Consider the following 62,699-nt stretch of genomic DNA (forward strand, 5'->3'; position numbering starts at 1 on the left):
GATTATCTCAATAGATGCAGAAAAAGCCTTTGATAAAATACAACACCCATTCCTACTAAAAACACTAGAAAGCATAGGAATAGAAGGGTCATTCCTAAAAATAATAAACAGAATATATCTAAAACCATCAACTAATATCATCTGCAATGGGGATAAATGAAATCCATTCCCATTAAGATCAGGAGTGAAACAAGGATGCCCATTATCACCTCTATTATTTGACATTGTATTAGAAACACTAGCAGTAGCAATTAGAGAAGAAAAAGAAATTGAAGGCATCAAAATAGGCAAGGAGGATACCAAATTATCACTCTTTGCAGATGACATGATGGTCTACTTAAAGAATCCTAGAGATTCAACCAAAAAGCTAATCGAAATAATCAACAACTTTAGCAAAGTTGCAGGATACAAAATAAACCCACATAAGTCATCAGCATTTCTATATACTTCCAACACAGCTCAGCAGCAAGAACTAGAAAGAGAAATCCAATTCAAAATCACCTCAGACAAAATAAAATACTTAGGAATATATCTCCGGAGACAAACACAGGAACTATATGAACACAACTACAAAACACTTTCCACACAACTAAAACTAGACTTGAACAATTGGAAGAACATTAACTGCTCAAGGACAGGATGAGCCAATATAATAAAAATGACCATCCTACCCAAACAAATCTATCTATTTAGTGCCATACCCATAGAACTTCCAAAAAAATTTTTTACTGATTTAGAAAAAACCATAACAAAGTTCATTTGGAAGAACAAAAGATCAAGGATATCCAGGGAAATAATAAAAAAAAATAAAAAGGAAGGGGGCCCTGCAGTCCCAGATCTCAGACTATATTATAAAGCAGCAGTCATCAAAACAATTTGGTACTGGATAAGAGACAGAAAGGAGGATCAGTGGAATAGACTGGGGGCAAGCGACCTCAGCAAGAAAGTATATGACAAATCCAAAGATCCCAGCTTTTGGGACAAAAATCCACTATTTCATAAAAACTGCTGGGAAAAATTGGAGGACAGTATGGGAAAGATTAGGTTTAGATCAACACCTCACACCCTACACCAAGATAAATTCAAAATGGGTGAATGACTTGAACATAAATAAGGAAACTATAAGAAAATTAGGCAAACACAGAATAGCATACATGTCAGACCTTTGGGAAGGGAAAGACTTCAAAACCAAGCAAGACTTAGAAAGAGTTACAAAATGCAAAATAAATAATCTGGAATACATCAAATTAAAAAGTTTTTGTACAAACAAAACCAATGTAACCAAAATCAGAAGGGTAGCAACAAATTGGGAAACAATCTTCATAAAAACTCTGACAAAGCTTTAATTACTCAAATTTACAAAGAACTAAATCAATTGTACAAAAAATCAAGCCATTCTCCAATTGATAAATGGGCAAGGGACATGAACAGGCAGTTCTCAGCCAAAGAAATCAAAACTATTAATAAGCACATGAAAAAGTGTTCTACATCTCTTATAATCAGAGAGATGCAAATCAAAACAACTCTGAGGTATCACCTCACACCTAGCAGATTGGCTAACATGACAGCTATGGAAAGTAATGAATGCTGGAGGGAATGTGGCAAAGTAGGGACACTAATTCATTGCTGGTGCAGTTGTGAAATGATCCAGCCATTCTGTAGGGCAATTTGGTACTATGCCCAAAGGGTGATAAAAGACTGTCTGCCCTTTGATCCAGCTATAGCACTGCTGGGTTTGTACCCCAAAGAGATAATGGGGAAAAAGACTTGTACAAGAATATTCATAGCTGCACTCTTTGTGGTGGTCAAAAATTGGAAAGCGAGGGGATGCCCATCAATTGGGGAATGGCTGAGCAAATTGTGGTATATGTTGGTGATGGAATACTATTGTGCTCAAAGGAATAATAAAGTAGAGGAATTCCATGGAGACTGGAACAACCTCCAGGAAGTGATGCAGAGCAAAAGGAGCAGAACCAGGAAAACATTGTACACAGAGACTGATACATTGTGGTACAATCGAAGGTGATGGACTTCTCCATTAGTGGCAATGCAATGTCCCTGAACAATCTGCAGGGATCTAAAAAATACTATCGACAAGCAGAGGATAAACTGTGGGAGTAAAAACACCGATGAAAAGCAACTGCTTGACTACAGGGGTTAAGGGGATATGACTGAGGAGAGACTCTAAATGAACACTCTAATGCAAATACCAACAACAGGGAAATGGGTTCGAGTCAAGAACACATGTGATAACCAGTGGAATCATGTGTCGGCTATGAGAGAGGGAAAGGTGGTGGGGGGGGGGGCAGGGAGGAAAAGAAAATGATCTTTGTTTCCAGTGAATAATGTTTGGAAATGACCAAATAAAATAATATTTAAAATTTAAAAAAAATAAATAAATCACCTCTCTGCCACAAATCACTAGCTTCCTTTTTCATTGTCACCATAGTAAGCAACCTAAGGAATCTTACCAGATCAAAGACAGACATAACAAGCAGCAGTTTGCATAGTGGGAACAGAGAGAGAGAGACAGAGAGAAAGAGAGAGAAAGACAGAGACAGAGAAACAGAGAGAGAGGGAGGGAAAGGGATTTGGACTGACAAAGACAGAGGGGCAGAGAGAGACACAAAGAACAAAAAGGATAGATTTCTGAGATTTTGAAAAATAATAATTCTATGTCTAATGGTAATTTATTCTAAACTTTTTCCTTTCCATATCCAATTACACCCATCTGATTGCAATACTTTGTATATGGTTGTACATATACATTTAAACATATCTATATTTAATATTAGACCACCATGAGGTAGATAGAACATATAGTCAAACAGCATTTCTTCAGCACCTATTATATGCTAGGCATTGTGCTAAGTGATATAAATAGAAAGAGAGCAAAAAATAGTCTGTGTTCTCAAAAAGCTCACAGTCTAATGGGGCAAACATTGTGCAAACAATCATGTGCAAATAACATATATATGGCATAAATTGGAGGTAACCCCAGAAATAAGACACTAAAGTTTAGGAGGACATGGAATCATTCATTTAGAGTTGGAAGAGACACTCAAAGGCCATGAAGTCCAATCCCCTTAGTTTAAAGATGAACAAATGGAGGCTCAGAGAATTTAAACGACTTACCCAAAGTGGCATAAATAGCATAAATAGTAAGAGACTGACTTGGGATTTGAACCCTCCTCATGCCAAATGCAACCATTAACTTGTTTCTCAATACACTCATGTATTAGTATTGCAGGTATTTTCATTCCATTTTTATAGACCAACAGATTTAGAGTCAGATAGGTCATCAGAGATCACCTAGTCCATTACCCTGATTTTATATACACACATGTGTGTTTTGCATATGTGTATATGTTTATATGCACATATGTATATGAAGCACTTTAATAAGTATAAAAATGTTAAATTAATATGTGTTAGCAATGAGTCTTGCAAAACTACATGGGGGAAAAATCTCCTCATTCACCATCTCTAATGCAAAACAGAAATTCTGCCCAGTGTCAGCCTTTTATCCCATGTTTAATCCCTTCCCATCCTTTCATCTATGTACTATGAATCTGACTGATGATTCATTCATGGCTTTCAAGGAAATAAGCAAGAAGATGGTCCTCAACATAGAACTAAAAAGATAATAATTATACTAGCAAGAACAATGTGAAGGAATCCAAAAAGACAAGAAAAACAAACATATTTTCACTATGTTTTTTCCTCCTCGTGTGGACATGCATACACAACTATTCAGTGACTACACAAGTACAAGCACTCGGGCTGCTTGGGGCTCAGTGAAGGAGATCTAGGCCTGAAAACAAAAGGTCCTACGTTCAAATATGATCTCAGACACTTCCTAGTTGTGTGATCCTGAGCAAGTCACTTAACTCCAATTGTCTAAATCTTGCCTTTGCCTTAGAACTGATACTTAGTATCAATTTTAAGACAGAAGGTTAAGATTTATTTTTTTCAAGTACATGTACACACCTATGCTTAGCTGCCAAGATCAAGAGAAGTAAATGTATTATTACTTTTGAACCTGAGGGTAAGAGAAATATATTGTGTCTTGAGCAAGAGGGAGATGCTAAAGGAAAAGCCATTGAGTGGATTTATATCCAATGTGGAAAATCAGACAGGAAGTGCAATGGGTCAAATCTAGGGTAGGAACTGAGGTGAGAAAGAAAGAAATAGAGGCTAAAGTGATAGTAAAAAAAAAAAAGAGGGTGGACAGGATTTGCATATTATAGGTCTATAGGAACAATAGCCTTTTAGACCTTTTCTTGGCCTCTGAACAGATACATTTTTAGATGAAAAAAATAAAATAAAATAAATTTGTGTATTTCTGTAGACATTCTATTGCTTGGTTCTAATTCTAAGTTGGTGTGATCTAATTAATATTGAAAGCAAATGCAAAATATTGATCCTAATTCTATTATAAAAAGACTGAAAAGGGAATTATTATAAATCAATTGGGAAAATTTTAATTTAGTTTCACTTAAGTTTTAGAATATGAATCTCTTCCTCCATGATTTATAGTGAATGAAAGTGATATCTCCAATATAATTTTGAAAGAAAGAATTTAAGGATACTCCTCCAGGTTGATCAAGCTGGTAGTGCTTAGATAGACCTAATAAATAAATGAATTGGACCATGAGGATCATCAAGGTAAGAGGATAAATTCTTCTTTCCTACTTAAGACCACTACCATGGTCAACAGGGCTTTCTGGTCCAGTAGACAGACAAGTCTTGACGTGAGAAATTACAAAATATGAACTCTTTACATTATCCTTCTACCTGTTCAGATTTTCAGATCCAGGGATTGAAAAAGTCTTTAAGTGCAACAGGTATGCCAAAGGTTGCAAGAGTGCTGGATAAGGTGTTGGCTGCTGGAAAACCTATAGACCTTTCCATCCTGAGGAATGTTTTATCTATCTGATGGTAGCATTAGTGCTTCAGTAAAAGTAAGGCAACTCAAGAATTTAGGAAGAACCTTAAATAAAGGAGCCCCAGGGTAACAGCTAATTATGTTGGTAGATTTAAAAGTCTATTTCTCCTATGTACATACAAGTGAACATCCTTAGGGATCTCCTCTCCTGAGTTTGTCTCTTCTAATTCCCTTGTTTCTTACATGTTCCATTCTTCTTCCTCAACTTCAGCAGCCTAAACAGAAGGAAGGGTCTCAAGAATTTACCATTCCAGTCCCCTATCATTAATATCACAAAGCCTTCTCTGGCTCCCAACTCCCACTATTCACTTTTTTCTATCCTATGTAACACAAACTACCCTTGGATTCTTTCCTTCTTTAGTGCTTCTTTCTCAAAGTTTTGTTTGCAAAATTGCCTCTTCCTCATGACATTTATTCCCAAAATTAGAGAGACAAACTACCCAATGATCCAAAAGTTTTAGAAAAGAACTCATATTTGAATTGTCCTTTAAAGTTTGCAAACAACACTACTTATCCAACCTTCTATATATAAAAATAGCTTCTCTCAACAACCTCTGTGATTCAGTTCTGTTGTTACTTAAACAACATTCCATCTCCAATTTTTATTTCTTCCATACCTAAAATTTGTTCTCTCATCATTGTAGCCTCATAAAATCTTTGATTTTTCTGCCAGACTTAATCATTTCAGTCTCTTCTTATCCAATTGCTAGTGACATCCCATCAAAACATACCTTGTATTTTCCTTATAAATTAGATCTGTGTTGCTGATGGAACTGTGAATTGATCCAACCATTCTGGATAGCAATTTGGAACTATGCCCAAAGGGCACTAAAAGGCTACCTGCCCTTTGATCCAGTCATAGCACTGTTCAGTTTATACCCCAAAGAGATCATAAGGAAAAAGACTTGTACAAAAATATTTATAACCATGCTCTCTGTTCTGGCAAAAAAAAAATGGAAAATGAGGGGCTGACCTTTGATTGGGGAATGGCTGAACAACTTGTGGATAGAATACTATTGTGCTAATAGGAATAATGAACTGGAGGCATTCCATGCAAACTGGAATGACCTCCAGGATTTGATGCAGAGTGAGAGGAGCAGAACCAGGAGAACATTATACATACAGACTGATAAACTGTGGTACAATGGAATGTAATGGATTTCTCTACTAGCAGCAATGCAATGATCCAGAACAATTCTGAGGGACTTATGAGAAAGAACACTCTTCACATTCAGAGAAAGAACTGTGGGAATAGAAAAACAGAAGGAAATCAACTGCTTGATCACATGGGTTGATGGGGATATGATTGGGAATATAGACTCTAAATGATCACCCTAGTGCAAATATCAATAATACAGAAAAAGGTCTTGATCAATGACACATGTAAAACCCAGTGAAATTGCACATCAGCTATGGGAGAGGGTAGAGGGAGGAAAAGGAAAGAACATGAACCTTGTAACCATGGAAAAATATTAAAAATTAATTAATTAAATAAATTTTCCAAATTAAAAAAGCATAATATTGCATATCAGCCTAAGAATTACCTTTGTAGACTAATAATTGAAATTCAATAAGAAGGAAGCTGACCAAGAAAGATGAGACACATGAAGGGAACAGAAGAAGGAAGACAATGTGTATAATGGCAAAAAACATTACAGAAAACAAGAGTTTTAAAAGACTCAGAGACTCTAGTCTATATACAATTCCCTAGGACTGATGGAGACACCCATTTCCTGAACTGATAGACATAAGATGCTGAGTAAGGAGACATTTCTAAACATGGTCAACATAGGAATATGTTTCACTTAACTATATGTATTTGTTACAGAGGCTTTGTTTTTCTTTTACTTTTTTTCCTTCCTAAAAGAAAGATAGGAACAAAGTAGTAAAAAGTAAGAGAAAAGAAGATTAATTAAAACTTTTTTTTTACAGGTAGGCACAGCTAGATAGCACAGTGGATAGAGCTCTAGGCCTGCAGTCAGAAGAATCTGGGTTCAGATATGGTCTTATACACTTCCTAGCTGTGTGACCTTGGGCAGGTCATCTAGCCCCAATTGCCTGGCCCTTGCCATTCTTAGAATTGATACTGACAGAAGGTAAGAGGTTTTTTTTTTGTTTGTTTTTTTTTTTAATGCACAGAATAGAACAGATATAATGTCAGAAAGAAACACCAACAAGTAGGATAGCTTTGAAAGATGCATGTTGAATGTATCATCTATTTAAAAGAAGAGCAATGTCAGCTCTGGGAAAGGGCAGGGAAGTGGGTAGGGAAAGAAAATGAAACATGGAAACATGGAAAAATATTTTAAAAATTAAAATTAAAAAAGAAAAGAAGAGCAAGCAGTATTTAACAGAAAAATAAATCAATAAATTAGATCTTTGTATCTTCTATTTATATATGATTTTGAATATATTTATACATACTGTCTGTGTTATCTCATTCATTAAAATGCCAAATCTTTGTCAATAGGACTACTTCACATTTGCCTTTTTATCTTCCACATCTAGAACAGTGTCTAGCCCAGATTAAGTATTTATGAAATGCTTGCTTGCTTTCTCAATTAATCAATTGATTGAATTATGTGAATTGGAGCAACTAAGTGGCACAGTGCACACTGGGCCTGAAGTCAAGAAGATCTGACTTTAAATCTGATCTTAGAAACTTACTAGCTATGTCCTTGGGAAGCATTTGCTTTCTTTTTGCCTCAGTTTCCTCATCTTTAAAAGAATTAATAATAGAACTTACCTCTCAAGGTAGTTGTGATGATCAAATGATATAAAAATTTTTTCCTTGCACATTGTAAGCATTATATGAATATTATCCACTATTATCATTAATTGCACAAATAACAATTCCCTTATTTGATAGATGAGTTAACTCAGGCTCAAAGAGACTAAGCTATTTCACCATAATTACAAACCTGACAAGAACTAGTATTCAAATTCAATAAATCCAATTCTATATCCATCTCACCTTTTATTCCACACTGTTGCCCCTTTTGGCTCTTCTACCAATTTTTGTGATGTTTCTACTCATTTATTCAAAAAATATTTCCTGAGTGAAAAATATGTGCAAATTATTATACTGGGAACTCACTAGAACAAAATGACAAATAAAACATAGCCCTTGCATAAAACCTATAGGAGAGTAGGAAAGGCAAGTAATGTGCTGGTATAATCTAAGGTAGGACATGAAAAAAATTAAAAAGATAAAAGCAAGTCATTCAGGAAAATGGGAGGGATTTACAGTTAGGAAAGATTATTTTCTTCTGGCTAATTCAGAAGTATCTTCATGAAAGAGTGGCATTTAAGATCAGCATTGAAGAATGGGGAGCAATAAACAAGCACAACTTGGGATTTGGGCACATTTCTAAAAGAAAGAGCATTATAAACAAAATTATGAAGGCTGAACTTGTTTGGAAAATATCAAATAGTTCAATTATCCTGGAGTAAAGCATGTATGAGGGAGAGGAGTTGCAGACATGTCTGCAAAGATATGTGATGACAAAATTATGAAGAGCTTGAATTCTGGACTATGGAGCCTGGGCTTTTTTTACAAAGTAATAGGAAGCCATTGGTTTTTGTTTTAGAATGAAGACATTTGGGAGGATTGATCTGATTGCAATAAGTGTAAAGATTGCACAAATGAATGAATGAATTTTTTTTTAATTTGTAAGAACTTATAGGCTAGCACTGTGCTAAGCACTGGTGTAGAGACCAGCTCGTCAAGTTATTTGTGGGTCATGGAACGGGATAAAATGAATGAGGTTGGGATCAGGATGGTCACCGACAGACTTACAGACAGACTCACAGGCCTCTTGCTGATCAGTGACAAAGTTTATTGATTTCAGATAGATACTTATAGAGGGTTGAATAGGCAGAAGGATCACTCACAATGGAAGTCAATGATTAACAGAATGGAAACAATGGGTTTAAATTACCTAGGTGGCTCTGAACAGAGTTTTCTATGGGTGATAATTCAATATGTCAGTGTGTGACCCAGCTTCTCACAGAATTTCTGCATTAGTAATTTCTTGGAAGAACATGCAATTTTTTCAATGTACAGCAGGAAGGGGTTAGAAACCTCAGGTGAAGTCATGGGGCTGCTTGACTGATTCTTGCTAGGCTATGACTTTGATTTTACTGGGGTCCACTTTCACTACTGGGGAAACAAAGAGAAAAGCAACATAGTCCACACTCTCAAGAAACTCATATAAGGGAGAAAACACATATATTGGGGGGGGGGGTGCAGAATAGAAAAATAAAAGGTTTATTACCCTAATAAGAATAGAGATATTGGACATTTAAAAGGACATCAAATGGAGAAGATATTATGAAGGCAAAACAGTGTCTGGAAACTGAATAAGAAATGAGGGAAGTGAGAAATCAAAAGTAACTATGAGGTTTCATCTCTATATGAAATGTATCCTTCAGAAGTAAGAGAAATGACATTTCTTCTGGATCTGCTAATTTGTAGCTGCAAACACTGCATGGTTTTTAGACCTAATCTACAGGAAGGAGGAATATTAAAAGGGTCTAGAGATCTTTACTTGGGCTCTAAAGACTAACAAAAATTTCTCCTTGAGAAGCATAACATCCCTTATAATAAATCACCATGATAGCCATAAACTTTTACGGTTGTCTTCTTTATCTGCGTTTTTTAGGATTTATGTCTTTTCCTTTTATAGCACATTCATTTCCTGGTGTGTTCCTCTTTCCCAGTTCCCATATATATCAAGCAATACTGCATAAAAATAAACCTCAATGAACTGATGCAAAGTGAAATGAGCAGAACCAGAAGAACATTATACACAGAAAGTAAAACATTTTGGAAAAATCCAATGTAATAGACCTTGCTACTAGTAGCAATGCAACAAGCCAGGACACTCCTGAAGGACTTATGAGAAAGAATGCTATCCACACATTGAGAGAAAAAAACTATGGGAGGAGAAATGCAAAAGCAAAACACAGGACATCACTTATCACATGTATATATGGGTATATGATTTGGAGTCTAGGTTTTTTAAAAATAACTCTAGCAGAAATGAATAATATGGAAATTGGTATCAAGTGAAAACATTTGTATACACAGTAGAATTACTTGTCAGCTCTGGGAGCAGGGAGGGGAGAGGAGAGGGAAAGAAGATGAATCATGTAAACATGTGAAAATATTCTATAAATAAATAAATAATTTTTTAAAAAACGAAATAACTATTAGGAAAGGGTTGACATTACCCTATTTGTGAGTGCTGTCTTACTTAGAAAATTTCAGAGTATTAAGCAAAGATGCTAATTGAGAAAAGCAATTCTTGTTTTCCCAGCAGTTTTTGGTCAATAGTGAGTTGTTCTTCCAAAAGCTGGGATATTTGGGTTAGTCAAACATTAAGTTACTATGGTCATTTACTACTGCATTTTGAGTGCCTAATCTATTCTACTGACCTACTCTACTTCTTAGCTACTACTCAATTGTTTTGATAGTTGCCACTTTATAACACAGTTTGAGATCAAATACAGCTAAGCAATGTTGCTTCATATTTTTTTCATTAATTCCCTTGATATTCTTGGCCTTTTGTTCTTCCAGATCCATTTTATAACTTTTGGCCAGTTCAATTGGTGGTAAATTAATTTAGGTAAAATCATCATTTTATTATATTGACTCAGCCTATCCATGAACAATTACTATTTTTTCCAATCATTCAGTTCTGACTGTGTGGAAATTTGTAGTTGTGATTAGTTTCTGGGTTTATCTTGGTGTGTGGACTCCCCAGGTACTTTATATTGCATAAAGCTATTTTTTTATTTGGAAATTTTATTTAATTAATTAATTTAGAATATTTTTCCATGGTTACAAGATTCATGTTCTTTCCCTACCCTACCCCTAACCCCTCCCATAGCTGATGTGCAGTTCCACTGGGTTTTACATGTGTCATTGATCAAGACCTATTTCCATATTATTGATATTTGCACTAGGGTGATAGTTTAGAGTCTATATCCCCAATCATATCCCCTCAACCCATGTGATCAAACAGTTGTTTTTCTTCTGTGTTTGTATTCCCATAGTTCTTCCTCTAAATGTGAATAGTGTTCTTTCTCATAAATCCCTCAGAATTGTCTTGGATCATTGCATTTCTAGTAGAGAAGTCCATTACATTCCATTATACCACAGTGTATTGGTCTCTGTGCACAATGTTCTCCTGGTTCTGCTCCTTTCACTCTGCATCAATTCCTGGAGGTCATTCCAGTTCCCATGGAATTCCTTCACTTTATTATTCCTTTGAGCACAATAGTATTCCATCACCAACAGATACCACAATTTGTTCAGTCATTCCCCAATCAAAGGTCAGCCCCTCATTTTCCATTTTTTTGCCAGAACAGAGAGCATGGTTATAAATATTTTTGTGCAAGTCTTTTTCCTTATGATCTTTTTGGGGTATAAACCCAGCAATGGTATGAATGGATTAAAGGGCAGGGGCATAGTTCCAAATTGCCATCCAGAATGGTTGGATCAATTCCCACCTCCACCAGCAATGCATTAATGTCCCAATTTTGCCACATCCCCTCCAACATTTATTACTAAAACTATTTTAAATGAGATTTAGCTATCACTTGCTGTTGGACTTTATTAATAGGCTATAGAAATGCTGATGATTTATGTGGATTCATTTTACTTCAGCAAATTTGCTAAATCTGTTCATTGTTTCAATAATATTTTTAGTTTATTCTCTAGGATCCTCTAAAGTATACCATCCTATCATCTGCAAAGAGTAATAGCTTTACTTCCTCGTTGCCTATTCTAATTCCTTCAATTTCTTCTCTTGTTGCTATAGCTAGAATCTTTAGCACAACATTGTAATTATCATAATGAGCATCCTTGCTTCACCTCTGATCTTATTGGGAAGGCTTCTAGTTCATTCCCATTACAAAAAAAATGTTTGTTGATGTTTTTTAGATAGATGTTATTTATCTTTGAGGAATGTTCCATTTATTCCAATGTCCTTAATTTCATAATAAGACATATATGACCTTTGTCATATTAACCTGCCATCTTGGGGAAGTGAAAGGGATAGGAGAACATGGATCACAAAATGTCAGAAAATGATTATTAAAAAACTATATCAATATGTAATCTGGGAAAATTTTAAATTTTAATTAAAAAAGAATTAATAAAAGAAAAGTAATTCTTAGGTATTATGCATACATAGAGTAGAATACATAAGACCACCCAAAATACATTAATGTTTCTAGTTATTGTAGCCAAATAGTAGGGTCCCATTCTACCATCTAAAAATAAGTGCTGCTATTTGATTCCATTTCTTCTGGTAAAGCTATGGATGAGACTGGAAAATAATAATCAACATTCCTCTATGGGAATCAGTAAAATCTACAAATGTGGAGAGACAGAGAAGAATTATAAAAATAGAAAGGAATAGCACTTCCTCCATGATTCCCCAACTCCCATTCAAGTTGGCAGGCCAAGTCTCTGAAGGGCAACTATTTTTATTTCCTCAGAGCTCTAAGGCTAATCCTGAGGAGCTAGATGCTCTAGTAGCAACACTAACAAAATCTCACCATCATACTTCCCATTCATGATCAACAAATACAGCATATCCTGGAAAGATTGTTTCCTGTGATTACTTTAGAGAAGAATTTGGCTAACTCATTTTACAAGAGAATAAATTTCATACTTTTCTCAAGGAGAAATATTTTAAAGATTCTTAATCAGTTTTTAAAGTAAATTGAATGATAAGGATAAATTTCAATACCAATGAAAAGGATCCATCAAATGTTATATATTGCAAGCTGGAGGTTGTTAGAAATAAAATATCTGAACCATCATCCCAAATTGAAGATCCAACTTTATTGTGGGAAATTAGAGCTGGCAGTCTCCCTGCCTATGGTAAAAACCTTATATTGATGTACAACAGTCTGTTTTATAGGATTTTTACAGTCAATTAACATAAGGGATTAATAAAACCAAATGTACAGAATGTTATTAAAGTTTAGGAAATATTTCTAAGAGAATAAATTCCAAATAAAGGTTTAAGACAGGAGCCTGCATTTGCCTTTATCTTTCTGGTCATTTAGCACCAATTAAGACTTCTTGTTTGGACATCAGAAGGATTTACAAAAAAAGGGCCTTTGTTAAATGTCTCAATCTTTAGAATGTATGGTTCATATTATATCGAAACACCATTCATCAGTGCAGCTTGAAAGTAATAATAACAGAAAATAAGGACATGAATCTGATCAAGATACAATTTCAGTCATCTCTAATTGATACCACAAATAATAGATTGACATAATAAGACAGAACTCATTATCCTGACTCTGGAAAGAGACTTAAAGATAACTCAAAAGCACCTCTCTGGGTCAAAAATCCTTCACAAAAGCAAATACTATCTTATCCTTGTAATACATTCCTAATTTCTATGACTGACTCAATGATTGTTCTGTTATCTTTATCAGGAGTCAGGATTCAGTCAAGCTGTGTACTTTTCATTCCAACATTGATATAATATCCAATAATATTATAATAGTCTATCTTTCCTACTACCATAATAAGTATTATGTTATAATAATTGATATCTTCTACACAGTTTACCAATTGGTTCTCTTTCTAAAATCATAATTACAATCAACTACCTTAAAGATTATATGTGATTCCACGTTTTATAATCACTGATAGAAAAGAATAAAGACAATTTTCTTTTTAAGGTCATTCTTGCTATAAACTTTCTCATGGAAAAAATGTTGTAAATATATATGTCTACTTTATTATTGCTTCCATTTTTAATAAATTGTATCTATTCAGTAATTCAATACTGAATTATAAAGAAATTAGTTATATAAGGAGAAAGGCTTTAGTTTGTTAAATACTTGCTAATTAATGAAATGGAATGGGATTTAGTTAATCAATTAATATGAAAGACTGTAAGTTTATTAATGACAATAATTAACTATAACTATATATGTTTATGTATATCCCTGGATACCATAGAGCTCAGGACTTGCTTCATATTACTTTCATACACATAGGGTTATGGATGTTCTCCAATTTGATACATATATTTTTCTGAATCTACTTTTTCTTCACAGGGTATTAATAGTTTATATTTATATAAATTAGATTGCTTTTAAATCTTAACAATATCCACAATATGTTGGTTGGTTTTACTTGAATTTGCTTATTTATTACAAGGCCCAATTCTCTGTGCTAAATGGTAGGAATCAGTAAAGAGGCATTGATAAAAAGAAATAAAATTAAAGAATAACAAAAGTAAAAATGTTTAATCTATCAATAGAAATGTCAGCTTTCCACTTGAAATTTAATATATTCTCAAAAATATGTTATTTTCTATCTTAATTCCAATTTTAATATATTTTCCAAAAAAAAATCCAATTTTGCGAGTTTTGTAGTTTTGCTTTTGTTTATAAATTGCAAGTAGGAGAAAGCATGATATCCTGGAAAGGATATCAGAGTTGGGAACAAAAGTTATAGGGTAAAATCATTGTTCTACATACCAAATCTTGAACAAAGCACATAAACTCTCAGGGTTCAATTTTTCAATATACCATATCAGAAATTTTGGTTAACATCCTGTTGCCTTATGATCTGGCTCTTAATCTTCAGTATGCTAATAAATGTTTAACAATTGCCTCTCCAAAAGAGAAAAAATTACAAGTGGCACTTATCATTTTAATATGCCTAACTAATAGTTTCTCCATCGTTGACTTGAGATTATACAGTTAACAAGTTAATAAATCAAGGTCTAATATGTGGCTTTTGACAATGTACAATGTGTAAATATTCACACTAAAATTTTAACAATCGGTCTTCACGGTCCAGTTTCAGCTTCCTCCAACACAATTCTATACTTTATACACCATCACTACTTATAAGGGAAGGCATGACTATATTCTCAAAGTCATTAGGCTTGACTGGGAGAGAGGTGAGGCTAGAGCAGCAATCCACAGAGTTTCCAACTCTTGGTCCTAGAAAGCATCTGTTATATTCTTGTCATCACTACAAATAAACTGTGCCATGGAGGTTGACCCTAATACACCATATATCTGAGGATAGAAATTCAATTACTCATTATGCTTTTCTATACACTAAAAACACTCCCTTTAGAAGAGTTTTCTAAAATTGCTTAGAACACAGTTTCTTTCTCATAGCTTTGTTTAGTGCCCCCTTCACATCTTTGTTCCTCAAGGTATAGATCAGTGGGTTCAGAACTGGTGTGACCACACTGTACATGATGGCCACTATTCGATCCTGATTCATGGAACTACCTGAGGAGGGGCGGATATAGGTGAAGACTACAGGTACATAGAGCAATATTACCACCATGAAGTGGGAAGCACAAGTGGAGAGTGCCTTCTGAAGCATACTACAAGACCGACTTTTGAAGAGGAGAAAGCTGATTATGTAGAAATAGGAAAGAAGTATAAAGAAGAAAGAGCCCATGGCAATGGTTCCAGTGACTGTTTCAACCATCCATTGGTTCAGCTCAGTGTTTCCACAAGCCAGCTCCAGGAGTGGCTTGATGTCACAAAAAAAGTGGTGGATGTGGTTGGATCCACAGAAGGTCAAGCGAGAAGTCATGATGGAATGAAGCAAAGCATAGGAGAAACCAGTGATCCAGCTTGTAGCAGCTAAGCAGAGGCACACTTGGTGGTTCATGAGAATTGTATAGCGGAGTGGATTACAGATGGCCACAAAGCGATCAAAGGCCATGACATCCATAAGGATGGCCTCCGTGCTACCAAGGAAGTGGAAGAAGTGCAGTTGGATGATACAACCCATAAAGGAGATTGTCTTTTGGTTGGAAAATAAATCATCTAGCACTTTGGGCAGTGTCACTGTGGAGTAGCAGATGTCCAGACAGGAGAGGTTGCCCAAGAAGAAATACATGGGGGAATGGAGTCGAGGTTCAGAGATGACAATTGCCAAGATGGCACCATTCCCAATAAGGATGAGGATGTAGATGGTGAGGAAAACTGCAAAAAGGAAAGGTTCAAGTTCCTGACAATCTGTAATTCCAAGAAGCAGGAACTCATTCATTGAAGTATAGTTAGTCATTTCTGCAAAAGAATATAAAAAGGTAAAAACTGCTAACCTTGTCTCATTAAATCATTTATGGTTCCCTTCATTGCTCATTCCCTCCTACTTTGATAAGTGTGATCATTCTAAAGGTAAAAATGTGGATGACATGAGGGGATGCCCATCAATTGGGGAATGGCTGAACAAATTGTGGTATATGTTGGTGATGGAATACTATTGTGCTAAAAGGAATAATAAAGTGGAGGAATTCCATGGAGACTGGAACGACCTCCAGGAAGTGATGCAGAGAGAAAGGAGCAGAACCAGGAGAATATTGTACATAGAGACTAATACACTGTGGTATAATCGAACATAATGGACTTCTCCATTAGTGGCAGTGTAATGTCCCTGAACAATCTGCAGGGATCTAGGAGAAAAACACTATCCATAAGCAGAGGACAAACTGTGGGAGTAGAAACACAGAGGAAAAGCAACTGCCTGACTACAGCGGTTGAGGGGACATGACAGAGGAGAGACTCTAAATGAACACTCTAATGCAAATACTAACAACATGGCAATGTGTTTGAATCAAGAACACATGTGATACCCAGTGGAATCACGCGTCAGCTATGGGGGATGAGAGGGGAAGAAAAGAAAATGATCTTTGTCTTTAATGAATAATGCTTGGAAATGATCAAATAAAATATTATTTTTTTTAAAAATGTGGATGACCACTGATATGGGCCCCCTTGGTATATAGATTATATATTATATATGTACATATAATTCACTTTAACACTCTACTTCCAAAAATGACACCAAAAAAAATCAGAATATTCATTGTTGTAAAGAAATCAAATTATTGTTAATAGTTTTGAATCTAATGATAAATCAAAGGGCAGTTTCAATGTCTCTTCTAAACTTTCTTCTCTAACATCTCACATAATTTTATATACATGGTGGGGTAGGGTATATATGATGTTCAGGGAGGACTAGCACCTTGGCTGTGAGGGTTTCTGAGAACTTTCCAGGGCTGATTATCTATCTTTGGTGTCTGCCTTTCACCCAACTCTTACCTGTGGCTCTCCAAGAAGCTATAGCATACACAGCAACCACACCTCAGTAAACCTGCCTCAGCAACTGGACTATATCAGGTTTATGGTAACTGATGGGCCTCAAACCCATCAGTGAGTTAGAGCAATGTCTACCCAAGCTTGTGAAGACTTCCCCTAGCAGAATGGGTAGATGAGAACAACTATGATTAAAACAATACCTTCCGCTAACAATGTACTTTACAATAAGTCCAATATTCTTATGCAACTTAAATATTGAAGGTCACACTATTTCTAAAACAAAGCCAAGGTCTTCCTAGAAGTCTTCAGTAGAACTTATGACCCACTCACCTCACCTCCTCCATACAAAATTTTCTCCTTGCTCACCATCCCTAAACAAACTGGGGGGCCCTGAACAGGACTTTCCAGTATTCACTTTTGCTTTAACACTCTTTAATTAATATTGAAAGTATGAGTTCTATTCCTCACTCAAACATATATAGATTGTAGAGTAAGCTACTGTTGGTCAATGTGGGGAAAAAAAATTATGTAGTTTTACACAGAGTTCAGTATATTCAACTACCTTCCATAAAAGGGATGAAAAGCATCTCCTACACAATTTTGATGGTAAAATCTAAATATTTCTCCAGGGACAGGCTAAAAATTAATATGCAAGCCTAATGACAAAAGAAGGAAATCAAGGGGATAATCAAGATGGGAAGACAAATTATGCTTTCCCTCCCACTATGGGCACAATGCTCAGTTATCACTCAGCATTACCTTCTAATCTATCAGGTAAATATTGAACTATAAAGCACAGAGTATTATGTTCCTTCAAGATTCTCTTACCTAACATTTTCAAATCCAAGAATTAGAAAGGTCCTCAATTTTGGCAAGTATGGCAACCTTTGAAAGGCAGTGGAACAGTTTAGTAACTGTAAGATAATCAATTTCCCCATATGCAGAATCTTCTTATCCATCTTGGGGTTTGCTGCCTGCTTGTCTAAGAGTAATACAGCTCAAGCACAAGTTTTAAGTAAAAAGGTCTCTGGGGTGTCAGAAAATACTGATTAGAGGACTTTTTAAAGAATGTTTTTCTGTGCATAAACAGGAGGCAATATCCTTGGGGATCTTGTCTCCTGAGTTTGATTCTTCTTGCTCCCTCATTTCTCCCATTATCCCACTTCAATTTCAAAACCCTAGACAAATTACTCAGGGATATCATGCTTCTTCTTTTCTACCACAGATCTCTGTCACTAACAGGCTTATCTTTCCAAAGATACAATTCCTTCCATAGCCTTTTAAAGAAAATAGAAAGTAATGCATTATTCGTTTCCTATATTTTCAGATATTTCTCCTTTCCTATCAGATTACTATTAGCAAAACAGTATTCACTTCATGATATTGACAAAAAAATTAATAATTTTTAAAAGAAAATAAATCCAGGACTTCCAGTCAAGATGGCAGCTTAGAGAAAGCTAAAGTTCAGATCTCCGGAAACCCTTCCCTACCGAACTCAAACTATATGCTCCTAAGGCACCGAAATTCAAAATGAACAACAGCATAGACCCTGGGAATCCTCCTCCTGGACCTGGACCTGGATCAAAAGGTAAGCCCCCCCACAAAAGCCAGAACACGAGATCACTCAGACCTAAGGAGTAGGCAGAAGGAAGGTCCCAGAACCCATCCCCCCAACCCAGAGCGCTGAGTCCGAGGCAGCAGAGGGAACCTTAGAGCCTCAGGGCCGGCTATCCTGAAGGCCTCTTCCTGAAAACAACCTGACCCAGTAGAGGGGGCACCCAGACAGCAGGGAAACAGAGAGAGACAGGAGGAGCCTGTAGCCCCCTGACCAGACCCTTCCATCTGAGTCTCACCGAAGGTCCCTGCCTCAGGGCATACTCAGTCTGAAGTTAATCCTATCACCAGCCCTCACAGCTCCAGGAAGCCACGGCCCCTTCCCCCTCAGAGAGCAGGGTCCTCTGAAACAACAGTAACCCTCAGGGCTGGCAAAAGGGCCTCCGGAGCTGGCTATTCTGAAAGCCACATTCTGAAAACAACCTGACCCAGTCGAGGGGGCACCCAGAGAGCAGGAAAACAGAAAGAGACGGGGGAAGCCTGCAGCCCCCTGGCTGGATCTTTCCATCCGAGTTTCAAGGTCCCTGCCTCAAAGCATACTCAGTTCAACCCAGAGAAAGTTAATCTTATCAGGAGCCCTCCAAGCTCCGGGAAGCCACGGCCCCTCCCCCCTCAGAGTGCTGGCTCTCCTGGCCAGCTAAGGCACAGAAACAAACACCCCGAGGAAAGGGCCGAGCCAGGCTCAGAGCGTGGAAGTAAGGCAACACAGAAGCATTGGAAGGGAACTGAGGAGGGCAATAACATGGAAACACCAGCAATTCCTGGCTTCCCTGGAAAGACAGAACAACAACTGCATAGAACTGACAATCTGCCTAGGGCTAAAACCTCTGAACACCAGACAGAGATAAGAAAAGCTAGTCCTCCCCACTCAGATAGAGATGGCAAACTCCACAGAAGCACAAAAGCTCCAAAATTCCAAGAATTGTAATACAAGATATAATCAAAGAAAATTGCCCAGAGATTCTAGAACAAGGGGGCAATACAGCCACTGACAGAACTCACAGAACACCCTCTACACTAAATCCCTGAAAGACAACTCCCAGGAATGTAGTTGCCAAATTCCAAAGCTTTCAAACAAAAGAAAAAATCCTACAAGAAGCCAGAAAAAGACAATTTAGATATAAAGGAATGCCAATCAGGGTCACACAAGACCTTGCAAGTTCCACTCTGAATGATCGTAAGGCATGGAACACGATTTTCAGAAAGGCAAGAGAGCTGGGTCTTCAACCAAGAATCAGCTATCCAGCAAAACTGACTATATACTTCCAAGGGAAAGTATGGGCATTCAACAAAATAGAAGATTTCCAAGTTTTTGCAAAGAAAAGACCAGAGCTCTGTGGAAAGTTGGATATCGAAAAACAGAGCATGGAATACCTGAAAAGGTAAATATGAAGGAAAGGGAAAAGGAGAAAAATGTTATCTTTTTCTTTCACCCAAACTCTCCTCTATAAGGACTACATTTATATCAATCTATGTATACTAACATGTGGGGAAAATGTAATGTGTAAATAGGGGGAAAAGAAAGACCAAATAGAATAATCTTTCTCACACAAAGATTCACATGGGAAGGGGAGGGGAACAAAACTCCTATAAGAAGGAGAGGAAGAAAGTTTTTACTTAAACCTTACTCTCAGGGAAATCAACTCTGAGAGGGAAGAATATCCAGATCCATTGGGATCGTGAATTCTATCTTACCCAACAAGGGAAGGGAGAAGGGAAAACCAAGGGGGGAGGGGGAAGTGAACACAAAAAAGGGAGGGAAGAAGAGGGGGGAGGGGGAGGGAACAAAAAGGGAGGGACTAGAAAGGGAAACATAGCAAGGGAGGGGACAAGGGGGACTGATTTAAAGTAAATCACTGGACTAAAAGGTAGAGCTGAAGAAGAAAGGTTAGAATTAGGGAAGGATATCAAAGTGCCAGGGAGTCCACAAGTGACAGTCATAACTTTGAATGTGAATGGGATGAACTCACCCATAAAATATAGACGAATAGCAGAATGGATTAGAATCCAAAACCCTACCATATTTTGTCTTCAAGAAACACACATGAGGCGGGTAGACACCCACAACGTCAGAATTAAAGGATGGAGTAAGGCCTTCTGGGCCTCAACTGACAGAAAGAAGGCAGGAGTTGCAATCATGATATCTGATAAAGCCAAAGCAAAAATAGACCTGATAAAAAGGGATAGGGAAGGTAATTATATTTTGTTAAAAGGGACTTTAGATAATGAGGAAATATCACTAATCAACATGTATATATATATAGCACCCAATATAGCACCCAAATTTTTAATGGAGAAACTAGGAGAATTGAAGGAAGAAATAGACAGTAAAACCATATTAGTGGGAGACTTAAACCAACCATTATCAAATTTAGATAAATCAAATAAAAAAATAAATAAAAAAGAGGTAAAAGAAGTGAATGAAATCTTAGAAAAAATTAGAGTAAATAGACATATGGAGAAAAATAAATAGCGATAAAAAGGAATACACCTTCTTCTCAGCACCACATGGCACATTCACAAAGATTGACCATACATTAGGTCACAGAAATATGGCACACAAATGCAGAAAAGCAGAAATAATAAATGCAGCCTTTTCAGATCACAAGGCAATAAAAATAATGATCAGTAAAGGTACATGGAAAACCAAATCAAAAACTAATTGGAAATTAAACAATATGATACTCCAAAATCATTTAGTTAGAGAAGAAATCATAGAAACAATTAATAATTTCACCAAGGAAAATGACAATGGCGAGATATCTTTTCAAACCTTTTGGGATGCAGCCAAAGCGGTAATCAGAGGTAAATTCATATCCCTGAGTGCATATATTAACAAACTAGGGAGAGCAGAGATCAATCAATTAGAAATGCAAATTAAAAACTCAAAAGCGATCAAATTAAAAACCCCCCAGCAGAAAACCAAACTAGAAATCCTAAAAATTAAGGGAGAAATTAATAAAATCGAAAGTGATAGAACTATTGATTTAATAAATAAGACAAGAAGCTGGTACTTTGAAAAAACAAACAAAATAGACAAAGTACTGGTCAATCTAATTTAAAAAAGGAAAGAAGAAAAGCAAATTAACAGCATCAAAGACGAAAAGGGGGGAATCACCTCCAATGAAGAGGAAATTAAGGCAATCATAAAAATTACTGTGCCCAATTATATGGCAATAAATACACCAATTTAGGTGATATGGATGAATATATACAAAAATACAAACTGCTTAGACTAACAGAAGAAGAAATAGAATTCTTAAATAATTCCATATCAGAAAATGAAATCCAACAAGCCATCAAAGAACTTCCTAAGAAAAAATCCCCAGGGCCTGATGGATTCACCAGTGAATTCTATCAAACATTCAGAGAACAGTTAATCCCAATACTATACAAACTATTTGACATAATAAGCAAAGAGGGAGTTCTACTAAACTCCTTTTATGACACAAACATGGTACTGATTCCAAAACCAGGCAGGTCAAAAACAGAGAAAGAAAACTATAGACCAATCTCCCTAATGAATATAGATGCAAAAATCTTAAATAGGATACTAGCAAAAAGACTCCAGCAAGTGATCAGAAGGGTCATCCACCATGATCAAGCAAGATTTATACCAGGGATGCAGGGCTGGTTCAATATTAGGAAAACCATCCATATAATTGACAACATCAACAAGCAAACCAACAAGAACCACATGATTATCTCAATAGACGCAGAAAAAGCCTTTGATAAAATACAACACCCATTCCTATTAAAAAAACTAGAAAGCATAGGAATAGAAGGGTCGTTCCTAAAAATAATAAACAGTATATATCTAAAACCATCAGCTAATGTCATCTGCAATGGGGATAAACTAGATGTGTTCCCAATAAGATCAGGAGTGAAACAAGGATGCCCATTATCACCTCTACTATTTGATATTGTACTAGAAACACTAGCAGTAGCAATTAGAGAAGAAAAAGAAATTGAAGGCAAGGAGGAGACCAAGTTATCACTCTTTGCAGATGACATGATGGTCTACTTAAAGAATCCTAGAGATTCAACCAAAAAGCTAATTGAAATAATCAACAACTTTAGCAAAGTTGCAGGATACAAAATAAACCCACATAAGTCATCAGCATTTCTATATATCTCCAACACAGCTCAGCAGCAAAAACTAGAAAGAGAAATCCCATTCAAAATCACCTTAGACAAAATAAAATACCTAGGAATCTATCTCCCGAGACAAACACAGGAACTATATGAACACAACTACAAAACACTCTCCACACAACTAAAACTAGACTTGAGCAATTGGAAAAACATTAACTGCTCATGGATAGGACGAGCCAATATAATAAAAATGACCATCCTACCCAAACTTATTTATCTATTTAGTGCCATACTCATTGAACTCCCAAAATATTTCTTTACTGATTTAGAAAAAACCATAACAAAGTTCATTTGGAAGAACAAAAGATCAAGGATAACCAGGGAAATAATGAAAAAAAACACAAATGATGGGGGCCTTGCAGTCCCAGACCTTAAACTATATTACAAAGCAGCAGTCATCAAAACAACTTGGTACTGAATAAGAGACAGAAAGGAAGATCAGTGGAATAGACTGGGGGCAAGAGACCTCAGCAAGACAGTATACGATAAACCCAAAGATCCCAGCTTTTGGGACAAAAATCCACTATTCAATAAAAATTGCTGGGGAAATTGGAAGACAGTGTGGGAGAGATTAGGAATTGATCAACACCTCACACCCTACACCAAGATAAATTCAAAATGGGTGAATGACTTAAACATAAAGAAGGAAACCATAAGTAAATTGGGTAAACACAGAATAGTATACATGTCAGACCTTTGGGAGGAGAAAGACTTCAAAACCAAGCAAGACTTAGAAAGAGTCACAAAATGTAAAATAAATAATTTCGACTACATCAAATTAAAAAGCTTTTGTACAAACAAAACCAATGTAACTAAAATCAAAAGGGAAACAACAAATTGGGAAAAAATCTTCATAGAAACCTCTGACAAAGGTTTAATTACCCAAATTTATAAAGAGCTAAAGCTATTGTACAAAAATCCAAGCCATTCTCCAATTGACAAATGGGCAAGGGTCATGGATAGGCAGTTTTCAGATAAAGAAATCAAAACTATTAATAAGCACATGAATAAGTGTTCTAAATCTCTTATAATCAGAGAGATGCAAATCAAAACAACTCTTAGGTATCACCTCACACCTAGCAGATTGGCTAACATGACAGCAGAGGAAAGTAGTGAATGCTGGAGGGGATTTGGCAAAGTAGGGACATTAATTCATTGCTGGTGTAGTTGTAAACTGATCCAACCATTCTGGAGGGCAATTTGGAACTATGCCCAAAGGACGATAAAAGAATGTCTACCCTTTGATCCAGCAATAGCACTGCTGGGTTTGTACCCCAAAGGGATTATGGACAAAAAGACTTGTACAAAAGTATTCATAGCTGCGCTCTTTATGGTGGCCACAAATTGGAAAACGAGGGGATGCCCTTCAATTGGGGAATGGCTGAAAAAATTGTGATATCTGTTGGTGATGGAATACTATTGTGCTAAAAGGAATAATAAAGTGGAGGAATTCCATGGAGACTGGAACGACCTCCAGGAAGTGATGCAGAGTGAGAGGAGCAGAACCAGGAGAACATTGTACACAGAGACTAATACACTGTGGTATAATCAAACGTAATGGACTTCTCCATTAGTGGCGATGTAATGTCCCTGAACAATCTGCAGGGATCTAGGAGAAAAACACTATCCATAAGCAGAGGACAAACTGTGGAAGTAGAAACACCGAGGAAAAGAAATGCCTGACTACAGCGTTTGAGGGGACATGACAGAGGAGAGACTCTAAAGGAACACTCTAATGCAAATACTAACAACATGGCAATGGGTTCAAATCAAGAACACATGTGATACCCAGTGGAATCACACATCGGCTATGGGGGTGGGGGAGGAGGAAAAGAAAATGATCTTTGTCTTTAATGAATAATGCTTGGAAATGATCAAATAAAATATTATTTTAAAAATACAGCTGTAAAAAAAAAAGAAAGAATATAAATCCAAGGACCCAATGGTTATAAAAAACAATAACTCATATTTATATTGCACTTAAAGGCTTTCAAGAACCTTTTATCACTATAACTGTAAGATAGAAATTGGAAAGGCTTCTAACTAATCCTCATTACAGATAATGCTTCCTGGTGGTTTTAGATAGATATTATTTATCATTTTAAGGAAAATTCCATTTATTCTAAAGTTCTCTGATGTTTTTAATAGGAATTGGTGTTGTATTTTGTCGAAGCCTTTCTGTATCTATTGAGATAATCATGTGGTTATGGTTTTGTTATTATTGGTCAATTATGTTGATGGTTTTCCTAATATTGAGTCAGCCCTTCATTCTTGGTATAAATCTCGCCTGGCCATAGGGTATGATCTCTGTGATATATTGCTGTAATATCCTTGCTAGTATTTTGTTTAAATTTTTGCATCAATATTCATTAGGGAAACTGATAAATAGTTTTCTTTCTGTTTTTGCTTTTCCTGGTTTAAGTTTCAGCACCAAATTTGTGTCATAAAAGGTACCTAGCAGAACAAGTAAGAACATTTTTTAAAATCAAATAAGTACACATTGCTATATTAATTCAAGAGCATTGAAGCCTTCAAACCCAGGGACTGAATCAAGATCAGGCTAAAACTATTTTCAAGGGCAAGAGTTGCCAAACCCATATGATGGGGGAGTGGCAGAGTGACCTTGTGTAAAGAGCAGAAACAGGTTTCTGGTAATTCTTTCAGTATAATCTACTGATCTTTTGATCCAGGATTGAGCATGAACCTAGAAGTGGCATTCTAGAGCAAGGAATGATCCCAGGCCCTAAGCTATATATTGAAGAAGGAGCAAGTAAAGAAACAAGAAAGCATCTGTGTATCTGTTACCCCACTAGTGGAATGGAGAAGGAGAAGGGGATTTTTTGACCCCCAACTCAATCTAAAGCCAGAAACAAAATGAACAGGAAAAGACTCAGAGAACAAAGAAAGAGATACAGTTAAGTCGAGGAGCTATTTAAGAATCTAGATGAAATCCATGCCCAAAAAAAGAAAAGACCAAAAATCATATGTCAAAAGAAAACTGTCCGGATCTCTTAGAACCAACTGACAAAGTGAGTAGAGAAAGAATCTTCCAGTTTTAGTTCAAAAAGAAATCCAGAAATTACAGTAACTAGAAGCATTATAGCCAAAATCCAGAGCTTTGAGATCAAGGGGAAAATACTGTAAGCAGCGAGAAAGAAAGAATTTTAGTACTAAGGAGCCATAGTCAAAATCTCACAGGACTTAGCATCCACCACTTTAAAAAAAAAAAAGGAGAGAGTTTGGAATAGAATCATTCAACGGTCAAAAGATATAGGCTTACAAGAAACTCACCAAACAAAACAGAATAAAAACATTGAAGATAGAAGAAATGGCAAAGAATCTTTCATAAAATAGAGTGCTTCTAAGCATTTCTAAAGAAAACTATGAAAGCCGAGTAGAAACTTTAAAATACAAATACAGATTGAGAGAAACATTTTTAAAAAGAAGCATAAATGTAATTAAGCAATAAAAAATAAACTAAATAATAGTGAATTGTTTACATTCTGTTATAGGGGAAAATGTGTCTCCTTAGAACCTGCAAGACACAACTGCAATTTGTTTAATTGATCTTGTATTAAAGTAGTAAACCTCACAAACAAATCACAAAAAACAGAAATATTGAACTTATCTTTTATGGACTACAATCCAAAATAAATCATTCACTAAAGAAATTATTAGAAGTTAGAAACTAAATTAGAGACTAAAGACCTGGTTAATTAAAGAGACTATTTAAAAATTAGAGATTTAATAACTTGATCATAAGGAAGAGGTGGATCAAATACTAAATCATAAAAACAAATACTGATTTTTTTAAAAAGATAATGACAACATTTTTGGGAAACAGAAAGTAATCCTTAGGTAAATTTTTGTCTATCTAAAGAATTAATAATAAATCTCTCCAAATTCTCTCCAAAAGGAGAGAAGTAGCAAATCAAGGAGGTGGCCATACTTTAAAAAACTAGAAAGACAAGAAATAAAAATCTTCACATAACTATTAAGAAAAATCTTGAAAATTTGAGAAGAGGTTAACAAAATTGGAAGCAAAAACTTGAGTTAATGAAGAGCCAGTTTAAAAAAAATAAGTTAAATCATCAGCAAATTTTATTTTTAAAAGACAGGGAGCTAATTAAATAGTACCAAAATATTTTAAAGTGGGTTAATTTCAAATAAAAAGGAAACAGGAAATTATTACAAATTACTTTGCTCAATTTTATGCTAACAAAATTGATAATCTCAATGAAGTGAATTAATATTTCCAAATTGGGGGGGAGGCTGGCATTATGTGGGTATCACAGTGAATTATAATAGAAATTTTAAAAATGACTAATTCCAATAAAAATTTTGATTCACTTTTAGAAATATCATTTCATTAAGGAAGCAGTATTATATGGTGGGAGTCATTCTAGAACTGATTTATGAGGATTGATTCTACTCCCACAGTTTCTAGAGGTCCATAACCTCTCCTTGACTAGAAGTCTTTAAAGGTACAGTGAGTGCTTCCATGGGGAAGGTGGACTCCTGATGTGCAAAGTCCTACAAGATAAAATTTATTTTAAGGATCCTGCCTCGGACCACAAGAATATGACTTGCCTCTCTTCCAGGAAGAGCGTACTTTAGTGGTGCACTTTCCTTTCTCCTCTGCTTCTTCATCTTATTCCTTCATGTTCATTCTTTTGATCTTTTTCTCCCACAGCCCTCACCTTTTTAATTAATAAATTTATGTCTTTAATTAATTAATTTAGAATATTTTCCCATGGTTACATGATTCATGTTCTTTCCCTCCCCTCCTACATATCCTCTCCCAGAACCGACAAGCAATTCCATTGTGTTTTGCTACATGATATCTTATAAAATGAACTTTTAATTCACTACTTTGTCTTTTCTTAATAAATGTACTCAATTGACTTCAACAAGCTTTTTTTTGTTGCCAAAAACTGCTGGGAAAATTGGAAAACAGTATGGGAGAGATTAGGTCTAGATCAACATCTCACACCAAGATAAACTCATAATGGGTTTATATATATATATATATATATATATACATATATATATATGTATATATATATATAAATATATATAATACATATAAAGAAGGAAACTATAAGTAAATTGTGTGAACACAGAATAATATACTTGTCAGATATTTGGGAAAGGAAAGATTTTAAAACCAAGCAAGAGTTAGAAAAAATTACAAAATGTAAAATAAATAATTTTGATTATATTAAATTAAAAAGGTTTTGTACAAATAAAACCAGTGCATCCAAAATTAGAAGGGAAACAACAAATTGGGGGGAAACTTTTTATAACAAAAATCTCTGACAAAGGTCTAATTACTCAAATCTATAAGGAGCTAAATCAATTGTACAAAAAAAACCAAGCCATTTTCCAAATGATAAATGGGCAAGGGACATGAATAGGCAATTTTCAGATAAAGAAATCAATACTATCAATAAACACATAAAAAAGTGTTCTAAATCTCTTATAATCAGAGAAATGCAAATCAAAACAATTCTGATGTACCACCTCACACCTAGCAGATTAGGTAGCATGACAGCAAAAGAAAGTAAAAAATGTTGGAGGGGATTTGGCAAAGTTGGGACATTAATGCATTGCATTGCTGGTGGAGTTGTGAATTGATCCAACCATTCTGGAGGGCAATTTGGAACTATGTCCAAAGAGCACTAAAAGATTGCCTGCCCTTTGATCCAGCCATATCCCTGCTGGGTTTATACCCCAAAGAGATAATGAGGGAAAAGACTTGTACAAGAATATTCATAGCTGTGCTCTTTGTGGTGGCAAAAAATTGAAAAATGAGTGGATGCTCTTTGATTGGGGAATGGCTGAACAAATTGTGGTATCTGTTGGTGATGGAATACTATTGTGCTCAAAGGAATAATAAAGTGAAGGAATTCCATGGGAACTGGAATAACCTCCAGGAATTGATGCAAAGCAAAAGGAGCAGTACCAGGAGAACATTGTACACAGAGACTGATACACTGTGGTACTATGGAATGTAATGGACTTCTCTACTAGCAGCAATGCAATGATCCAGAACAATTCTGAGAAACCTATGAGAAAGAACACTATCCACATTCAGAGGAAGAACTGTGGGAATAGAAACACAGATGAAAAACAACTGCTTGATCATGTAGGTCAATGGGAATATGATTGGAAATGTAGACTCTAAATGATCACCTTAGTGCAAATATCAATAATATGGAAATAGGTCTTGATTAATGACAAATGTAAAACCCAGAGGAATTGCACATCAGCTACAGAAGGGGGTTAGGGGAGGGCAGGGAAAGAATATGAATCTTATAACCATGAAAAAAATATTCTGAATTAATTAATTAAATAAAAATTTCCAAAATTTTAAAAAAATAAAATAAATATACTTATTTGCTATCTTGTGTTTTTCTTGTTTGGGCATTTACAAATAAAATATTCTGCTTACCTCTTGGGATTGGGATTGGGGTTTTTTTTTTTTCAAAAATGCCTCAAGTCCCTTTCATTTGGGTATGCCCAACTTTTTTCACTAATCAATTAGACTCATATTTTCAAAATATATTATCAGGGTTTGCAGTTTGAGTGTTTTCCTTTCCTTTTGGACTTTGTTATTCCTTTTCTCCAATTTTACATGAATTTATAGTAATTCTGTATAATTCAAATTGCTGTTTCTTTATAATGAAAGATTTTTCTGATGGATGCTTACAAGATTTGTTGTTTGTAATCAAAACTGTAGAATTTTAAGTTCAGAGTTTTTCTCCGGTATCAATCTCTGTATTAAATGTTAATTGTATTAAAAGGTTCTAAACAGTTTCTTATTACTACTGTATCATTATACCATATAACATGAAGGTTTTTTTAATTCTTAGTTGTATTATTTGCTGCCATAGAGCATGCAGATTTTTTTTTGTATAACTCTTATCTTCTATCTTAGAATCAATACTCAGGTTTGGTTCCAAGGCAGAAGAGTGGTAAAGACTAAGCAATGAGGGATAAGTGACTTGCCCAGGGTCACACAACTAGGAAGTGTCTGAGGCTAGATTTGAACTTAGGACCTCCCATCTTTAGGCCTGGCTCTCAACTGACTGAGCCACCCAGCTGCCCCCAAGCATGCAAATTTTTTTAATGTGCCTTATTCCTGCAATCAATATATGTTCATTAAATTTTCTTTTCATCTTGTCTTTAAAGTCATACACTTTGGCTTATATAGAACTTGTTTTTCTTTTTAAAGTTGTCTTTTTTCTCAAACTATACTATAAAGCAGTGGTCATCAAAACAATTTGGTACTGGATAAGAGACAGAAAGGAGGATCAGTGGAATAGACTGGGGGTAAGTTACCCGAGCAAGACAGTCTAAGCTCAAAGATCCCAGTTTTGGGGACCAAAATCCACTATTTGATAAAAAACTGCTGGGAAAATTAGAGGACAGTATGGGAGAGATTAGGTTTGGATCAACATCTCACACCCTACACCAAGATAAACTCAGAATGGGTGAATGTCCTAAATATAAAGAAGGAAACTATAACCAAATTAGGTGAACACAGAATAGTATACATATCAGATCTTTGGGAAAGGAAAGACTTTAAAACCAAGCAAGAGCTAGGGAAAAAAATCACAAAATGTAAAATCAATAATTTTGATTACATCAAATTAAAAAGTTTTTGTACAAACAAAACAAATGCATCCAAAATTAGAAGGGAAGTAACAAATTGGCAAGCAATCTTCATTACAAAAACCTCTGACAAAGGTCTAATTACTCAAATTTATAAAGAGTTAAATCAATTGTACAAAAAAATCAAGCCATTCTCCAATTGATAAATGGGCAAGGGACATGAATAGGCAATTTGCAGTTAAAGAAATCAAAACTATCAATAAACACATAAAAAAGTGTTCTAAATATCTTATAATCAGAGAAATGCAAATCAAAACAACTCTGAGGTATCACCTCACACCTAGCAGATTGGCTAACATGACAGCAAAGCAAAGTAATGAATGCTGGGGGTGATGTGGCAAAGTTGGGACTTTAATGCATTGCATTGGAGTTGTAAATTGATCCAACCATTCTGGAGGGCAATTTGGAACTATGCCCAAAGGGTGCTAAAAGACTGTCTGCCCTTTGATACTGCCATAGCACTGCTGGGTTTGTATCCCAAAAAGATAATAAGGAATAAGATCTGTACAAAAATATTCATAGCTGCTCTCTTTGTGGTGGCAAAAAAATGGAAAATGAGAGGATGCCCTTTGGGGAATAGCTGAACAAATTGTGGTATATGTTGGTGATGGAATACTATTGTGCTCAAAGGAATAATAAAGTGAAGGAATTCCATGGAGACTGGAATGACCTCCAGGAATTGATGCAGAGTGAAAGGAGCAGAACCAGGAGAACATTGTACACAAGAGACCGATACACTGTGATACAACCGAATGTAATGGACTTCTCCATTAGCGGCAATGAAGTGACCCTGAACAACTTGGAGGAATCTAAAAGAAAAACCACTCTCCACATTCAGAGGAAACACTGTGAGAGTAGAAACACCAAAGAAAAACAATTGCTTGAATACATGGATGGAAGGGATATGGTTGGGGATGTAGACTCTAAATGAACATTCTAGTGTAAACAACAACCATGGAAATAGGCTCTGAACAAGGACACAAGTAATACCCAATGAAATCGCACATTTGCTGCTGGAAGGGTGGGGGAAGAGGAGGGAGGGAAAGAATATGATTCTTGTAACCAAGGAATAATATTCTAAATTGACTAAATAAACTAATTCAAATGGAAAAAAATTTATGTTGTTTTTTGATGGCTCTACTGCAGATATGAATAACATGGAAATAGGTTTTGAGCAATGATACATGTATAATCCACTAGAACTGCTTGTTAGATTCGGGAGTAGAGGGGATAGAGCTGGGGTTGGGGGTATCATGAATCATAAAACCATAAAAAATAGTCTAAATAAAAAAGGAACAAATAAATAAATAAAGTTGTCTTTTACTTATCTCATACCATACATATTTCTCATCTGTGTTTTGTGTTCCCTGGTATGATTTCATGATAGTTTTACATTTTGTGTTGTTTCTTCTTATCTTGAGTATTCTGTTTGAATTACTCTATATTTGGTGCATAACTTATTCTTTTAAGGTTTTGAGGATGGAAAGTTTGCAGAAAACATCAACTTTACTACCTTGGTAGTCTCTAGAAATGTCTTCTAGAGAGTACAACAAAAATCTATTTTTATCATTTTGTACAATGATTATATGAATAGCCTCCTAAGTTGTTTATTTTCATAGTTTTCCTGCAGTTGATTTCTCATTTCATAATAATATTAATCTTTCTCAATGGTCCTTTCATTATGTCACTTCTCAGCTCAAAAACCTTCAACAGTCCATTATTACTAAATGATAAGTCCAAACTCCTTAGTCTTAATCTACCTTCCCATTTGTATCTGCCTCTACTCTTCTAGACAATGCCAAACTACCCTATTGACTCCCCAAAATTTTTCTTACAAATTCCTAATTTTATATTCTTTGCTCACATTTTTTCTTCTGCTAGATATTTTCTCCCTTTTTGTCTGCCTGAGTTCCATGTGTCCTCCTAGATCCAACGCAATTCCTTTTTTTTTTTTTGTGAAACTTTCTCTGACCAAACCCAATTTCAGTGTTCTTCCCTCTGAATTCATTCAATTCTTACCTATATAAATCATTGTAGAAAGCAAACTAGACTTAGAATCAGAAGTTCTTTACTTGAGTTCTGTTTATGACATGGGCTTGAAATAAGGTGAGACTTTGAGCAAGGGAAAAGAGGATGACAGATATGAGATATAGAGCTAAGATGGAATCAAGGGACAGAAGAAAGGCAAGAATAAACAATTACACAGAATGCCAGACTCCAAAAAATAGAGAGGAAATTAAGCATTCTCTGTCTCAATATGTACAAATGGGCTCCACAATATTCCCAAGTGGACATCTAACAAAGTCCTCTATAGGATGGGAAATTCAATGCCTTCTGAGATATCTAATTGAGCTTCTGGAAAGCTCGAATTTCTATATCCTGTATTATCTTAAATGGACTTTGTCTTTCTATATCTTCTGCTAGGTTTTTGTAATATGCAAAAATGCTGATGATTTCTGCGGGTTTATTTTATCTACTACATATCTAATTCTTAGAAAATTTTTCATTATGTATTTATATATTTAGTTGGATTTGGGATCTCATCAGCAAGGTTGTTCCTCCCTCTAGTGGTGGAAATCAGAATCAAACTATGCCTTCTCATCAAAGACTTTTCATATCCTTCCCCAAATCCTTCACAAAAATCCAGTCAATATATTGGATTTCTTAGATTAATTGGAATTCTAGATTCTTAACATTATATAGATAACAAAGCAAAATACTAACATTAATGAGATCTCCCTTTAATATATGGTCTTCCAAACCTTTTTGCATTGTACATGCAAACATATGTGTATATGCATATATACACACATATATATAGAAATATGTGTAAATATTTGTAAATAGGTAATAATATCTTGTTACCAGAAAAGGAACTATTGTAATACTTTTGTAGATATGGACATTTTTCCTCTTTTTTTATATCTTGGGAGTATAGACCTAGAAGCAGGATCTGGATCAAAGATAATTTAATAACTTTTAGGGTATAGATAGAAATCATTTTACAGAATAACTAGGTAGGCTAGTTCACAGCTATAACAATATAATATTATTTTCCCATGACTTCTCCAACATTTGTCATTTTCCATTTTTTGTCAACTCTGACATTATGATATATGTGAGGAAGAATCTCAGAGTTGTATTCATTTACATGTCTCTGATTAGAAAATAATTAAAGCATTTTAATACAGCTATTGCTGGATAGGATTTCTTTGGCTGAAAAGTATCTATTCATAGCTTTTAACCATTTTAATTAGGGATTTAGTTTTAGTCTTATAAATTTAAATCAGTTCCAAACATTTTTTGAAAATGACACTTTCATTGGAGAGACTTGCTCCAAAAACGTTTTCCCATTCACCTCTCTCCTAATTTTGGCTACATTTGTTTCATTTGTAAAAACTTTTTAATTTCATCTAATTATAGTTGCCTATATTACCTTCTGTGATTCTCTCAATCACTTCTTTGGTCATAAACTCTTCTCCCATCCACATATCTAGAAGGTAGTTTTCTTTTCTTCTTTCTCTATTGTTTATGATATTATGTTTCATGTGTGTCATTTACCCATTTGGAGCTTATATTGAGATTTGGTCCATACCTAGTTTCTACCAAACTGCTTTCTAGTTTTTCTGATAGTTTTTGTCAAATATTAGACTCTTTTCCTAGGTTATTTAAATTTATTAAAGACTATTGTCTTTCATAAGACCTTGGTAATACTAAAGACTATTTGTCAAGTATTGGAGTATATTTGCTGCTGTATATTTTATATCTATACTGTTAATCATATTTCTCTATTTCTCAGTCAAAACTGTTATAAGCAAGAGAAGGTTAGAGCAAGGAAGCAAAAACAAGGAGGATCCAGAGACAACAGAGGACATTGTGCAGAAAACTGGATAATTCACAAAGGACAATAATTTTTTTATTTTATTTATTTAGTCAATTTGTAACATTATTCCTTAGTTACAAGAATTATATTCTTTCCCTGCCTTCCCTTTCCCCACCTTTCCCATAGATGACAGGCAATTCCATTGGGTATTACATGTGTCCTTGATCAGAACCTATTTCCATATTGTTGATGTTCATTCAGAGTCTACATCCCCAATCATATCCCCTCGACCTATGTAATCAAGCAGTTGTTTTTTTTTTTCTGTTTCTACTCCCAGAGTTTTTCCTCTGAATACAAATATTGTTCTTTCTCATAGATCCCTCCAAGTTGTTCAGGGTCACTGCATTGCCACTAATGGAGAAGCCCATTATATTCAATTGTACCACAGTGTATTGGTCATTGTGTACAATACTCTCCTGATTCTGCTCCTTTCACTCTGCATCAATTCCTGGAGATCATTCCAGTTCCAATGGAATTCCTCCACTTTATTATTCCTTTGAGCACAATAGTATTCATCACCAACATATACCACAATTTGTTCAGTCATTCCCCAATTAAAGGGCATTCCCTCATTTTCCAAATTTTTGCCACCACAAAGAGCGCAGCTATGAATATTCTTGTACAATTCTTTTTCCTTATTATCTCTTTGGGATACAAACGCAGTAGTGCTATGGCTGTATCAAAGGGCAGACAGTCTTTTAGCGCCCTTTGGTCATAGTTCCAAATTGCCCTCCAAAATGGTTGGATCAGTTCACAACTCCACCAGCAATGCATTAATGTCCCTACTTTGCCACATCCCCTCCAACATTCATTACTTTCCTTTGCTGTCATGTCAGCCAATCTGCTAGGTGTGAGGTGATACATCAGAGTTGTTTTGATTTGCATCTCTCTGATTATAAGAGATTTGGAACACTTTTTTATGTGCTTATTAATAGTTTTGATTTCTTTATCTGAAAATTGCCTATTCATGTCCCTTGCCCATTTATCAATTGCAGAATGACTTCATTTTTTATACAATTGATTTAACTCTTTATAAATTTGTTTTTTGTTATAAAGATTGTTTGTCAGGGGTTTTTGTTTTAAAGATTGTTTGCCAATTTGTTGCTTCCCTTCTAATTTTGGATGTATTGGTTTTCTTTGTACAAAAACTTTTTAATTTGATATAATCAAAATTACTGATTTTACATTTTGTGATTTTTTTCCCAGCTCTTGCTTGGTTTTAAAGTCTTTCCTTGCCCAAAGATCTGACAAGTATACTATTCTGTGTTCGCCTGATTTGGTTATAGTTTCCTTCTTTATATTCAAGTCATTCATCCATTCTGAGTTTATATTGGTGTAGGGTGTGAGATGTTGATCCAAACCTAATCTCTTCCATACTGTCTTCCAATTTTCCCAGCAGTTTTTATCAAATAGTGGATTTTGGTCCCCAAAACTGGGATCTTTGAGCTTAGACTGTCTTACTGACGTCACTTACCCCAAGTCTATTCCACTGATCCTCCTTTCTGTCTCTTAACCAGTACCAAATTGTTTTGATAACCACTGCTTTATAGTATGGTTTGAGATCTGGGACTGCAGGGCCTCCTTCCTTCACATTTTTTTTAATGACTTCCCTGGTTATCCTTGATCTTTTGTTCTTTCAAATGAACTTTGTTGTGTATTTTTTCTAATTCAGTAAAAAAAAGGTTTTTTGGTAGTTCAATGGATATGGCACTAAATAAGTAAATTAATTTGGGTAGGATTGTCATTTTTATTATGTTATCTCATCCTACCCATAAGCAATCAATGTTTTTCCAATAGTTTAGATCTAGTTTTAATTATGTGAAGAGTGTTTTGTAGTTGTGTTCATATAGTTCTTCTCTTTGTCTCAGCAGATAGATTCCTAAGTATTTTATATTGTCTAGGGTGATTTTAAATGGAATTTCTCTTTCTAATTCTTGCTGCTGAGCTGTGTTGGAAATATATAGAAATGCTGATGACTTATGTGGCTTTATTTTGTATCCTGCAACTTTGCTAAAGTTGTTGGTTATTTCGACTAGCTTTTTGGTTGATTCTCTTTGATTCTTTAAGTAGACCATCATATCATCTGCAAAGAGTGATAACTTGATCTCCTCATTGCCTATTTTAATACCTTCAATTTCTTTTTCTTCTCTAATTGCTACTGCTAGTGTTTCTAGTACAATGTTAAATAATAGAGGTGATAATGGGCATCCTTGTTTCACTCCTGATCTTATTGGGAATGCATCTAGTTTATCCCCATTGCAGATGATGTTTGCTGATTGTTTTAGATATATACCGTTTATTATTTTTAGGAAAGACCCTTTTATTCCTATGCTTTCTAGTGTTTTCAGTAGGAATGGGTGTTGTATTTTATCAAAGGCTTTTTCTGCATCTATTGAGATAATCATGTGATTTTTGTTGGTTTGTTTGTTGATATGGTCAATTATGTAGATAGTTTTCCTAATATTGAACCAGCCCTTCATTCCTGGTATAAATCCTACTTGATCATAGTGAATGACCCTCCTGATCACTTGCTGGAGTCTTTTTGCTAGTATCCTGTTTAAGATTTTTGCATCTATATTCATTAATGAGATTGGTCTATAGTTTTCTTTCTCTGTTTTTGACCTGCCTGGCTTTGGAATCAGTACCATATTTGTGTAATAAAAAGAATTTGGTAGAACTCTTTGCTTATTCTGTCATATAGTTTGTATAGTACTGGGATTGGCTGTTCTTTGAATGTTTGATAGAATTCACTTGTGAATCCATCAGGCCCTGGGGATTTTTTCTTAGGGAGTTCTTTGATGGCCTGTTGGATTTCTTTTTCTGATATGGGACACTATAACAATTAGGACTCTTCCTCTCCTTCTTATAAGAGAATTCTTCCCCTCCCCTTCCCATGTTTATCTTTGTGTGACAAAGATTATTCTATTTAATTTATTTCTATTTCTTCAATTATATCTTAGTACCATCATTTATCCCCCCTCCCTTTTTCTTTCTTTTTGTTTTTTTCCCTCCAAATCATGTTAATGCCCTTCCCTATAAGTGATTATTCTGCATTTTTGTGCACGCTTTTTCTCCTTCTTATAGTGTAGAAATGTTCAAACCCCACGTACCTTCATTGCTGTGGCCTTCTGGAGAGTCCCTCCATTCTTCCAAGGATGATTTTTATGCTCTTTTGAGGTAATCTATTTAGTTCGGTGCTGGGGGAGAGGAAGTGATTTGTGTCTAGACTGCAGCCATGTTTACCCAGAAGTTCCATCCCATAGATTTTGAAACGATGTCTCATCATTTTCATTTTCTTCAATGAATTTATTAATTGTTTCTATTATTTGTTCTTTAACTAATCAATTTTGGAGAATCACATTGTTTAATTTCCAATTAGTTTTTGATTTGCCTCTCCATGTACCCTTACTAATTATTATTTTCATTTCATTGTGATCTGAGAAGTTTTTGCATTTATTATTTCTGCTCTTTTGTACTTGTTTGCAATGTTTTTATGCCCTAGTACATGGTCAATCTTTGTGAACGTACCATGTGCTGCTGTTGTCCCTATTTATTTTTTTCTCCACATATCTACTTACTCTAATTTTCCTAAGATTTCATTCACTTCTCTTACCTCTTTTTTATTTGTTTTTTGGTTTGATTTATCTAGTTCTGATAGAGGAAGATTCAGTTCTTCCACTAGTATAGTTTTTCTATCTATTTCTTCCTTGAGCTCACTAGTTTCTCCTTTAGAAATTTGGATGCTATGCCATTTGGTGCATACATGTTGAGTACTGATATTTCCTCATTGTCTATACTGCCTTTTATCAGGATGTAATTACCTTCCCTATCTCTTTTGACGAGATCAATTTTAATTTGGCGTTGTCAGATATTACGATTGCGGCTCGTGCCTTCTTTTTATCAGTTGATGCCCAATAGATTTGGCTCCATTCTCTTACTTTTACCCTATGCATTGTCTACCTTCCTCATGTGTGTTTCTTGCAGACAGCATATGGTAGGGTTTTGGTTTCTAATCCATTCTGCTATTCCCTTGTATTTTATGGGTGAGTTCATTCCATTCACATTCAGAGTTATGATTACCAGCTATGTATTTCCCAGCATTTTGATTTCCACTCATAGCCCTGCCTTTTCTTCTTTCACTATTTCCTTCTACACCAATGTTGTTTTTAATCAGTCCCCCTAATTCCCATCTTTATTTTATTTCCCTTTAACATAAAGAGTTTTAAAGAGAATTTTTCAATAAGGAGGATCAGATGATTAAAGGACAATTGGTTGTAAGATTTTGTGTTAGGTGATATTACATGTTCATATTCATTACATGTTCATACATTCAATAGTACATATTACTGCCATGAACTTTAGAGAAGAGATTTCATTGTTCAGGATGAGAATATGGAAGATCTGAAGTTTTGGTAGGTATACATACAACAGAAATATAACACAACATAACATAACCATATACATGTGACCATAAACATAAACATGGCTAGGATACATTGATTCAAGTAGCGAATCAATGGATAATTATTTTTATAGGATTTAGTTATATATGTCTCCATGTAGATAAATGGATACTGTTTAGGTTTTAGATAGGTTAGAATAGTAGTAGCATAGGTAGATAGGTTAGTTTTATTAGATTTCATTAAGATAGGATGTCTGAGTTCAGACTGTTTTGATGATATTAGGAAGTATATAGGCATGTATTTAGACAGATTAGAGTTTAGGGTTGATAAGTTAAGGTAGAATAGAAAGTTACATTACAACATACATTGCAACATATAGTACATATGTAAAAAATAGACTAGAATACAGGACTACAATCCCCATGAGCCTTTGCTCCACTTCCCCAGAATGCCTTGTAATCTCACCTGGGCCGAGATCGAGAAGGTATTTAAGCTGATTCAAAGGCTTTTGGGCTCTCTTGGCTCTTTTTGGACTTCCATTTTGGAGCAGGCTCGTCTCTTGCGTGATGTGAGGTTATTTTGTCTAGGCCTCTGGCCTAGGAACATGTTTCTTACTTGTATATTCTTTAATCTTTAGCCTTTAATAAACCTCTAAAAAATATAATACTCCTTACAGAGAGAAACTAATTTCTACCTGCCTCAGTTTCCCCATCTCCCCTAAATTTTAATGGTTACAGATGGCAACCACTAGATTGGATGAGAACTTCTCAAAATTTTTTTAGCCTAGAGAATTTTTTTTTAAAGCCAAGGTTCTCCGAGATGCTCTTTAGAAAACCATCTTGATCAGCTCCTGCCTGCGGCCCTCTCCAGCTCCTGCTTCTGCTCCTGGCCTCTCACCTGGTGCCCGAGCTATGCTCAAGCTCCCAGCCCAACCCACCCTGGTGGTCTGTCTCTCACCCATCTGGCCTCCAACCCAGCCGGCTCATCACCCAGATCCTTGGAGCAGATTGCTGAGGACTCATTGCGACCAGCTGGTAATTGTATTGGCCACGTGGGCGGAGGGGAGAGAAGAGAGGGAAAGGAGACTGGGCAATTTTCCCTTAGGCTAAGCCTCCACGTGGATGGGGGTATTGGCCACAGGGGGATCATATCAGGGGAGAGAGAAAAGGGAGAGGAGAAGAAACAGATTTTTCAAACAGAAACTTAATAGCAATGGGCTGTTTAAAAGGATTTTTGACTCTTCTGGCAATTTCATTGATTTTACCTGCCTGTCAGGGAGCAGACTCAGACCAATGATTCAACTTTAACTTTGGGGAGGAAAATGGGTGGCCCAGCGAACTGGAAGCCAGGCCCAGAGAAGGGAGGTCTCTAGTTAAAATCTGGCCTCCGATGCTTCCCAGCTATGGGGCCCTGGACAGATCCCTTGAACCCCATAGCCTAGCCTTTACTACTCTACCTTCGGACAATAGACATTTAAATGGATAATTAAAAACAAACAAAAAAAAAAACCCAAGGAACTTTGAAGAGACTAAAGGCTATATTCTAAGGCATTTCAGACTCCAATGGTTTATTAAAAAAAATCTCTGTATTCTATTGCATTGTTTTGTTTAAGATATAACTTTGTGATTTTAAGTTCATATATTACTGGATTGATTATTATTCTATGAACTGAAGGTTGATTGAATTTATTTTGAATGTACTGAGTTTTAAAATTCTGTTGTTTTTCCCCTATAACTGTGTTGAACAAATATTATTGTGAATAAGCCCATATATGAAAAAACAGCTTTTTTCTATTTTGCTGAGGATAGATGGACTTCAGAACTGGTTATAATTGTATTAACAACCTTTGGGATTTTAATGTGCTAAATACCTCAAATGATTTGATTTTAAGGGTTTTTTAAATATGATTTTTGGAATTTTTTTTAACAATCTGGTTATTTTTGCCTGCCTCTACCACGAGGTAAGGCCCATTAGCTGAAGTGAAATACATTTTATAAACCCCAACCTTCCCACATGTGAATGGAAGTTGGGCAGTTAATTTCAGGGCATTTGTACCCTTAAAAAGCCTCCAAAAGGAGCACCCCCTTTATTTATACTCTTCAGCTCACTACTTTACTTGCACCAGAATGATATATAGATTTCTCGATTATGTTCTTAACCCTAGATGAGTTTTACTTTGTTTAAAAAAATATATATGTTTATTACCAAGATTGAAAGATTGCTGTGTTTGTAAAAATTGTGACAAATGTCCAGCAATTCATAGGTTTTAAAAATGTCATACAGCAACTTATGTGAAATATGAAAGTGTGTTTGGTTGCTATTGTAATTAATTGGGCTATTGAGAATTTTGGGGATTGTGATATCTACATATTTGTACTACTGTATTTTTAAAGATGAAAAATTGTTAACCTTGTTCAATTCATTTGCCTTCTACTCACAGTGATCATGGCCAGATACAAAGAGGAAATGGATCTCATTTTTTGGTGAGAAAGGCTTGTATTTTATATTTTCTTAACTGACACAGAGTGTCAATGGTTATAAGCTATATTTTTGAATTTTTAAAGCTCTTTTATTATTATATTTTTCTTGCATGTGCAATATACTTTTTCAGTTTTTTTATTATTTTTTCTCTCCTTTTTATATTTGAAGCACATGTCACCAGTATTAAGATTTTCTTTAACCTTTTGATTTTTAAGTTTAAGATACATTTGCTAATACATGCCCTAAAAAGCTTGTGACTATAAAAATGATGCCACTAATTATTTAAATAAATTATGGGACTTTGCTTAATGATTCTGTCTGATTCTAGGACAAGATATACACAAAAGAGCCATTGCACAGAGCCAAAGAAAAGCCAATCTAGGATGGATTGATGCACTTCTAGGCCAATACAAAGGTCTTGAACCTAGTGTGAAGACTCGAGGTTACTATGTTTAACATGTGTTAAGACATAGGCTTTCCTTGTATCCACACTCACCCTGAAGATACTCACAGACGAGTATCCCCGAAACCTTGGCTCCTATAATCTGGTCCCCTTTTCTGCCTCTCATAGTGTGGTACCTTTCTGTAGTCCTGGCTACTGACTGGACAAATGCATCATTGCTTAGATCATTTTAATTGGGCTCTGATTCAAGGACCTGTTATAGATTTATTTTTCTTTTACTTGGAATTTTTACACATAAGACTTTGATAGTCTATATTTTCATCCAGAAATTTTTCTTTCCTTTTGATTTTTCTGATGTCTTTTTAATATCTCTTGCCAATTGATTCATATACCTCATACCTCAACCATGCATCCCTAAGTGATCATTTTTTATATCACCCTCTTAACGGGGGGAATGTAAAAAAATATCATTATTTAAATTGCAAAGTTTAAATTCCTTTTGAGAAGAATTTTAGGTAAAGAAGATGCTACTTCCCTGAATTCAGAAACTGAACTGTTGGAGAAGCCATCATGAAGAAGCCTCCAGACCACGAACTGCACAAAAATGAACTTTGGGTGTGGTTAATGAACATTTCTTTGCATGCATACTTTCATGCCAAAGGGGACTGCCCCCTAAATGGCTTTTTGTCAATGTGTCCAGCAATAAACTGAAAAGGTTCTTCAGAGCTAAGCTCCAATCTTTTCAATATTGAGTCAATGAATAGCCAGGAATCCAGAAAAAGTCTGTTTCTCAGCCTCCTTCCTCCCAATCAGCCAGGGGGAAAGTCTCTTAGTTCAGCTGTTGTTTTCCCAACTGCCTTCTCATCATATTTTATTGGAATCTTCCTTCCTTCAGGTTGATTGACAGTTCCTTTAAAATTCCATCTCTTGCATTTGCTTGCCAATGTCTCTCGTGTTATAATCTCGTTCTCACAGTATTATGCGTATATATGTAAAATTATATATGTGCTTAATATTTGATACTGATTAAGTTCTTTAGATAAGATAATTAGAAGCACAGTTCTATGTAACACTTTGAGTTTTGTGTAATAGTAATAAGGTTTTAATTTAAAATAAGATTGTTCTGAAGTTCCATCTACTTTTGAATGTATTTTGCATAAGTAAGTTTTGATAGATTGGTTCAATTTTTTGTAAAAACTTATGCAATGTTGTGTTCATTGTACTTTTCTAAATTTTTTGTTTTCTATTTTATGCATTGCAATAGTTTCGATATGATTTTTTATGTATTAGTTTATAAGAATAGTATTTTGTGACTATTGCTTTGCATGAAATTTTGTGTTTGTATTTCCATTTTGATATTTTCTTTGCTTGTTTTGCTTTTGCATATGTTTGCTTTGAATTTTGAACTTTACAAATGTTCATTATATAATTTTTTCCCTTTTCCTTTCTTTGGTTTGAATCCTTAGAGTAAGGTAGTGGAAGATAGGATAAGATTAGTGACTGCAGACTGTTTATTATTTGGGTAAGTATTTTAGTTTCGATGGGATTTAAGTCTGTTGGGGCACAAATGACAAAACATTGTTTTCAACACTATTTTGGCTTTTTGCAAAGGTGGGGAAATTGTTATAATCAAAAGAAGGTTAGAGCAAGTTGCAGAGGCATAAAACTAACAGGGAGAGAATTCTAGAATGGAAAAGTACGGGAGAGACAATTAACTGAGGGTTAAGGGTCTTTCTCTGGTTTGACAGACTGCTTTTCCTTAGTGGCTGATACTACCCTGAATTCTTTATCATGTTTTGCTGTCCAGATGTTCAATTGCTCTGCTACTCTGTCTGCTTTGCTGATCAGTTTTATCTGCAGTTCCTGGTGATCCTGAACTATCTGGCATCTGATTGTGAGATCAGGTCTGGGTCCTTTTGGATCTAGGATCTTCCCTGTGTGGAGATTAGATTTGGCTCTCCCCTGATTGTGTTGTTTTGTATTGAAGTATTGAAGATACTTATCTCTTTCCTGATTGTGAAGATTTAAATTGTAATTCATGTCTATTTTTAGATTTTAATTACTACAAGTGTAAACATCCTACTTGGAGACTTGACTGTTTTTAGATTCAATCACAAAAAAAGTGTAAACACAGTGCTTAAAAGTTAAATATGAAGATCTGTCCATTTAGATCTAATCACCAAAAGTGCAAATATCCCACTTAATCATGAAGTTGGAGGTCTGTGACCCATGTGTGTGATAGTGGGTAACAAATCAGAATCGACTAACTGCCTTCTGGGCAGTCCTAGAGCAGCGCATCAGCTGTGATTGTCAGACATGGAATTAGGGGAAGTGAAGCAAGAGAAAATGTATTTAAAAGTGGAGTTCGACTTGGAACTGGGAGACTTGGAATGGAACCTCCTGTGAGAAAGGAGTTTTTCATTTTTTGGAAGTGGAGACTGGAGTTATTCATGCTTTCGAGGTAAGACTGGTGAGGAGGGAGAGAAGGATCTGCTGACTGGACTGACATGGTGAGTGAAAAGCTGATTCTTAACTGCTGCTTTTCTCTGAAGAGACCTGCCTCAGGAAAAAACTATTCTTCTTGAGAAATTTCTCGGGTCCTCAGCTTTGTGGAGGCTGGCTGAAACTAATTCTCCCTGGCCAGAGGGATTGGGAGTAAATTGCTTAGTGCTCAGGCTAGATATCTTACCTTATCCTCTCTCTGATTTCTTGCTTCACTCTTTCTACTTTTTTAAATAAATTGTAAATAAAATCTCCTTGGAATTAATGAAATTCCTGGTGACCACACTCTTAAAATACAAAATCTGATCCTTTAAAACTTAACCCCTTTTCCCCCTTACACCTGGGACCTATCAGTCTTACACAGACCCTTTCCTTAATATCAGCTAAGGGGGGGTTAGTTTTAGTTTAGCCAAAGTCAGGGACTGGGGATTTAGGTAGTATGGGAGGATTAGAGTAGGGGAGAATAACTGAAGAAATCTCTGTGAAGAGATATTAGATCCTGGGTTATTAGTTAGACAAATTAGCTATTGGTTATCCAATACCCTTTTACCTTATTCTTTTATTAAGCCTACTTCCCATTTTATTTGAGTGGTCTGTGTGTGTCACCTTAGAATCAGGCTCTTCATGGGCTGGGTTTGTAGGCCTTCCCAAAACCCTGTTAATCTTCTGATACTGGTCCAAACTATCCATCTGGTCCCATCCCCAAACCACTCTCCATTATAAAACCAAATTGTTTTGGTAGTTATTGCTCTGTAATATTATTGCAGAATTTTCATTTTAGCCATACAGGAAGCCACAACTGTCACTCAAAAGGAAGGAAGAAAGATTTATTATGCATTGTGATAGAGAAATCATTTTTAAAGCCTGGTGTATATTAATTTAAGGTCGCCAAAGAATTCACTCATGAAATTCCTAAATGAAACACTCAGATCAGAATGGAGTTTTATGGTGGTTTAATTACAACAGGAGTAAGAAAGAAGGAGAGGGGGGCAGCTGGGTAGCTCAGTGCATTGAGAACCAGGCCTAGAGGCGGGAGGTCCTAGGTTCAAATCTGGCCTCAACCACTTCCTAACTGTGTGACCCTGGGCAAGTCACTTGACCCCCATTGCCTAGCCCTTACCACTCTTCTGCCTTGAAGCCAATACACAGTATTGACTCCAAGAAGGAAGGTAAGGGTTTAAAAAAAAAAAAAGAAAGAAGGAGAGGGAGAGAAGGAAAGAAGGGGAAAAGGAAAGAGGTTAGCTCAACCTTCTGGCAGAGCCAGAGGGAGTTTAGACCTGGAAGGCCAAGGTAGAGAAGGGAATCAGTCCTTCACTCATGTGACCGATCTGAAGGAAAGCTGTCTGCAGGCCTCCTCCCTGCTAGAGCTCCTAGAACCAACTGGCACCTAGCCCTATCCACGGGAAGTGAATGAACTCCAGAGGTTGTTCGCTACCTCACTTCCTGCACCTCACATGTGCCAATGGTAGCTCAAGCTTGGCTTAGGACAGCCCAGGTGGGCAGTTAGTTATTTCTGATTTGCCATTGACTAGCACATGCCCGTGTAGTGTGGGTATGCACAATTTTTGGTGCTGGACCAAGCAAGATGGAGATTTAAAATTCACAATCCCCCCTGATGATGACTGGGGGACTAGTCTCCCCAATTGATCACTAAACATAAGTCTCCTGCACCCCAAAAAATTCTAACCTCTAAGAGGAAAACTACAATAGTTGTAAACAGGGGAAATAGGGGAGAGAGACAGCAAAACCAATGTTTTGCTTGGTGCATTGACAAAAGCCAATTAGGGGGCAGTCCCCTTTGGCATAAGAGTGTACATTCAAAATAAATGTTCAATAAACCACACCCCAAGATTCATTCTGGATCTTCCTGTAGTGTAAGGGTTTAGGTATCTTTCTGTAAACAGTTCATTCTCTGGATTCAGTTAGTTCGCAAGCACAAAATTTAAATCTTGGATTTTATGAAAATACAATCCCCCATGAAGAAAGTGTTGAAAAAACACCCAGTCCAGCTGAGGATGCAAGGTTTAGTTATGGGAGTGCATGAGTTAATTCAAAAGAAAGACAAAAACAAAAATGAATACAAAATAATAAAAAGAACAAAAAACAAAAGAAAAAGGGAAAAAATTAAGAGAAAATTTTTAAATCCTTAATATATATATTTATATTTATTTTAAAGAAGAATTCAAACTCAGTATCAAAATATCAAAATCTATGTATAAAAAAGTTTGAGAAAGCAAGAATAAATTTCTCACAGGCCCCTGTATTAGGGTCCAGTTAAGTAATTTCTAATCCCACAAGTCTGTAGGACAGAATGCATTAATTTTCACTTATCCATTTGCAGCCAAGGCTACAGGGAGTTGCCATTCTATAGGAGAGAAAAAAGGACCAGATTTTTATTTTAATAGGGAAGTGTCATTCCCTGGTCTGATTTCACCTTCATTCTCAGGGATAGAGGGAGCCAGGATGATAGCCAACCTTTGGTACTTCTCTGTAAGTATTTTCACAAAGATTGTGGATACAAGAAAGGCCTAGGTCTTAATGTATGTCAAGCATCGCAACCTCGAGTCTCACGCTGGGTTCAAGTCCTATGGCTTAGAAGTGCATCAATCCTACCTGGATTGGTTTTTGATTTGTTGACCCGTGAGTCCTTTTGGCATTATTCAGATTATCTCTGTGCTCCTTTTTGATCCTGTTTCCTAGAATCAGACACAAACATTAATTACAGTCCCATAACAATTATCAATAAATGGCAGGTTCCCATAGTCTAAAGCTGTTTGGTTATGTATTAATAAGCAAGTATATATATATATATTTAATGTATTTTATGTATATATATAAAAATGTAAATTTACATATATATATAAAAGCAAGTATATATATATATATTTAAACTAATATTATTGTGGAATAAAAATTAATATTGATTGTATGTACCTTGAGTACATAGAAGTGAGAAAAGGAATATTTTAATTAAAAAATAATAATAAAATAAGGAAAAAGAGAAAAGGGGAAAAACAAATTCAGGAATTCGATATGTTAAAAACAACAAAACAGTTCCACTTGTCAATGGGTAATTATCTCCAATGCATATATAGGATACAGTCAATCAGTCTCAATAAAAGATGCTCTCTTTACATGTGATCAATGAATCCAAGAGTCCTTTTCTCCAACCTTTATAGATGTTGGAGTAGTTAACAATATTTGGAATGGTCCTTCCCAGGAAGGCTGAGTTGCTCCCATGCGCTGGAAGTTCTTTATATAAACGTTGTCTCCTGGGTTCAGGTCATGAAGTGAGAAGTCTAGTAGTCCAGCTTGTACTGCAGCTCCAGATTCATGTAGTTCACGCAGTTTGTGCTGTAATTCCTATATATAGGAAGTAATAGTAGTATCTCCCCCTAATAGCAATGTATATGCTGGGGAGAAAGGCTTAGTCTGTATAGGTGGATGTCCAAAAAGCATCTCAAATGGTGAGATTTGTAGGTCTCCTCTAGGCCTGCTTCTAAGATAAAATAGGGCCAGAGGGAACATTTCAGGTCATTTTAAATGGGTCTCAGTGCATAATTTTCCAATGATAGTTTTAAGTTCTTTGTTCATCCTCTCAACTTGGCCTGAGCTCTGGGGATGACATGGAACATGGAATTTTGGAGTTATCCCCAAGCAAGAATATATCTGATTTAGAACAGAATCAGCAAAATGACTTCTCCTATTGGAATCAATACGTGCTGGCAGGCCAAAGCGAAGAATAATTTCTGTTAAAAGCACCGTAGCAACAAAAGCCGCTGTGTCTTGGGCTGTAGGAAATGCTTCCGGCCATCTGGTCAGTTGGTCTACTATGACCAAACAAAATTTATATTGTCCAGCCTTTGGCATTGTTATAAAATCTATCTGTAGGTGCTCAAAAGATGTGTAAGCCAGAGGACGCCCACCAAAGGCTTTTCCATGAAAGGCATGTTGGTTCTATGCCTAGCAGGTAGAGTAGGCTGAACACACTTTAGAGGCTATGGTAGTTATACCAGGGGCTATCCACACTCTCTTAACAGAGTCCACGATGCCCTGGGTACCAAAGTCGCCATTATTATGAACAGATTGGAAAATTTGGTGATAGAAACTTCTAGGGAGCAGGGGTTTTCCTTCAGATGACACCCATTCTCCATTAATCTGTTTTGCTTTGAATTTTTGTTTCCATTTGTCTACTTCCTTTTCATTATAGGAAAATGATAAATTTAAGTCATCAGTGGTTGTTAATATTAAAAGTAATTCAGGCCCTTCTATGGCTGCTAGCTTTGCAGCAGCATCTGCTTGATCATTTCCCCTAGACACAAGGTCAGTGCCACCTGTATGGGCAGAGCAATGAACTACAGATGGGGCTTCAGGCAGCTGGAGAGCAGAAAGAACTTCATTAATAATTTCTGCATTAGCTATGGATTCTCCAGCTGAGGTTAAAAATCCTCTCTGGAGCCATAGCATCCCGGTTGAGTGACAAATGCCAAAAGCATATCTAGAATCCATATAAATTGTTGCCTTTTTACCCTTGGCAATTATACAGGCATGTTTGAGAGCTGTGAGTTCTGCCCCTTGAGCACTAATGTTAGAGGGCAGCGAAGCTGACCACTCAGTGGCAAATTCTATCACTACAGCAGCTCCACTGTAGTGTATGCCATCCCTCATAAAAGAGGAACCATCAGTAAATAAGACCAGGTCTGAGTTTTTTAAGGGAGGGTCCAAGAGATCATCCCAAGGCTTTTCTGCCATGGACACTAGTGTTTCACAACTGTGTAATGGTTGGTAAATCTGGAAGCAAGGTGGCAGGATTAAGGATTGTACAGCGTTTTAGAGTAATATTTTCGTTGTTTAGCAAGGTTACTTCATACCTTGTAATTCGCTGATCAGAAAATGTTTGTGTTCTCTGTCTTAGTAATAATGCTTCTACCTCACATGGGTACATAATTGTTAATGGGCATCCTAATACTAGATCAATGGTTTTTGTCACCAGAGAGTCTAGCTGAACTACCTGCAAGCAGAGACACCCTGAACAAAGAAGAGTAACATGAGAATAACCTGACAAGTGAATAAGGGCCTTATGGGACTCAGAATATGAGTTATTTTGACCATATGTTTTTCCTCTATGTAAGCTTTGCTGTTAGTATATTCTTAAGTTTGTACCCTCTCTTTCTCATTAATACTATGTATTTGTAATATGGAAATAGGTCTTGATCAATGACACATGTAAAACCCAGTGGAATTGCATATCAGCTACATGATAAGGGGAAGGGGAAGGGAGGGAAAGAACATGAATCTTGTAACCATAGAAAAATATTCTAAATTAATTAAATTTTCTTCAAAAAAATACTGTGTATTTATGAAAGATTTTCTATAAATTCTCCCAGATTTAATTGGTGAATGTTTTATAAAGTATTCTTACTGTACCATCTTTTTAAATGCCTTTTCTTTGATACTGGGTGATTATTAAGGGTAAACTCACCAATAGAGCCTCATAAGCTATAATATTAGTAATACGCATCCACAGGGTAGGAACCTTTGAACCTGAGAGAGTAATTGTCATATCCCTAGGGACTCAACCTACAAATATGTAAGTGTCAAGTATGGTGAAGTAGTCTAGAGGTGGTGCTACACCAAGAATTTCCTTCTGAATCTTGAAAGTTTCAGAAGCCCAGCACTGCAGTCTGGGAAATACATTAATTAATCATTTGTTCTTTCAAGAAATATTTATTAAGCTAGTAAAATATAAAGTTCTATGCTAAATACAACAGAGCATAAAAGGTCTATATTCTTCCTATTCTTTGAATGCTTACTGACTAGTAAAAATAAATAAGTGCATAAAAATATATAAATCCCTATAGTCAAAGATGATCTTGATCATGTTTCTTAAATTCAGTTCATCCATTGATTTACACAGACTCCACCCAGGCACTGATTCAAATATAATGATTCCTTTGCAATTTACTCAATTCTGATTAGATAGCTTACCTAAACATAAATAAAGGTACTATTGTACCTCTGTTCATATATGTGGATGTTCACAAAACTAGTCTTTGCACTAAGGGGAATCACATTTAGAGCATTTCTACCCCATCATACCCCATATCTCTTCAGCTTCCATTTATCCTTGCCACACTGAAGATAAACCTCAAAGATAAGACCTCAAACAGAAATGGGGGATTCCCGGTTTCCCCTTACTATGGCCCTTTTTCTCTGCTATTAATTCCAAGGACTCAATGGTTTTTTTTCCAGAGGGTATAAACAATGTTTTATAAATCATTTATTCTTCCCAAAAGCCTGGAAAAGTGTTTTGCAGATATTCAATGAATAATTGTTTTTATAAATACTTTTCAAAACAGAAAGACTGACATTGATAACTTGCATTTAATAGTCCATTTGATTTTAGTATTTAAAAACTTATATTCAATATATCACTTAAATTAGCATTTTTATTTAAAACCTGATTAAGCTCTGATTAAAAATAAAAAACTTTGTCCTTGTTGGATATATTTTTAGGACTTAAAGAATTTCTGCAAAAAAAATTAGAGTTAGTCAGCCTTGAAAGTAAGGCCCTTCCATGAGGGACACTTAAAGGAAGGTCACACAGCTTGACTGGAAAATTCAAGAAAACATCAAAGTGAAAAAAGACAAACAAAAGAAAGGATATAGGGGGGTGGAGGATACTAGGGTTGCTCCCATTCCCCACCACCACAAATAACAGAGTCTAGTAGTAGCTCCCACATCTATACTAGTTCAGCCTACCAAGACTCAACACTAGGGCCAGAACTGATATTTCAATAGCAAGATGGAAAAGGAGAAGGTCAAGAAAGGAAAACAACCAGAAAGATCACCTGAGAGCCTTTAGCACAAGAGTCATCTGACCTTGAGTATAAGTCCACAATGGAATTTCAAGAAACTATTCTCAAGGTGTGGTGTATAAGTTACACCAAACTTTCATTGGCATACATAGGTTCATCTTCATTCTATTCTTTGGGGTCTCTAATAAAGACAAAGAGGGTCCTACTTAGGTAAGACTGATTAGTTTCCTGGGTGATGAGGTCACATACAAGGAGGCATAAATTAGTTGGGAAACTGAAAGTTTCTAGTTTAGCCACCAAGTGTCATTGACAGTCATTCAACAAATCCTGGAGAGAGAAAAAATGCGTTAAGTATTGAGGTCCATATTCATGCTAGTATGTGCCACTGGGCAGAAATGTTGAGAAAATGTCATCCTTATGATAGTTTTCAGAGTCAATGTCCTTTAACTTCTTAACTTCATCTTTCTCTATGATGGGCATGTATATTTGTAGAATTACCCACTTTAAAACCATACCAAAAGCACCTATTCACTCATGAAATCCACTTCCTTTCTGACCTGGCTATGTTTTGTGAGTCCTAGTCCCATTATCTTGGCATAAAGTTGTTGGCTTGTTAAATAAGCAGACAAATAGAATTAGATACTGTTTGTAGACTTTTTTTGTTAACAGAATTTAAAGGTAAATAAATCATAAATAACAGCAATAAAACAATGAATGCATAACAGATATCTGCCAAGCTTCATGTTCTCCTAGAACCATAAGGGTTGCCCATATGGTACCAAAGTTGCTTTAAGCCTATGAGTTCTAAAAAATGCACAGAAATGCTTATGTTTAATTCCTCATGGATGCATCCCTTGTGGGAGGGTTTGGGGGTAGGAAATCATGCTTCCTCCATAGTCATTCTTGTTATAAAGAAGCATAAAATCTTGAGGAATTTTGAGCCTTGAACTTTGACAGCCCACAGAATAGTATTTGAACTGAAAAAAATAAAAGGAGTTTCTTTCCCTGTGTTCCAATATCCAGTAACATGGATCTTTTACCACATTTGGTCTTCAATAGTCCATCATTGAACAAGGTGAGTGGACTCAGTAACCTGCTGGTCATCATATCAAGGATATGGCAACAGTAACCTGCTGTTATCCTAACCTAACATCTTGCTCTGACCTTGAACACTGTACCACCCTACTACCTGTATATCTCTCAACATTTCTTTTTACAATTCTCCAGCCAAATCCTTTGTGCTTCTCACAATGGAGAATAGAAAGAGGCAATCACAAATTGAGAGAGTTTGTAGTTGATTTCAAATATGGGAGGATTCCCTAAAAGGATCAAGGAAGGAGGGAAAGTATGCCAGATAGTAGGAGGAAAAAAAGAGGAGGCATAGTTAAGGCTTAAACAATTTGTTAATTTCTGAATTATAACACGTGAAAAAAATAATAATTTCAAGTCACATAAGTCATTGGGGTGATATATATGAGGGGTTGAAAACCTCTCTTCCTCAAGAATCAAAAAGTCATCCAGAGTATTAGAGATGCATAAAAGTTACTCAACTTAGAGATTTTCCTTTTGAAATTTATACTTAGCTACTCTAAAAAAGACTAAACTTGATAGCAAAAGACTAGACTTGATAGCATACTTCAGAATCTCAGAACTTTGTTGGTCCATACACATTTCATTCTTTATACATGTGTTGAAGTTCAGAAAAATTTTTGTTGTTTTATATTTAAGGAGGGTAAGGGAGAGAGAATATAGTCTTTTCCTATTCAACAAACTGTCCACAAGAAAATGCAAATACATTGTACAACCATTCAAAGAGTCTTACCCTGCCCAGGAATAATAGATATACTCAGTATCAGACCTGTATCTTTATTGCAGAGGGATATAAATCAATAAATGAAGAAGTGGCAATGAGGTTGTTGCATCATAGATATATCAGAAATAAGTATATTTTAGAGGAATCAACCAATCAATCAACAAATAAATATTTATTCAGCATCTACTATTAATTCAGGTGTTGTGTTTGGTTCTGAGCATACAATGACAACAAGGAAAGGGTCCCTGCCTTCATGGAGTATGTAACATATTTCAAAGAGATAATGTGCACATATGGAAGTATATACAAAATAGAAACAAAATTAAATAAATACAAAGTAATTTGGGGAATGAGTGCTGATAGCTGAGGGTAAAGGAAAGAAAGCAGGCACAATACTTGAGGGGAATTAAGCTTGTTGGAAAGTGATTCATGATTGAAGGACGGCAAAATAAGCATAGCTTTTGAGTTGAAAAAAGAGATGGGACAGTCTTAGTGAGGGAAATAAATATTCCTTGGGATCTAGGAAGCAAGATGTATACTTCATTTTCTAAGGTGAGATTATTCAACAATGAATTTAAACTGTCTCCCCTTAAAACTCTGCCTAGTGTTGTGATGGTAAAAAGTTGTGTTTTTTTTCCAGACATACTAAATGGAAATCATTTTCCCAAGCAGAGAGTTGATATGGAGAATCTCAGAAAAGTACAAACTAAACAAAGTTGTCATCTCTCCCATATAGTCTGGGAAGATTTACTAGAGGAAACATTCAAAGGACAGGACAGAACTACCATCACTCCTTGTTTCAGGCTGAATTGCCTTGTTGTTTATTGCAAAGCAGCTTCTTGAGAGCTTGATGGACTTCTTTGTTCCTTAGGGTGTAGATCACAGGATTAAAGATGGGGGTGACCACAGTGTAGAGCAGAGCAAAGACCTTAGAGAGAAGCTGAGAGTGAATAGCAGAGGGTGCTATATACATGACCATAAGTGTCCCATAGAAAGTGGACACCACAGCCAGGTGGGAAGAGCATGTAGAGAAGGCCTTCTTTCGGCTGGCCCCCGTGGGTACTTTCAGCACGGCCATAAGAATGCGAGCATAGGAAATCAAGATTAAACCAAATGGAATAGTCAAGCAGATTACAGAGAGGATGAATGTCGTTGCTTGTGCCACTTGAGGGTCAGAGCAGGCTAGTCCCACTATGGGCATGAAATCACAATAGAAGTGGTTAATGTGGTTGGAGCCACAGAATTTCAGCTGTGCCATCAGAACCACAACTAGACCATCTACTACAAAACCAGTTAACCATGCTGTGACTACCAGACACACACACTGCTTGGATCCCATCAGGAGTGTATAATGGAGTGGGTAGCAAATGGCCAGGTAGCGGTCATAGGCCATGATAGCCAGAAGGAAGCATTCAGATGTGGCCAGTGAGCCAAAAATGAAGAATTGGAGTAAGCAACCAGCTAGAGAGATGGCCTCCTTCTTCCTCAAGAAACCTGCTAGCATTTTGGGCACTACTGTGGAGGTGTAGAGTATCTCTAGGAATGAGAGATTGACCAGGAAGAAATACATGGGTGTGTGAAGCCCTGAGGAGCTGACCACTGCCACTATAATCAACATGTTCCCCAGGATGATGGTTATATAAATAATGGTGGAGAAAATGAAGAAGAGGAGGTGCAGGTCTGGGAGTTCAGAGAAACCAAGGAGGATAAATTCAGTGATGGTAGATTGATTCCCAGTGAAAGTAATTTCCATCAAGGCCATGTCAAGCTGCTTTCAATTAATGAGCACAGAGAGGAGACTTCAAAGCATCTCAGAATCTCCGGAAGAGTCTGGATCTGAGGTTAGTGGTGATAGGAAAATAAAAAATGGGTAGATCTTCAGGAATTTTTTATGTACACATCCCATTTCTCTAAATTCCCAGTAAATCTTTGCAATTAAATATCTCAAACTCAGCAGGACCAAAAATTTAATTCATCACTCATTGGAATTCAAGCTAATTGAGAGCAGAGATTTTTTTTTCATCTTCATGCCCTAGCACTTAGCACATCACTTTACACATAGTAGGGATTTGATAATATTTGTTGGATTGGGTTGAATTAGATCATTTCTTCCATAAAATAAATTTCCTTTCCCAACTAGCCTATCTCTATGAACAGCACCATTATTATCTCTGTCACCAAAACTCAAAATAATAGATTCTAATTTGGTTTCTGTTTTCTCTTCATCCCCTAAATACAATAAGTGAGTCACCCAGTGCTAGCAATTCACCTTTTACAACATCTCTCATATTCATTATTTTCTGATAGATACAGCACTGGACTTTAAATCAAGAAGACCTGAATGCAAATACAGTCTCAGACACCTCCTAGATGTTATTCCTTAGTAAGTCACTTTACCTTTGCCCATCACCATTCCTTTATCTATTAAGTGAGAATAATAATAGCCTTTATCTCTCAGGGTTGTAAGAGTTGAGATATTTGTAATGAGACAATATTTTTAAAGCACTTCACAAACCATAAAGTGGTTATTGTTATTCCCATTGTTATCAAGTCTAGACCATAAAATTCATACCTGGATTACTTTCCAAATCAGCCTCCAGTTTCTCCCAGCTCCAAACCATCCTTCATTCACTTTCAAACTAATTTTCCTTAAATATCACTTTGAGCATGTCACTCCCTTGCTAATTCATTTTTTAAAACACTTGCCTTCCATCTTAGAATCAATATTGTGTATTTGTTCTAAGGCAGAAGAGTGGTAAGGGCTAGTAATGGGGGCTAAGTGACTTGCCCAGAGTCACATAGTTAGGAAGTGTCTGAGATCAGATTTGAACCTAGGATCTCTCATCTCTAGGTCTGGCTCTCAACCCAATGAGCTACCCACTGATAATTCATTTTAAATGATTCAGAATTGCCTTCAACTTTTCATCAAGTAGGAGCTTTCTTGTTGGAGATAATGAAATAGAATTCATTTAACAAGGCAGGGCAATAACCAGATGATATCTTTAGCTGCCCCCAAAATCTCATATTTTCTGAAAAGTTATTTCCTACATTACGTAACCCTACCTTATTTGTTTGGTTTCCCTACAGTATATTCTATTGTATTGTGGAGATAATTTTAGGGTTGTGGCTTAAAATCTAAATTAATTAGTTGCCAGAGGAAAAATCCCAAATAAAGTACCCAAGTCAGTCTGGAAATTTATGGTAATTTTAATTAATATGGAGGGAAGGATTTTAAGGAAAAAGAGGGAAGAGGGTATAAAATTTCTCCCACCTGGCCTGTGCCAGGGGAAGTTCAAGATCTCTACCGCTAGGTTTCTGAAGGAGATTAGAGGCTTCTAAGAGGATAAAGTTTGGAAAGTAAAGGAAGAAAAACTCAGCCAGAAACTCACCACCAAAACAGACAATAGCTGTAGCCACACCAAGATGCCAAAAGGTCCAGCATGCTGCCACCAGGCCCCTCTCCATAGCCAAAGGTACCAGAGAGAGGAAGTGATGCAAAATATATAGACCTTTTACTCTTGTGTCCCCTCCTCTAAATTTTCACATCTACCAATCATATCAGAGGCTTTTTTCCAGGACTGCCCATTCTTTAGTTCTCATCTTCTTTGATTAGATTGTGTCTTTTTGAGTTACTTAACACTTATTTTTTAAGTTCACATTTTGTTAGTTACTTAACCTTTTTGTGATTAATTTACCCTTTATAGTTACTTAACACCTTTTTGTATTAAGATTTTAAAATAGACTTAGCTTTAAGTTCTAGCTTCATTATAAAGTAAGAACTAAGTACCTTCATTATTCAATCAGGAGATTACAATTTTATCTTCACCATAAAGTAAGATCTAAGTAGGGTGGAGTAATCTAAATTTCACAGTATTCAATGACTCTAACACTAGGTCCTTACCAGTTCATCAAAAATTTAGGTCCTGAAAAAAAAACACAAATGATGGGGGCCTTGCAGTCCCAGACCTCAAACTATATTACAAAGCAGCAGTCATCAAAACAATTTGGTACTGGCTAAGAGAAAGGAGAATCAGTGGAAAGACTAGGGGCAAGCAACCTCAGCAAGACAGTATACGATAAACCCAAAGATCCCAGCTTTTGGGACAAAAATCCACTATTCGATAAAAATTGCTGGGAAAATTGGAAGACAGTATGGGAGAGATTAGGAATTGATCAACACCTCACACCCTACACCAAGATAAATTCAAAATGGGTGAATGACTTAAACATAAAGAAGGAAACCATAAGTAAATTGGGTAAACACAGAATAGTATACATGTCAGACCTTTGGGAGGGGAAAGACTTCAAAACCAAGCAAGACTTAGAAAGAATCACAAAATGTAAAATAAATAATTTCGATTACATCAAATTAAAAAGCTTTTGTATAAACAAAACCAATGTAACTAAAATCAGAAGGGAAACAACAAATTGGGAAAAAATCTTCATAGAAACCTCTGACAAAGGTTTAATTACCCAAATTTATAAAGAGCTAAATCAATTGTACAGAAAATCAAGCCATTCTCCAACTGATAAATGGGCAAGGGACATGGATAGGCAGTTTTCAGATAAAGAAATCAAAACTATTAATAAGCACATGAAGAAGTGTTCTAAATCTCTTATAATCAGAGAGATGCAAATAAAAACAACTCTGAGGTATCACCTCACACCTAGCAGATTGGCTAACATGACAGCAGAGGAAAGCAGTGAATGCTGGAGGGGATGTGGCAAAGTAGGGACATTAATTCATTGCTGGTGGAGTTGTGAACTGATCCAACCATTCTGGAGTGCAATTTGGAACTATGCCCAAAGGACGATAAAAGAATGTCTACCCTTTGATCCAGCAATAGCACTGCTGGGTTTGTACCCCAAAGAGATAATGGGGAAAAAGACTTGTACAAGAATATTCATAGCTGCGCTCTTTATGGTGGCCACAAATTGGAAAACGAGGGGATGCCCTTCAACTGGGGAATGGCTGAAAAAATTGTGGTATCTGTTGGAGATGGAATACTATTGTGCTAAAAGGAATAATAAAGTGGAGGAGTTCCATGGAGACTGGAACAACCTCCAGGAAGTGATGCAGAGCGAGAGGAGCAGAACCAGGAGAACATTGTACACAGAGACTAATACACTGTGGTATAATCAAACGTAATGGACTTCTCCATTAGTGGCAGTGTAATGTCCCTGAACAATCTGCAGGGATCTAGGAGAAAAACACTATCCATAAGCAGAGGACAAACTGTGGAAGTAGAAACACCGAGGAAAAGCAACTGCCTGACTACAGCGGTTGAGGGGACAGGTCAGAGGAGAGACTCTGAACGAACACTCTAATGCAAATACTAACAACATGGCAATGGGTTCGAATCAAGAACACATGTGATACCCAGTGGAATCACGCTTCAGCTATGGAGGGGGGGAGGAAAAGAAAATGATCTTTGTCTCTAATGAATAATGCTTGGAAATGATCAAATAAAATATTATGTAAAGAAAAAAAAATGTAGGTCCGTTCTTCTTTAAAGAAAGTCTTATGAGGCATACTTTCTTGCTTGCTTCTCTTTTTGAAGACTTTTAATGATAGAGAATTCATTTATGTGAGAAGCAGTCCCCTGCGTTGTTAGATAGATTTAATTGTTGGGAAATATGATCTCATATTGAGTCAAAATATGCCTTGAGTCTTTATAACTTTCATCCATTAATCCTAGGTCTCCCCTCTGGAAAGACAAAAAATATCTAATCCTTCTTCCACCTGACAATCCTTTAAATTTTTTAAAGTAATTATGCATCCCTTCCCCCTCCAAAGTATTTTCTTCTTCTTACTAAACATCCCAATTCCTTTTATTGATCTCCATTTAATCTGGTTTCAAAACCCTTCACCTTGTTATGAACATGTGCAATTTTTTAAGTGTTTTTTGGATTGTCACTCTGATTACTGGACATAATATTACAGATAAGGTCTGACCATGCTGAAGTCAAGTGGACTTTCAGATCCCTTCTAATAGACACTATGCTATTCCTAATATAACCTAAGTTTTCATTCATTTTGCTTCCATGTTACACTTTTGACTTTTATGATCTTTTTTCTCTTTTTTTTCCTTAGGTAATTTCACAATTTCCCCTAGTAGAGGCTGTGACCCTCCCCCCAGCTTAGGTATAATGTCCAAGAAATGAAATGGAAATTGAGCTGCTGAAAACAAAAATCTGTTTAGTGGTGACAGAAAAATCTCTCTTTCTTCCCAAGCTCAACAAATGTGTTTTATAGAGTCACCTATAATATGCAATCTGAAAAACACCATATCAGTTTCCCTGACCAAAAACTTCTGGCCTCATGCAATTGTCTGGGGCAGTGAGAAATTAAGTGATTTACCCATTACAGTTAATACATACCAGAAGTAGAATTTTAATCCAGATCCTCATGAGACCAAAGCCAACCATCTATCTGCTGTGTCATGTTGCTTCTATTTATATTTGTCAATCACATTTTTGATCCTTGGGGAACTGAAAATTTGGTAATGCAAGTATCATTATCCCCACGTTAAGGAAAGAGGCTTAGATACTTTCATAAGGTGACATAATAATAGCAGAGCCGCAGACTCTAAATGGAGCTGTTTGGCTTCCGAACTAGTGCTCTACAATAGAATTCTTCCAGGTATATGTTGTCTTCACCAGAAGAGATCAGGCAGGAGTATTTATGAAAATATTTAAAAGGATATTATTATGTTATGTAAAAAGATGGATCTGATGACTTCTGGGTCCCTTCCTACTTTGGAACTCTATAAATGTGAAAAGTTTACAGGTGGGGCAAATAGAAGACAAAAGGGCAAGTGAGATGACAAAGATGTGACCAATTTTATTTAAAAAGAAAAGCAGGAAAGAAAATATGTCTTATATGTTTGTTTGTTTTTTTAAGTGGAGAGAATCCAAAGCCCTTGAAGAACATATTAAAAATACTAGATTTTCTGAGTACAACAGATGACTACAAGGTAACAAGAACCTGGACAGAAGCCACCAGAGAACTTACTTGGGAAATAATTCTTCAGTGCATAGTACAAATACATCCATGTGTCTTATTTGTGCCAATACTTCCCTTTTTTGGTGATTCATCTTACTGGTCATAGATCCCATCCCTTGATGACTGATCAAAGCTACAGCCTGCACTTCCTAATTTTTTACATTCATCTAGGGTGTGGATTCTTAACTTGGAGTCGAAAGATAGACTTCGAGGAGTCCAAGAATTTTTTTTAATGTCTTGAAATGGTTTAATTGATTTCCTTTTTCTTTCTATGTATTTTGTTTTATGCATTAAAATCATTGTTCTGAGAAGTGACTCATGAGCCAAAAAAAAAAAGAAAAAGTTAAAAACCTCTCAACTGGAAAGTGCAATGAATTCTGTGCAAAAGCAGTTCAGCACATATGGGCCAATGGAAGTGAACCAAGATATAACACAATTTGATTTCTTAGACTCTTTATGCTGCCCATCCTTTTTGGACTTATTCCCCCATGATTTGTAAAACTTTGCAAACCTCTGGTCTTTGGGCTCATTCAAGAGCATATGTTGAATGTCTATAGTGAGGTAGGTAGGGGTAGTTGAAGGATGGATCAATTAAGAAAGAACATAAGAGGGGCAGCTAGGTGGCTCAGTGGATTGAGAGCCAGGTCTAGAGATGGGAGATCCTGGGTTCAAATTTGGCCTCATATACTTCCTAATTGTTGTGGCCTTGGGCAAGTCACTTAGCCCCAACTGCCTAGCCCTTAATCATTTTTCTGCCTTGTTGTCAATACTTAGTATTGATTCCAAGATAGAAGGTAAGAGTTGTTTTGTTTTGTTTTGTTTTTTAAGCACAAAAGGGATAAATGTGGTATTAATTCTGGAAAGAGTCTAGATTATGACAGTGGCAGGCTTTAAATGCCAAGTTCAAGGAATTTGTATTTTACCCTGAAAGTAGCATGAAGTACACCAATAAAAATTCTTGAACAGGCAAGTGACATTATCAGAGCTGTGTTCTAGGAAGCTTATTTTGGTACCTGTATAGATGATAGATTAGAGAAGGAAGAAACTAAAAATAAGGAGGCCAATTAGAAGGCTACTGTAATAGTGGAGGAAAGAGGTAAAATGGAGAAATGAGTCAAAATATATAATATTGACTTACTTATAAGATCTGGGTTCAAAATCCAATGGTGGTATGTCATATTGAACAAGTTGCCTAACCTCAGTCTCCCCATCTCCTAAAGAGAGATAATAGACATTACTGCCCTGCCTAATTCACAGAATTATTGTGAAAGTTGAATGAAAAATTTTGTGTAGACATAAATATTTAAAGCATACAGTGCCACATGAATAGGAAATATTATTATTATCTAATTTGCTAAAATATTCCATGTAAACCCCTTTATGGGACAGCTTCTCAAATGTGACAAAACTAGATAATTTGAATTGTTTTTTTTTTCTTTTAACCATTCTACCTTTTGTATAGATGGCTCCAACTCCAGGAATTTTTCATACTTATCACTAAAATCCCTAATCTCTAAAAGGGAACTGGCTATGGAAACCTCCCAACCCTGTATATCCTTGGAAAAAATAGGCATATGACTGTTTGGGGATATATGGGCAGCTAACTAAAAAGATTCCTATTCCAGTAAAGAAAAATAATGAAGATAGCAAAAAAAATTATAGCAAATACCTACACTATACCTTCAGAACTGAAGGATACATTTGAAAGAGTTACAACATGCTTAATTGGGTAACATGGAAACTAAGGAATTCTTTAAAAGAGAGAAACTTACCTGTCCAGTATTATTGAAGTTGGTTCTTACCTAGAGACAAGGGAACTAACAAGATTGCATTTCAAATTCCCTATCCATAGTGTCACTCAAGAAATCTGTAATTTCAAACATAAAGAGAATGATACATGAATGGGGATCTTACCTCAAATAGCTCTCCATTCATCAAACACAGATACTATGAAGAGGAAATGTTGCTCCATATGCTTGGCAAAAACATTCAGAAAAATTGAGTCCCTTGGGTTCCTTTTCTATAAGTACATCCTGAAAGGACACACAGGTGCCAAAATGTTCCTTCTTTGCCATCACATGGATAGGGCCTGTACTCAAGAAAATATCCCTACTTTTCTCCAGCCTCAACCATTTGTCATTCATCTCCTATTCAAGTGTTAGACATGATATTGATGTGAATGCCTCCCAATCTGCTGAGTCCTTCTATCTTATCTCTCTCTTTATCATAAGAAGGGCTTTCAATCTAGGCTGCCAATTGCTAAGGCACAGATAGGTCTCTGAGGAATTAATTACATGCTCACTAACTACTAATCATAATTGAATAAGGATAAAGTGACATAGAGGAGTCCCTTTAGATTCCCATTTTTTTCCAGGTGATATGCTGGAGTTTCAGAATGGACTACAGAGAAATCAGGAACCAACAGAATTTTCCAGTCTGTCTCTCCATTCCTACAAGACCCAGTCTCTCCTCTCCATCATTCATCAAATGGAGCAGGGCAGGCTTTCTCTCTCTCTCTCTCTCTCTCTCTCTCTCTCTCTCTCTCTCTCTCTCTCTCTCTCTCTCTCTCTCTCTCTCTCTCTCTCTTTCTCTCTCTCTCTCTATCTCTATCTATCTCTCTCTCTCTCTCTCTCGCTCTCTCGCTCTCTCGCTCTCTCGCTCTCTCGCTCACTCTCTCTCTCTCTCGCTCACTCTCTCTCTCTCTCTCTCTCTCTCTCTGAATTTAAGCTAATAGAACCTTTTTCTTTCTTTTTACTTGTATCCTCACATCTAGGACAGAGCCTGAAACATAATAAGTGTTTAAAAAATACTTTTTTATTGAATGGTTTAGAAACACCTCCAGGGATCCAAGTCAAAATTAATGATTATTGTCATTACTG

General features: G+C 36.0%; 2 protein-coding genes across 2 annotated transcripts; both read right to left on the minus strand.

Annotated features, from left to right (window-relative positions):
• Positions 1-15,089: 15,089 nt before the first annotated feature.
• LOC100023386 (olfactory receptor 12D1-like) lies at positions 15,090-16,031 on the minus strand. Its single transcript, XM_001374906.2, has one exon. It carries the CDS (start codon positions 16,029-16,031, stop codon positions 15,090-15,092), a length of 942 nt encoding a protein of 313 aa, XP_001374943.2.
• A 37,582-nt stretch (positions 16,032-53,613) lies between these two features.
• Positions 53,614-54,567, minus strand: LOC100023412 (olfactory receptor 11A1). Its single transcript, XM_001374928.2, has one exon. It carries the CDS (start codon positions 54,565-54,567, stop codon positions 53,614-53,616), a length of 954 nt encoding a protein of 317 aa, XP_001374965.2.
• Positions 54,568-62,699: the final 8,132 nt, after the last annotated feature.

Source organism: Monodelphis domestica, chromosome 2, assembly GCF_027887165.1.
Source record: "Monodelphis domestica isolate mMonDom1 chromosome 2, mMonDom1.pri, whole genome shotgun sequence".
Taxonomy (NCBI): Eukaryota; Metazoa; Chordata; class Mammalia; order Didelphimorphia; family Didelphidae; genus Monodelphis; species Monodelphis domestica.

What these genes read in the sequence shown, in the direction of transcription:
- LOC100023386 (XM_001374906.2), bottom strand. Translation starts at nt 16,031, where the DNA reads ATGACTAACTATACTTCAATGAATGAGTTCCTGCTTCTTGGAATTACA.
- LOC100023412 (XM_001374928.2), bottom strand. Translation starts at nt 54,567, where the DNA reads ATGGAAATTACTTTCACTGGGAATCAATCTACCATCACTGAATTTATC.